Source organism: Hyperoodon ampullatus (assembly GCF_949752795.1).
Source record: "Hyperoodon ampullatus genome assembly, chromosome: 13".
In the NCBI taxonomy this organism is placed as follows: Eukaryota; Metazoa; Chordata; class Mammalia; order Artiodactyla; family Ziphiidae; genus Hyperoodon; species Hyperoodon ampullatus.
Window position 1 is genome coordinate 54695612 of NC_136926.1, and position 72089 is coordinate 54767700.

Sequence of the window (72089 nt, forward strand, 5' to 3'; positions counted from 1 at the left end):
CTCACTCTCTCTAGCTTCTTTGCACAGAGGTCTCCTCCTGTTCACAAATCCATCCCTCCAGTCTGGGAATTCTAGAGCAGATATACTCGAGGCTTGCTAGCCCTTGAAAACCCTACAGAAAACAAAAGATTATTTAGGGTTTTTACTCTAAGAAATGGAGCAGACTTTGCTTACCAGAGGACACTGTAAGGCACATGACAGAATCTGCAGCTGCATCTTCAGCTGCTGGTCACATTGGAGGCGGTGGGACTGTTCCTGTCCTCCAAGCAGTACGACACACAGATGCCATGTAGACATCTTCAAGAATGAGACTTTGGCTTATCAGTCATCTCTGCCACTCTTGAGTCTGCTCTGGGTATTGTGTGAATCAGGTATCTCTCCTATCAATTCGTCTGAGCATTTCTTTTGTTAAGAGCAACTTTCTTTTCTCTGAGCTATTGCTTGCCTAGATTTTCATAATAAACTTGAATCAACATGAACAATTTGCAAAGAATATAGAACAACAATGCATTGTACCTTCTCATCTTCGAGTCACACAAATAATGAAGAGTGAGTGATAACATAGTCTGTGCAGTGCTATGGCACTGCATTGTTACAGAGTAATACAAAGGAGCCCCACAGAACTTGTGAGGCAGGGGGCCAGTGGGAGCTGTGAACACTTCGTGCTGTTTGGTACTATAGCTATTCGGCAAAGTTTAGAGCAGGGTGACCCGAAGTCTATGCCTATAGCACATGCCCACAAATAAACAGAGAAGGTACATAGAAACATCTTCCTCCTTTCACCTTGCCAGCTGATGACAAGGAGCAAATCATCTATCCTCATTACTTCTTGGTATGGACCTTATGGAGTATATTTTTAATTTCTTTCTTTTTTTTTTTTTTTTCTTCGGTATGCGGGCCTCTCACTGCCGTGGCCTCTCCCGTTGCGGAGCGCAGGCTCAGCGGTCATGGCTCACGGGCCCAGCTGCTCCACGGCATATGGGATCCTCCTGGACTGGGGCATGAACCCGCGTACCCTGCACTGGCAGGCAGACCCCCAACCACTGCGCCACCAGGGAAGCCCCTGGAGTATATTTTTAATGACAGTGGAAAAGGCTTTACCTGAGAATAGCAATTTTTATCAAACTAAAACCTCTGCATGAAGTTCTGATCTAGCAGTCAGTAGGCATTGATCATAAAGAACTTGATGAAAGAAAGATGGGTACAATTTTGAAGCTTGGTCAAGAGAGCTATTGTATTGACAAAAATAATGAGAATGGTGCCTGATACTGGGATTGGCACATGGTATGGACACTCAATAAACATTTGTTGAGTGAATGAACCAGAAGGAAAAGAGGAAAGCTCTGATGATTTTGCCAACACCAAGCATACATGAAATCATAAATACTTTCAGCTGAAGATGATGTCTTACAGTATCTATAAGTTCTCCTTTATTGACATCTGTGTTCCCCTATTCCTTTCCAGTGCTCTAAGCTATGCACAACATTTCATTATTTCATATCTGGATGTCTTGATAATTTGCTAGAAATTTCCCCTACTCAGTTTCTTCCTCTTTTCAAACTATCCACTCTGAAGCTGATCTTCACAAAGCCCAACATTTTACTTCTCATACAATTTCCCATAAACATCAATGAATCCTTATTGCCTACAGAATATAGTCCAATCTCTTTAGGATAGTTTATGACTCAAACTATAATATTAACCATACAATTTGTCCACACAATGCCTCTAATGCAATATTACTAGTCTTTTCTTTGTGCTCAAATGTGACCTTTCCCATTCTTGTTTAAAATCCTAAACTTTCTTAAAATTTCATTTTTAACTCATTGCTCTTCTCCATTAGATCTTCCCCACTTCCAATTTCCATCACTTTGTGATCACTTTCCCTTAGAACTCTTTTAGGATTTATATTTATACAGCTGATGTGGCACATTTCACACACTTTATCTTTCACTGCTATGTATCTTTAAAATTCTGAATTATGGTGCCCCAACTAGACTGTAAGCATCTGCCTTGGACACTCTGCTTCACAAATTTTCTTTTTTTAAACTTCAACTCTCAGCAAAATTTTGTTCATTTAACAAGGTCTCAAGAAAATATTTGATTTTCAGTCTCAAAATCCACACTCTTACATCTCATGATTCAGTGAGACATATTCCCAGAACATCATTGCAAATGTGTGGCCCACTGGTGGCAGGGAAATGATTGCATCTTTGGATGTGCTGACAGGTGGTCAGCTCTCAGGACCTGCCACGTCTGTTACCAACTGATAGTCAATAATTTGATTTCTTGTGCCTGCTTGTGCTTTAGGTACATGGAAGAGGTACCAGCTCAGAGATGCCTAAGTCTCCATGTGCCAAATCATATCTTAAGTTTTGCAGTAAGCAACAGGGCTCAGCAGGGGGGTTTTGCTCCCAACGGAAAGCTTGGCAGAAAAGAAATCCATCATGCTTTTGCATGCGATGCAGACCAGTGAAGCGTGAGCTAAGGTATTTATTTTCCCCTGGGAAGCCACTGTGATTAGATTGAATAATGTAGGAGTGTCTTAGTGGTCTCCATACTTATAGGAAAGTATGATGTTGTTTGTATTCTGTAACAGAATATAAGAAAAGAGTGGAGAAAAGATATGGCTAAAAACACAGATTTTTTTTCTTTTGGTTAGTATATTTTTAAACTTTTACATTAATTACCTAATTTTTTAATTATATTGTTGTTATATTCAGTGGACCAACATATGTCATGGATACTATATATGTAGAGTTATATGCTAGACAGTAAGGATGGAGGAAAATTCAGAGGGAAAAAAGTTTCCTATATTAAAAAAAAAACTGTCAATAGAAATACAGAAGTATGAGAAAAATTTTACAGGTAACTGAGTTGGGAACCCACATATCTATGCTCTAGGATCAAGAGTCTAAATCACGTTCTGATTTGAACTTACTGGGAGGCATTGGGAAAACCATTTACCTTCTCTGAGCCTCAGTTTCCTCAGTTTTAAAACAGACATGATATTAGCATTTTTGACAAACACATAGAATTGATATATATTATTTGATAGATGAGTACTTTATGAATTATTAATATAATATGAAAATAAGGTGCCTTATTTGTGGCTATTATAATAAATACTGAGGGCCTAAGCTGAGGATTGCTCAAGGTGAGAGGTGTTAATAATAAAGGATTTTTAGAAACAACATTGTTTAGGAAGAATTACTGAAGATGCAAATGGTTACTGTTGCAATAAAGTGGAGGAAGAAAGATATTTTAAATTGTAATGTATATCACAAAATTGTCTCAAAATGATATATTTAACCAAGATGATGGTGATGAATCTTAAGTATCAGAAAAAGTCACCAAATATCTTTATCTGACTCCATTTAGTGTTATGTGCTAAGATATGCTAATGATGAACTAAGCATCATTTGGCCTCCAGTTTTCAAAGAGAGGGAAATAATTACATTAAATAAGACAGTTGATCTAAGATTGACCAGAAGGGTGAAAACTATAAGACGTGCACATTTTAACTTTTTTTTTTCTGCCTCTAATCAGATATCTCTACTTTTCTTTTAACTTCACTTAGCATTTACTTAAATTCCAACTATATTTTTCTCAGTCTCCTTCCTTCTTTTATTTACCAGGAGTCTTTGCACTGACAATTATCCAGTCAATGTGAATTATTCTAATAATAAATGAACATTATAAGAACCATTCTTTAGAAGCTAAAATCTTAAATATAGTTTTGAGTTTTATAAAATATGCTAACAAATATTACTGTCAGACTTTGGATCATAACATAGAATGAACTCCAGCATTATGGGGTAGACAGGGAAAGATCAAGATCTGAAATAAACGTGCCCCAGAGGTTAAGGAGACTTTGTCAAAATAGGATGTTCTATAGTCAGCATCCGCAAGGTCAGTTAGAGTAGGTGAGCATGTCAAAATAGGTCAGCAGAGCACCATAGTGGAAAATCTGGCAGATTTATCTCAATATTTAGAGTCAAATAGGATAGTAGGCTGGTACAGTTGGTATGGCATGTGTCTATCATTAGGAAGCTCCATAAGGCAAGGCAGAGCCTAAATGCTAGAAGGACCAAGGTGTCAGGCTGTTTTTCTGGACCCATGTCAAGGCACAAGGTGTAGTGAATTACTTGACACTTAGGTTCAAGTCTCATTTTGTGCCTTTTCTGTTGCTATTTTCTCTGTCTACAGCACTGTTACTCACATCCCACTGTTACTCTGCCCAACTCATTTTTCAAGAAGCCTCTCAGAGCATCTGCCAGGCTGATTCAATGCTTCTATTCTGTGACCTCATAGCATCTTTTAAACATACATTTTTTATATTGTCTTTCTTACTAGCCTGTGTCACCCTCCTCATATCTCTGGACTTGGCACAGTGTCCTGCACACAATACTACTCAATGTTTGAAGAATAAGATGCATGTATATATGGATGGAAGGATGAATGCATTGATGGATGGATAGAGACAATTCTAACTTAAGAGAACTGGGAAAAAAGCTGGACATAAAGATGAAATTAGAATTGGAATTAAGGTTAATCCCAGGAATCATCAGGAATGGTGTTATGATGACTTTCAAAATTTTGTAGCAAGTGTCAGTAAATTTGTTGTCCCCAGATCAAGATTGGTTCAAAGTCACAGCTGAGAAGATTAAGTGAGTTTTCAAAGCCCCAGAGCTGGTAGGTGACAGAGAAGAATTGAAATACAAGTCAATCTGACTCTACATATCCATGACTTTTATTTATCATGCCATGTAATTTCCCTAGGAAAGAGGGAGTATAGCACACTCACAATTAAGATCAAAAACCTCAAAGTTTACAAACTTGTAATTGATGATGCCAAGAAATCATAATTTAAAGAAATGCTCCTTTCTGAAAATATTAAACACGGCATAATATTAAAAATAAATTAAACAACCAAAATGTCCTTCAGTAGATGAATGAATGAATAAATGGTAGTACATCTAGACAATGGAATATTGTGGGAATGGAAGTTGGTTTGGTCAAATAAATATAACAGAACTAATGGAAGCCAAGTTTCTTATTGTTGAAGTTATAATTATGGAAATGGAAAAAAAATCCTTGTATGTACTCTAGTTATTAGACTTGGAGGTATCAGTGCAAATTATTGGAGGATGGATAGATAGATGATAGGTAAATAGACAAATAGATAGATAGATAGATAGATAGATAATGTGTGTGTGTGTGTGTGCATGTGTGTGTGTGTGTGTGTGTGTGTGTAAATTCTCTAGCTCTGTCCACTGAAGAGGTCTGGGAAAAGCAATAATGCAGTAACTTTGAGAACACCTAGAGCCGATATCTTGGATTCTAACTACTATTCTCCTACTAGAAGAACCAGGAATGTTTATAGAAATGCCGGATTCTAGGACTGGGGTAAGGGCAGTATAGAAGAAGGCTTCTGTCACAATGCAAAGACATGCTCAAAGTAGGCTGGGAGCAGGTCATAAAGATACGGAAGTCAGTTATACATATACATATGTTCCCATATCTCTTCCCTCTTGCGTCTCTCTCCCTCCCTCCCTCCCACCCACCTTATCCCACCCCTCTAGGTGGTCACAAACCACCGAGCTGATCTCCCTGTGCCATGTGGCTGCTTCCCACTAGCTATCTATTTTACGTTTGATAGTGTATATATGTCCATGCCACTCTCTCACTTTGTCACAGCTTCCCCTTCCCCCTCCCCATATGCTCAAGTCCATTCTCTAGTAGGTCTGTGTATTTATTCCCATATTACCCCTAGGTTCTTCACGACCCTTTTTTTCCCCTTAGATTCCATATATATGTGTTATAAAGCAGAAACAAACAATCATTGTAAAGCAATTATACTCCAATAAAGATGTTAAAAAATAAAATAAAATAAAATAAAAAAGGGGGAAAAAAGATACGGAAGTCAAATCCAGTGAGCCACCTATGGGCAATCTGGGGCAATTTGAGTATCAAAGTAAGTGATAGTAAGAAATTAACTCTTAAAGAGGTAAACATGAGTTTATAGTAATATAAACAAATGAATTAATCAATAGAAAGTTTGCTGTGAGAAAGAATATTAACACCTTTTCAAATAACCTCTCCTCAAAATAATATTATTTACAAAGGAAAAATAATATACTTAGAGAGGAGAAGCTTGGAAGACACTCTAATTAATGGGTCAATATGAATATCATCATTAATGGTGCAAATTGAAATGGTGTGCTATACCTGATATGATGAAGTGAAAGCACAGCATCACTGTGTGATATCCAGTCAATGATGGATAACCTGATCTGATCATGACAAACTTAAGATATACTCTGAAGAATATTCTACAAAATATCTGCCTTGTAGTCTTCAAAGTGTTGAGTTTATGAATGTTAAAGTCAGAGGAAGAAACTATTTTAGATACAAGTAGACTAAGTAGACATTAAAATTAATGCAATGTATGATTCTGAACTGGATATTTTTTGCTATAAAAGATATTATTAATACAACTGATGAAAGTTGAATGAGGTCTGAGTATGAGAAGCATTATACCAATGTTAATTTTCTGATTTTATTATAATTACTGTGTTTGGGTTATATAGGCAAATTTCCTTGTAGGAAATAAATAGTAATATATCCAGGGCCAAAGTAGCATCTGTTTGGAAACTCATTTTGAAACAGTTCAGGAAAAACTTCTCAATACTCCACTTGCAAATATCTGTAAGTTTGAAATTATTATTATTATTATTATTTTGAAAAAAACAAATTTCCTTCAGTCTCCAAACCCAGACACATTTAAAATCTTGACAGGTGTGAGAAGTTTATGATCCATCTAACTGGCTCTGGTCTACATTTGTAAAAGTTTATATTTTGATCTGGAACTTCTCTTTAGTACCTGATATTTTAAGATCTTGGAAGGAATTATATTTTATCATGCATTTTTTACACTCTAATAATGAGTCCAAAATTTAATAAATCCAGACATAAATTAAAATCATTACGCATCTTAAAAGATCTTTTTAGACTCAATCAGTTACTTGCTGGGTTTCTGCCTGGTAACTATGTGTTCAGTTGTGAATTACTGGTACAAAGTAAAGAATACGTACATAGTACTTGGAATATAGCATTGAATGACTAGATCTAACCATCAAAATGATCTCAAAATTTTATGGTAGTTTTCAACTTTCCCTGCAAACAGGGCCCCTTAATTATATAGATTTTTTAAACTTGTAGTTATTCAATTTTTTTCCATACTTTTTCACATAAATATGATAAAAAACTGAAAATTAAACATTATTTCTAGGAAAAACGGAATTCCATTTACATAGAAATATGTGTTTTTCAGTCATTTGAGTAGTAAGACCAAAGAAAAACTGTTCCACTTGCTTTTGGCTATTTTTATGTTACAGAAATTTAAATCTTGTTCATATAAAGAAACCATGTTTAGTACAACATACCTCCTTGATGTTTTTCTCCTAAGGATACATCAATTATTTTATTGAACTAAGAATATAAATGTGATGAAGTTAAAAATAATTTTTCCCACTGACTCTTGCTCTTTAGTGCTAAAAGTTCCAGGTCTGAGTGTAAAATTGTCAGTTCTCTCAATAAATGGTCATAGACTCTGCCTGCACAAAATAGAAAGAAAATAAAGGAATGAAATAGGTAAGCAAATACTAATAATAAGTATTAAGGAATTACATATTCTATAAGATGGTGATAATTTTATAAGTATCACAAATTCATAAATATCAAACAAGCTTGGATAACAGAATCTTAGACATTTCATCAAATTTCCAAAGTCAAAATTAAATTGATTGTCTATTAATAGCCAGAAAAATCTCTATATCCAAATGCAAATTTTCCCCTGAACTTCAGTCCTACATTCCAAGTTAACTGCCACACACTTCTATTCAGATGATGCACAGAAAACTCAAGGTTGTCATAGCTAGGGGAATATAAATTAAAACCACAAAGAGATAACACTACATACCCACCAAATAAAATTAAAACAACATCAAAAACTGACAGAAGGGGCTTCCCTGGTGATGCAGTTGTTGAGAATCTGCCTGCTAATGCAGGGGACACGGGTTCGAGCCCTGGTCTGGAAGGATTCCACATGCTGTGGAGCAACTGGGCCCGTGAGCCACAACTAATGAGCATGCACATCTGGAGCCTGTGCTCTGCAACGGGAAAGGCCATGATACTGAGAGGCCCATGCACTGCAATGAAGAGTGGTCCCTGCTTGCCACAACTAGAGAAAGCCCTCGCACAGAAACAAAGACCCAACACAGCCAAAAATAAATAAATAAACAAAGTGGTCCAGAAACCACTCTTAATTGCACTGGCTAGAAAAGAGATGGAAAATAAAACCAATCAAAAAAAAAAAAAAAAAGACCAATAGAAAAGCCTATATCAGCTATTATCCTATTGACAACTATGTGGAGGTACTGAAACTTTCATACACTGCTGGCAGGAATGCTAAATGGTACAATATTTTTTTCCTAAGAGAAAACAAAGCATAAGTCCACACAAAGATTTCTACATATATGTCCATAGCAGCCATATTTCTTAATAGCCACAACTGGAGATAACTCATTGTCCATCAGCAAGTAAATGGATAGACAATTTATGCCATATTCATGCAATGGAATACTACTCAGCAATGAAAATCAATCAAATATTGATACATATAATCACGTGGTTGAATCTCAAAATAATTATACTGAGTGAAAGAAACTAGATAAATATATATGTATTATATGATTCCATTTATATAAAATTCTAGAAGATGCAAAATATATCAGTGGCTGCCTGTGAAAGGGGGAGCAGGCTGAGAGTGGTATGAGGAAAGGATTGCAAAGAGAGATGATAGATGTGATTATTATCTTGATTGTGATGATAGTTTCATAGATGTATACATACGTCAAAACTCAACAGATTGTGCTTTCTAAATAAGTAAAATTAATTTTGGGTAAATGAAGTAAAATAACTACATAATACTGCAAAAACAGGACGAACAAAGCTAAAACTCAGCTTCACCCCTGCATGTTTCATAAATTGGTATTCATCTCTTGTACTTGTATCTCATTTACTGTTACTATCTGCCAGTCACCTAATGAAGAAGTTGACATCATCTTGGACACACTTTTAGTATAACCCCAATTCAAATGTTCACTAAAACTGCCAAGTGTACCTTCCAAAATCAGTCTAAAATCTCTTATCCTCTTTATCCTTATACATACTAATTTGGTGGAGATCTCCAAGGGGTGAGAAAATATCACTTCCTGGGCCAAATCTGCCTGCCAACCATTCTTGTACAGCCCATGAGCTAAAACTAGTTTTAATATTTTAAATGGTAGAAAAAACCTAAAATGATAATATTTCATGTCACATGAAAATGACATAAAGTTCAAATTTCGGTGTTCATATAGTTTCATTAAAACATAGACATGATGATTCATTACATATTGAATATCACTATTTTTTGTGCTACCCCAAAAGCAGAGTTGAGTAAAGACAGTGAAAAATATTTATTATCTGGTTCTTTACAGAAAAAAGCTTACTGATCCCTGTCTGAGACCATCTTTGCTGTTGGTTACTGTAATGATCTCATGTTAGTTAGCCTTGTATGCAATTTCTTCTCAACTTAATCCTCTCTGTGGTTTCTAGAGGAATATTTTTAAAATACAGACTTGTTAAATATCACTCTCATTCTGTTAAATATTAACATAATAAAGTTTAGTTTTCTCATCATAGTATACAGGACCTTTCACAAACTTTTCCACTTCAAAAGGAACTATCTTGTACCAACACTCTTTGTACTACCTTCATACTAAAATTTTCAGAATTCTCCATACACCCGTTGCTCTAGTATAACTCTTTGCCTTTGTGGGTTCATCACATATGTCATCTGACAAACAGCTATTCATGACTCATACTTAATATCATACATGTGGAGGCTAACATAACATTTAGCCCCATTCTAACTAGTAATATATTTTTCCTCATTTTTGTCTTATACCGTTTTGCACATATTTTAATGTAGAAATTACTGCATTGAATTAAGTATTTATATGCTAGAGTCTTCTTAAAGTAGTAACTATGTTTTAAATAGCTTTCTGTTACCTAAATAATGTCAATATGTGCTTACTAAATTCTCATAGAAATAAAAGAAAGATAAAAAGAAAGATGGTAGAAAAGACATTAATGTGAGAAGGAAGAGAAATAGGATGGCTAACAGGAAAGAAAGTAAAGAAGTTAGGAATGAAAAAAGGAAGAGAACAAAAAGAATGAAGATGTAAAGGAATAAAGAGGAAACAAAAGTACAGAAAGGAGGATGAAAAGAAAGAAGGAAGAGTGGAAAAAGAAATATTAGGAAGGAAGGAACAAAGAAAAAGAAGGAAGAAAGGGAGGGTGAGAGGAACAGAAAAGAAGGAAGAAAGGAAGAAAAAAGTTTTAAAAACAAGAAAGAAAAAAGTCAATAAAAAGAGGAAGAAAATAAACGTGAGAAGAGAAGAGATATAGAAGGGACAAAGGGAGAAAAGAAGAAAATACAAGAGGGATGAAAGAAGGAAGATAAAAGCAAGAAATAATCAAGGGAAATGTAGAAAGACATGACAAGAAAATGATAGGAAGGAAGGAAGGACATGAAGAGAGTTAGGAAAGGAAAAATAATTAGTTCAAATTCAAAACACCAATAATGAAGTTCTACTTAACAGAAGCCATGGGATAGGTTTAATAATATGTATACTTTTACAAATTTAAATGTCCTGAAAGCCTTCTAAGAGGGATGCCCTAGTCTACTTATGGGGTTATATTAGAGAAGACTTCAATATCCTCTTTCACAAATACCTATAGGTGGTAACTGGAAGTGGAATTCTAGGATATAGTAACCTTGGCTTGACTCTTTGTCATGGTCTCCATGCTCCAATGAGGAACTTTATTAGCATATATCATGAAGAACATCATTGATTCTTCCTTAGGGTCTTTAGTTAATATGTCTGACATTAAAGATCACATATAGAAATCTGTCGCTTTTCAAAGTTCTCTACAGACACAGAAGCAGATGTAGGTCTCAGTCACCACAGTACAGAGAGAGGATTAAAAAAAAAAAAGAGAATAGCTTATTAAACTAAACTCAAATAGTAAGGATATACTGTATGGGGAAGACATTTCAGCAAGTTCTCACCATGCCAAGATCTGCTCTCTCCCAGAAGAGAGGGCGTTTCTGATTAGATTAAGTGACGGGTACTTCTGAGAGGGAGTCTTTCTGCCTTAGCAGGTGGAGGCTTAATTCTTTCTCTGCCTATCTTTCTCTCTCTCTCTTCTTTGATATCAAATGGCAAATTGAGCTGCTGGATTTAGAACACTTTTTTTTTCTTTTCCTGATCACAGGGGTTTGGGTCAATTTGTCAATTAGGATCAGGGTCAGTGATTAAAGTGAGTAATAAAGACTCCAAATAAGAGTGAGTTTAAACAAGATATGTTTATTTTTTTCTCTCACATAAAATTTAATGTTTGCAGTTCAAGGAGGGCACAGTACCTCTGTTCCACAACATCCTCAAGGGTCCAAGTTCTTCCAGCTTGCTGTTTAACCTCCCTATCGTGTGGCCTCATGGTTCAAGATGGCAGCTTGATCTCCTAGAATCATCCTCATTTCATTCAGCAGCATGAAGGCAGTAAACACAGAAAGAGAAATAGGCATGCACAACCGTTTCTTCACTTCAGTTCTCAGAAGTTTAACAAGGCAGATATGCTTATAACTCCTTAGTACATGATTATATATAGCTGCAAGGTTGCAAAATATAGTCTTTATTTAAGTGGCCATGACCTGAATACAAAAATAGGGATGGTATAACTATAGAAGAATTGAGGGAAAAAGTTTGGGGAATAATTAACAGTTAGTGGGTATAAACAACAATATTCTTCTTGGCTAGTATTCTCGAGTGTACTGATCTCAAATTAATTTTGCCTCAGTTTTGGGGGGGTGTAAGAAATGTGAGGTGGAAAAGATCCACCTTAGTCCTTAAATCTAAATCTCGAGCTCCAGACCAGCCTTCTTCCATAGAGACCAGTGCTTGGGACAGTATTCTTATTCTCTCTTTCTTCTGAGCCTCGGATATTCAGCTCCTTCCTCAGGAAACCCTACTGGAGGAATGGTGATTGAAAAATCAGGATATAGGCATTTCTGGGCCTCAAGTAATAATATCATCAGAAAAACCATAAAACTTATACTTTAATTCCAAGTATGTGCTACACAGCTGGAGATGTAACTGATCACTAAATCAGAGTTCACTGCTTTGGCTTTCAAGTTTTCATTTAGGATCATAAGTCTTCTATACATTCAACATCAATCAGCTGATAAACTATAAAACGGTTACCTACTTACAACACATATTATTATAGATTTAAACTTTTTCTTTTGGACAAAAGGATGCCTGGTATCATTGAAAAAAATGATGCTCCTTGTGCATGAAAATAATTAAATGTATGGGTTCGAGGAGGTCCTTGCCAAAGGAGGAGACATCTTTAAATCATATAAACACGTCATTATATGTTGAGATGTCTGGAAGGAAAAAAAACTGAGAGTCACTTTGCTCAGAAATTTGGTGTGGAGTTTGAACATGTGGAATTGGCATTGAAGTCTCACACTGCCTTCGTGCTTGAAATGGTTCACGTTCTGATATCTTTCTGGTATAGTCCAGCACAGATGGGGAACAGTGGAAACCCAGAATATCATAACAGATACAACAATGCCAAACTAATATATTGTGATATTGGCAGAAGAGTTTATGAATTATTTTTTTCTTTACTCCCACCTAGTTAAATTTAAGTATACATCACAAATTATACTCCCCTTCTCCCAGTTCTTATCAAGATTGCTTTTTCTGGGAAAACTATCAATATTTTAGACTCATAGTTTACCATCAGATGAAACCTTAGCAGCTATCAAGCCCCAATTATTTTTTTTCTACCTGTTCTTTGCCCTTAATTTTGTAAATTTAATTAACTCGCATGTTTGTCCCCTCCTAATTCCAAGATAACAAGTTTATAAAGGAAGCAGCAAGAACAGAGCTTGAAATTTTGTGGTGCTCCATAAATGTATCCCATAGAAGATTGAAAGAATGACCTAAAAAAGTCTCAGCGATATGTCCAAGAAGGTTGCAGAAAGGGTTCATGGTAAAATTCAGCTTATATTTGGTTTTAACTGCTTTGCTTCCACCTCTCCACATCCTTGGGTTAATGCAGTTCCAAGACCTTTCACAGTCTCTACCATTCAATTTTGAAGGGACTTTAATCCCTGTTTATCTTTCAAAATATTATGTCCAGGACTGAACACAGTATACTGGGCATAGCTGGACCAAAAAGGAAGTGTTTGTCCCTGTGCTTGTCTCCCAAAAGAAAACATAAAGCCACTATTTCATCCCCTGCCTCAGAATCATTATATTGCCTGAGTGATCTTGACTCATCTCGAATGAATAAACAACTCTGCACAAACTCACATCTCCATGAAAAGGACAACTTATGTATGGTGTGATTCCTAAGGTCCGTAGTGATGGTATTTGGAGGATTTAAAAATGAATGTTTAACCTCAAAGAGCTTGGGGAATGCCATAGAGGTTGCATTTTTTCAAGAATGCATGTTTCCTAGCTGATCTGTTTTGCCTGTTCCATGGATTTGTTTCAGCAGTGTAAGAGGGGCTTGTCAACTCTGATAAAAAAAATTAACAATATAAGGCAAAGCATTCCAGAGTCATTCTCATGTTCAATCTAGCCCAGAACTTGTTTATAAATGGATGCAATTGACTTTTGCAACTTTGTCCTCCCAGTTACCAGCATAAACTGATTAAGGCCAAAACCTCTGAAGGAGCATCTTCCATTATCAACGGAGAGTGGCCAACATGACTGAATTTGTGTAAATCTTTCTAGAAACTAAATGTATTTTTCTTTGCTTCCCCATCCCCAGGGTAGGAGTTTAGTGTATGCTGAGTTTTTTTTAACATAGATCTTCCTGTGATTTAACAAAAGAAACCCTACCTCGTTCACATTTCAACAGGTCCCTCTAAGACCCAGTATGAGAGATATTTTGAGCAAGCCTGTGCTTACTCTTCTGGCCCTTTCCAGATATTTTAGATTTTAATTTTAGATTCTATTCCTTTTCCACTTTTGTTTCACACACACACACACACACACACACACACACACACACATATATATATATATATATATATATATATATATATATATATATATGGCACTGCACATAATATTACAGGAGCAAACATACAAGTTTTAAACCAGTGCATACACCGGCCCATTTGCAGATTAAAGAAGTTCCCTGGACCTCAGTGGCATCAAGCTTCGCAGGTTCCCCCAGGATATAAGAAGTGAAACATTTGCTTTATGGCTTCCTGACTCAGGACAATGGAGAGCTCCCAACTGCTCTAAACTTCCTGTCCTGGTTAAATGAAATTGGAGTTGGACTCACTTGAAGACTTGGCAACTTCTTCACTTATGACCAAATGTAATCTGTGATATTAAAAAGCATGCTCTATGGAACCCTGATAATGATAATTTGAAAAATAAAAATCTTTGACAGTTTTCTCCTTTGTCCTTGTGGTTATTTGCAACCTTTAAGACTTGTGAATGGATCAGATGGATCTATTTTCTTATTTTTTCATAAGTGTACTCTGAGTTCTTCCCCTCTCTCATACCTTTTTATCAGACTTTACTCCTCAAGAATGCTTAATTCACTCTCCTACGGAACATTGCTTGTCTTTCTCTATACCATCACACCAGGGTAGAGGGTATATTTCAGAGTTTCAGAGCAGATGCATTTTAAAAGATATTTTTCCCCAACCTCTAACACCAGAGCTTCTGATATTCCCATGAGTACACGCCCATGCTCATCTTGAAACTTCAATGGTCTTAGTTAAGAATTCATGCTACTTAAAAACTACAAAATACTAACATATTAGGGAGTAATAGAGAACCTCTATTTTTTGATTTTTTTTCTTTCTGTACATTGCTGTGATGAAATAAGAAGTGGCTTTAAATTTTGTAGTTTACAAACCCTTAATTATTTTTAAGATCCACTTATGAATTAGAAGCTCTGTTATAAATAGACCCTTTCCATTAGTGTACAAGTTTAGAAGGACTTTCAGGAGGCCAAAAAAGAAAATATCCTCATTTCTATTAAGCAGTGATAAACAAGGACTCAGGATTGATTTGATCATAATTTGGGAGGTGTTTCTGAGGAATGTATTTTTCTGTGTTTATTTGTGTACTTTTGTTCTGGCCTCATCTAAAAGACAAATTTTAAAACTTAATTCCTAGAAGGAAAGGATTGTCACACTAGAAGGCACCTTAGAGTTAATTTCACCAGTGATGAGGCTGAGACCCCAAAGATCTTCCCCAAGTCACATGACATTGTAACCTGGTCTCCTTCCTCCAGACTCCTGGACTTCCATTCTGCACCATCATCTTCCTGCCCTGGAGAAAGTGACCTGTAGAGGAAGAGGAGTGTCACTTTCATTGTGAATTCAGCTAATTCCCTGTTTTTAGGCTACCTTCATTTTGTTAAGAAGGTAGAGCAAGTAAGCAAAGAGTTATCTCAGTATTTCAGAAGCTTATACAAAATTTAGGGTCAAGTATAGTTATAAAAATGGATTAACATTTGAGAGCTTTCTTATGCAAACCTTTCCTGTTTTTGCAGCACTTGCCTGCTGACAGTGGCAGAAAAAATGAGTTTTGCTTTGTGGTGGTGTTGTTCCAGCCTAGCAAAAGGTCTTATGCCTCAAAAGTGCACAAACTAGATCTGTACTTGGCATTTTTCACTGCCAGCAAAACTAGCAAAACAGCAGATCGTGCTTGGGAGATGTCACTTGAAAGAGAAAAGGCACAATGGGTTTCATATTTTTCCATCAATATTTCCATGGAAATAAAAGACGACTTTTCAGAGGCAGAGACTTTTTCTTTGTGTAGCTGTGAGGCTGCTTAGTGTAAAGTCACCAAAGTGTATGGCTTGGTACTTATTGGACATTAGGTCATTTCTCCCTAAGTCCATTTGCTCTATAATCATCTCTCCCCAACCCTAACCTAACCCATTCCACTATGAATAGGTGCACAGCAGATTGAGGGGCTGAAGAAGGAGGACAGGCAAGCAGGATGGAGAATGTGGTTTCAGTGAATGGGGCAGAAAGAAGGAAGAATCTGAGTACTGAAGCAGGGACCAGGAGGTCCCACACACCTCTGGTCAGAGCAGGCAAATAAGGTGTCAGCCAACAGCAGCACCCCAGTACCTTGTTGGAGATGAAGTTGATGGGGGGTTCTACTTATCTGCTTTACACCAGGGAACAGGCAGTGCTGTTTGACTGATGCAGGCAGGGGTGGGCCTGTGTGTGGTACAAAATTAAATGTTGCATAGTTGATTCAAATGTTTACATCCATGTGAGTTTTCACCTAGACTACAAGGTGCTTTCTTCATTAACTTGTTTTTATACATTTAAATGCCATTCAATACATAAGAAAACACCTTTGCTAAAGAAAAAGTTTTAAAGTATTTTCCTTAGTATATTACATGAAGTATGTTGTATTATGCAATGAGATGGACACATGGTTTTAATCTCTATGGAGGCACAATTGGATAGATACAAAAACTTGATTAACAAATACATGTCTAAGCAACTTTTATTTAAAAGAAAAATACCATTTATTTTGGATTATTTCACAATTAAAATATCTGGGTAATTAAAAGGTCTTGTTATAAACTGAGAATAGAATAATAAGGGAGACACAGCCAAGGAAAATTGAAATAAATAGCAGTTTATAGAACTTATGGGCCATGGACCAACAGCACTGACATCATTTGGGAAATTGTTAGAATCTTTGGCCCCACTTCAGACTCACTGAATAGGAATCTGCATTTTAATAAGCTTCCAGATGATCACACACATATTAAAACTTGAAAAGTACTTGTTTAAATGACCAAATGAATCAAAGAAGCACTGAAATGATAAAGTCACCTTATCTTTTTAATAAGATGGTTTTATCATGACTCAGTTTTAACTGGATCATGTTCCTGATGTCAGAGAGCTGTGTACAGCTCTACCTTGGATACCATGTAAAAAACAGGCAATCTCACTGGGAATTGAGGTAGTGATCACTTTGGGGAGGAACTGTTTGAAAGGCTGTCTATAACAGCATGATAAACAATCACAGTATCAAAAAAAGAAAAAAGGATTCTAAACAGGTGACCAGTAGTACTAAGCAAACCACAGGCTCAGATGGAGGGCCCAAAACTGAAGTAAGTGTAATTGTTGAAGAGTTAATTATTCAGGAGCATCATAGAATTGGCATGAAGTCAAGTCTAATTCACTCTCCACAACTTTGAAACCCAGACACATGATGAGATATTCACTGGGAAAGTAGTGGCCCTAGAACAAGACCAAGAAGAACCAAAATCACCAGACAGTTGACTTAGTCTCAACTATGAAAGCTATGCTGTAGTTCATGGGATAATAAGCAATATATGTGATTTGGGTCAACTAATAATATTGTCCAGTTTTGAGAATAAGGTTGACTCTAAAGACTATGCTGCAAATTCTGTGGTAGAAAATTAGTATGGAGATCAAATTGCTTATTCCAGGATGAGAATTTTGAGGTAAAATTCATTACAGTAAAAGTTTACAGAGTAAACCATGGGTAGGTCTCAGAGTCTATACCATACACAACAACAGGAACACAAACAAACAAAGCAGATTGTCAAGGTTGTGGGGAACAGAAGAGTGTAATGGAGTTGAGAGCTCTTCCTGGATGGGGAAGTAGAAGTTGATGAGGCCAACAGTGAGCTGAGAAAGGAAAGTTTACAGGACTATAGGAAGGAAACTGGGCCATTCTTAGGAGAGAAAGAGGGAGAGAGAGAGAGATTGATTATAGGGTTTGGCTCATGTGGTTATGGAGGTCTAGATATTCCACAATCTGCAATCTGGAGTACCAGGAAATCCAATCGTATAATTCAGTCCGAGTCCAAAAGCCCAAGAACCAAGGGCTCCAAGGTCTCAGGGCAGGAAAAATGGACATCCCAGCTCCAGAAAAGGGAGAGAATTGACCCTTCATCTGCCTTTTTGTTCCATTTGGGTTCTCAACAGATTGGGTGATGCACCTCCACATTGATGAAGGCAGATCTCTTTACTCAGTCTACTGAATCAAATGCTAATCTCTTCCTTCACAGACACACCCAGAAGATGTTTTATCAGCTATCTGGGCATCCTTTAGTCCAATCAAGTTGACATATAAAATTAACCATCACCGACCCCTTGAACACAATATACAACTTTGATTTTTCAGACTATATTCACGGACATCTAGAACTCCATGGGATAATCACCATGACCAGAGGGGTAAGCCAAGCAGGTGGGTTTCTCCTTAATCTTCCTTCCTTGTTATCTTACAATAATTCCTGCTCCTAGTGCTAGAAAACCTCTAATCTTCTCTAATTACCACCTGCTTGAAGATAAGGAGACTGTGGCTCATGCCTGACAGCTCCTTAATGTCAGAGGTAAGCCAGATATGTTTCTTCCCTTTATCCAGTGCTCTCTACACTTCACTCTACCGTCTGCTGGAGTTGGCACCTATTGGGAATGCCTAGGACAGCACCACTGATGAAAGTCATTTTCGAGAGTTGTACATCCTCATACAGACAACTACAATGTTACAAACTGACTGTTCCTTATGCTGACCCAGTCCTCTGACCCATACCACCACAACTCTGTGGGCATGGCTGCTGGGTTGGCCTCCTCAGGCCAGGATCTAAAAACCAGTTCTCTCTGGGATATAGGCTGACTTGGAAATTAACTTATTCTGTACTTTTCAGGATCTCTACCCATCAAAAAACACCCAATGACAAGTCAAAATAGAGCCTGATGGCATTGAAGGGAATGTGTCCACAGTATTAAAAATTCTGTCATTGAGGCATCATATTTTGCTTCTTAAGACCTTAGGTCTCCATGGGGTCTTCAAAGACAGTAGCTCTGTATTCCATGGTGACTAGAATGACTTAGAGGCTAAAACACAGTTGTAAAGGAATAGAAGGGGTATGTGCAGGGAATGAGTAAAAGAAAGAGAAAGATGAAATTGAAGTCATGGGAATTAACTTCACAGGAAGGTTGTTATTGCCCCCTTTAGCAGCTAAAATTCACATACAGGCACATCTTAAGTAATGTGTCGAGCTGTCCGAAAGATAATTTGAATCCTGTCAAGGCAAACAAGGATATGCTCACAAATTCAAGAGCAATATATGTGCAATTTGCACGACATCAATTTCTTTGGTTGTTTTTAGATGGAGCCATCACCATCAATTAAGTTAGTGACTCTTTGATTCAAATTACTTTTTGACATGTAGTCAACTAAATGGCTCACACAGCATTATTTTCTGCAGGGTTCCCTAGGCAGCCATATAGTAAATGTAAACAGGTGGGAAGGCAGAACAGCACTGCTGTAGAAGCAGCCTCCTCCCCACTTCAGGAGAGAGAATAACAACGTGAAGAATTATGGAGGCATTATTAGATGGCCCGGTATAAGGTTTCTGAAAAGAGAGATTTGCATATTTATTACAGCTTGCTACTGATTCAATATTTCTCTACTTGAGGCTGTCTCAACCCCACACTGGGCTGTGATAACAGGTGTCAGAGGTGAAGCAAATATAAGGCTGCCTCTCGGGTCATAGAAGGAGGGTATGCCATGGTATGAGCTTGACTTGGTAGGAGAGTTGATGGAGAGGAGTGATATTACTGACAATATCACTGAAAAAATTCTTCAGGGAGTCAACATGTGTTTAGAGTCCTGGAGATTAGAGGAGATTATTTCAGAGGATAAAGATAATGTTCAATAAAGAAATGCACTAAATGAGAGACTGGCCTCTATCATGACTTTCGTTATCAGTATCAACACTGACATCACAATCAAGGCCAATTCCATCCGTATTCAGGATAGGTCTGGCCAAGGACTCCAAAAGACTGAACAAATTCTCAGGTATTCGTAATTACTCGGTCCCATGCTTAGATGTCTCCACATTGAGGCTAAGGGCAGGGACTCCAGGCATTTTGTTCATAGCACATTCCCAGAGCCTGTAACACAACTGACACATGGTAGTTAAAAAAGTGTACAACAAAACAAAACTCTGTTGGATAATGTATGAAAGAATCAAAGAATGAATCAACTTTATATCCGGTGATCAGCACAAAGGAAACCTAAATTTTGGTCATTCCGGTTTTTCATTAACAAGCTGTATGACCTTCAGCATCATTTCATTTCTGTGAGGTTCTCTTGTACCTCTCTATAAAATGGCATTATAACACAAACATTGACCACCTTGGGCGACTGGGAAGATAGCATCACAGAATCCATGTGAAAATAGCTTGAAAATCTGGGAACACTGAACAAAGTAAATTGCTGTTTTAATTTTATCATCACTTTCCACAGACATTTGTTCTTAAATAATAACATTTCTAATGGGAGAAAGCAGCACAAATCCCTTAGCTGCCTACACCACAGTCCAATGTGATATTTCTCATGCAAAAGATAAAATGTTTCATGCTAAGATATACAATTCCAATACCTTTGTGTTTACTGGTTTATAAAACTCAGGAGCATAGAATCCCAAGTTTCCCTGGGTTTTTGCCAAGCACAGACTACAGATGGAAAGCTGAACATTAAGCCTGTTATGCCAAACTTAAATCTGGCCATAAATTGCCAGATAGTTTCAGTTCAAAGAAACACAGCAGTATTATCTTTAAAGCAAATTACAGCTGAAAACCAGAAACCAGGGCAGGAAAAAACTGGCAAGGAGGAAAGTGTTTTCACAGGAAACAAGTACAAGGCAGTGTCCATTTTCAGCTCAATCTGAATGCTCATTTATGTGTTCTCATCTTTCCTCTTATACTAAAATAACTTTTATTCACTCACTTATTAAATAAACATTTACACAATGCCCCATAGGCCCAAGGCCTGTGAAAGTCATAATTAAAAAGGCAGACTTATTGCTCTGTATCAGTTAGAGTTCTTTGGTCGCAAGCAAACAGAGAGAATAAGAAAGAAAGCCGTTCAGCTAACTTACACAGAAAGAGAACTTGCTGCTAGACTATAGGAAAGCTCTGGAATTTTCTAAAAGGCTATGAGGAAGCTCAAGACTTTAGAGAAGATACAGAATGCACTCAGAACAGATGGGATTCTGGAAGCCTGTTAGTAGAAATTCTCTCAATTTGCACCCAAATCCAACTGTTGGATTGAACACATCACAACCATGGCCTCCATTTTTGTGACACGATATTTAAAAGGTAAGCTCATGAGAAAGAGAGACTGACTGAAAGCTTCAATGTCTTCATCCCTTATCTAAAACTGGGCAGTGAGCAGAAGAGTCTGGCGGAAGGGGCCAGTAAGAATCCAGACTTTATAGCAGAAAAGCAGCTATTGGATGGACAGATGTGCTGAGCCCTCATGCAAAAGCAGGAGGGTAATTCCTAAGGAGATGAATGTGCTGTCAGAACCAGGGAGGTGTCCAAGCAATGAACACACTGCTCACTTTCACAGTTCCTGTGCCTAAATCAAACAAACGAGTCTCACCACACAAACAGGGATAGGCATGAGCAAAGCAGTATCAGCAACTTAAAATTTAGAGAGAGAATGGAATGCCAGAGTTCAGAGAGAAGAGCAATTAAGGAAAGCTTTACTGTGAAGGGTGATAGTTAACATCAGAAACACTTAGTCTCAGCATTGAAAATCATCCTTGTTTATTGTTCTCATTTTGCTGGTTTTCTGAGTTGTGACAATCTGTGAATATCATTTTACCACTGTCAGGAGCAACTCATTCCTAACCAGTCAAATAGAAAACAGGACCATGTCCTAGACAGTTCTCCCCTTACTCATTCCCTTTGGTAGAGTCTAACATGCAACCAGGTAGTTTTAGAATGGAGACACATGGGATGATGAGGAACATTCATTTCAGTTTAATTTTGATTTATTTTTCACTAAACTTTATGACGAATGTTACATACTTTCAGAGAATTTTAAAATTCAGAATGTTCATGTTGTACCAATAAAATTTGACATGTGAAGTAGAACTAGACAGGAAATGATGTCCTTTAAAGCCAGTGAAGTCAAATAATGCAGCTAAGGAGTCAAGAAGAGGCCCTAAAAAATATTCTGATACCATCCAAGATAAATCTAAAGTTTCTGAATGTGAAGACCCATTTACTCAACAAATGTGTGGAGACAAGCTGCTAAGTGCAAAGTCCCATGGGATAAAAATGAAGAGAGGTACCATTGATACCATCTAGGGCCTCTCAACCTATGGGTAAAGAATCATGTGCTAAAGGTATTAATGAAAGTAGTAGTGTCTTCTGAAGGTTACTGGCTATCAACACAGACCATTGGGAATGGGAGAAAACCTAAACTAAGTTCTTGAGTTTTGAATTTTTTTTCAGTCTCACTTCAGAGTACATGATAAGCTGACTGAACCATCTCTGTTTGAGGAAATGAGGCAAAGAGCAGTGTCAATTATATAATGGTTCAGAGAAGTGGCATTATCAGGAGTCAGCCAGGTTTCACATGTAGCAAGGAGGTAGAAAGAGAATCTGAATGAAGAAATTGTAAACAAGTGGCTAAGGCACAGGTGTGGGAGATAGAAGAGGTGGGGAGAGGTAGAGAAAACAGTGCACCTGAGAAGAGGCAGCTGGGCGAGGGTGAGTGCTAGATACTGTACATCCATTGTATCACTTAGTTCTCACAACAAGCATATAAGGTAAAACATGTTATTTTTACATTTTACAAATGAGAAAACTGAGACTCATATGTTTATTAATAAGTCCAAGCTCTCAGAGTGAATAAATAGTAGTACTTCCTCATTTGGGGCTACCTGGCATCCTTTATCATTCCACTATCACATTGCATTAAAGTTATTGATTCATTTTTCTCTACTAATACATGTCATCTCCTGGAGAAAACTGTTTATGTTTTACTATTATTCATTTATTTAGAATATAGTATAGCATTTTGTTTTTTCCAAAAACATGTTTTAGTAGTGCTCTAGGAGACCTCTGAGTTTCCTTCCAAAATTGTCCTTATTCTAAAACTTCTGCCTGCAATGTCTGTTTAACCATTTAGAGTTGTCCTTACTCTCCTCAGTCTTACACACCACACCCAATCCATTATGGCCACTGGGACCTTCCAGTGCAAGTTACCACCATCCTTCTTCTGATTACTGGCCAAAGCTTCCAAACTGTTCTCCCTTTTTCTCTGAGTCAAGTCTCAAGTCAACATCAAGAATTATCCAAATGAAATATAGCAGATCATGGCACCCCTCTGCTCAAAACCCTTCAGTGGCTCTTCAAGTCCCTCAAGGTGAAAGTCTGTACAATGGCTTAGAAGGCCTGACACCCTTCCCAGCCTCTCTTTCTACTCTTTCTCTCACTTAGTCCACTCCAGGCACACCAGCACACCTCTGTTGTTAAACACACCAGGCACAGCCCTGCTCCATGGCATTTCACTGCCTCTTCCCTCTGCCTGGACTTCTCATCCCCAGGTATCCATGTATCTAACTCCTTACCTCCTTTGGACTTTGTTCACACCTCACCTTCTCAATGAAGCCTACTCTGAAGACTCTATTTAAAATTACATCACATACCCTAGCCCTCCAAGAATCCTGTATCCTCCTTCCCTGGCTTTAAATCTTTTTTTTTTTTTTTTTTTTTTTTTTTTTTGCACTTGCCACTTTCTCAAATACTACATAATTTATTTATTCAACATGTTTATTGTCATTAGATATTTCCCTTATGCTAAAAGGTGGGTGCCACCTAGGCAGGGATTTTCTTTCTTCTTCTTCTTCTTCTTTTTCTTTCCCCCCGATACAATACAAGTGCTTAGATCATTTCTTGGTGCATATTAGGTGATCATAAATATCAGATGAATGAATGAATAAGCGATTGGGTTCTTCCTTTGAAATAAATCTACAGCCTTGTAGATTCTGAAGAAGACTTCATAGACTCCTCATTCTCTACCTAAGCCCTCTGTCATAACCATTCTTCACATGATGTGGTTTTCAGGGTCTCTTATCTGAAGAGTCACTCTAGATTTCCATAATCTTCTCAGAATGTGGTACTTCAATACTCCATGTGTAACATAACCATTCCAGAACTCATCAGATCTTGGCTGATCTGTCTTAAATCAATCACAGGCTACACTAGGAACACTAAGATTAGAAATTGAAATTGTTAATAAATTTTTGAATCCACTGTGTATTAGTTCCACAAAATTACTACTATGATTTTCAGAAGTAGTTTAATTGCCATTCAGATGCTGACTGGAGCCTATTTGTTATAAATATTTTACCTCCGACTTTATGGGGAGGAAGACCTTGCTATATAAATACCAATTCATGTATGGATACCAGTTCTCTCTGCTCCTCATTGTAATGTGCTATGCTCATGCCTAGCATGCTTCAACAAAGCAGTATCTATATGAGGTAACAGGACAGCCTGGTGGGGTCAGTGTAGATATTTTAAGACTTATGAGGAGGGAAGGCCATTAGGGAAATCCAGCCACTGTCAAAGGAGCCACTCATCATCCAGACCTTTGGAGGTTGATGGCCAGTTTGCTTATGACAAGTGACTGACAGTCTGTGAAACTACAGGAAAGATATAGGCAGTACACATGGACACTGATTGATTAAATCAAATGGATGAGAAAGGGCATGATGTCTGAAAAAGTAAGGGTATGCAGTTCTACCCTCTCCACGAAGATGGCCTAGATTAAAATAAATGATAGATGTGGAAATGATAAGTGATCTCACACTACTGGCATGAGGCTATGTGTCCGAGATGTAGATCAGATGAAAAACTTTTTAATTTTTTCCCCAGCTATGATGAACTAATCAAAGGAGAGACCATTAATTAAAAAAAGAAATGTAAATTGCCTTTATAAGGACAGGGAACCAAATCTGGAGTCACTGAATCACAGTACACATGAGTTGTGAGAGAACAGTTTCCTTTACATCTTGCTCTTAGTAAGCAAGGAAGACAGAAGTTATTCCAGACCTTGTTGAGGATAGAGTTAAATCTTACATATAAGAAAGAAACCAACAAACATCTAGAGTTGACTGATCATAATGTATTCAGATAAGAAATGTCCCTCAGGGTATATGTGGAGAAATAGCATCTCAAGAAGCTAACATCCTTCTTAAAAATCTGTGCAATAAATTGAGGCTCGTAAAATGTTTTCAACAATAGTCATAAAAATCTACTACGATGAAAAAACAGAAAGTATTGTGTTTAATTTGAAGTTGTAAGGAATGATTGCTAACTATAGTAATCCTAATAGAATCCCGTGATTCAAAACCAGACAGCCAAAGACTGGAGGTGATGGAGTGCAAATACTAAGGTGCACTCTCAAGTATTTGAAAAGTTCAAAAGACATGTTAACTGGGTAAGTAGAAATAGAAGAAGGAGAACTAACACTTGCAGAAATAAACTGAATGAAAATGAAATTCCATCAAAAAATTCTTCCATCCATTATGCTTCTTGATGTCTTAAGACAATTGAAAATCATGTGATGATGAAGAAGTTGACAATGAAGAAGATGGTTTCAATGGTAACACAGGTAGATTATGGTTATTAACTAAATATGTTTCCCTTTGATAGAAATTTGGTCACTTCTGGAGGAATCACAGAATGAAAGCATGGAATGACTGAATCTCTGTGGAAAAGAAAGAGAAGGACATGAAAGCTCATGTTTAACTGGGAATCCATTATCTTGCTCTATGTATCTTTTTATACAAATTATAATTCAAGATACACACTCAAGGCCCTACCTCTTCTGAAAAGCCTCTTCAATATTAACTATTATGGTACATGTTCATAAGATAAGCTCACTTACACACATGCACACACACAACACATGCACACATATTAATGAGCATGCATATGCCTACTCTTTATATCTTTTCATCCCCATCATTCTATTTCCATTCATTTTTCATGCCCCATGTTGTGTATTTTTATGAGAGTTTCTGTTAAAGCTATTAAAACATAATTCTTTCTGCAAAAACCCTCCAGTGGTTTCTCATTTCACTCAGAAGAAGGCTCTTCCAGTGACTAATAAGACTCAATTCTATCTCTGCATGTACCACACTGCACACCCCTTATCTTCCTGATCTCTTCCTGTCTCCTACTCTGTCCCTATTTGTATTTCTCAAACACCCCATACATGTCCTTGTCTCAAGGTCTCTGCCTGGAACACTCTTCTCACAGATATTTACAAGTGTTCTTCTCTTCTTTAGGTATTTACTCAAATGTCACCCTCTTGGTGAAAGCATCCCTGACAAAGTAATTTAACATAATCTTAGTCCCAACACTCCAGACCCTTCTTTCTTGCTTCATCTCTCTCTGCAGCACTTACCTAACATTCCATATGTTTTTTATATATAGTCATATTTTATTTTCTGTTTATTCTCTTTGCTTATCTTTTCCTACCTGCTCCCTCTCCTATGTGCTACTAGAATTCAGCTTCATATTGACAGACACTTATCTACTATGTTGACTGCTATATCCCCAATGCCTAGATCAATGAATATTTATTGAGTTGGTTAGGCTCAGCCCCACTCACACACATACACAAACACAGACACTCAACATTATGAGAAGGTGGTATAGCCTGTTTTTTACGGATTAAGGAAGAGGGCCTAGAAGATAAGTAACTGGCCTCAGCTCACAAAGGGAAAATTGAGATTGAATCCAGGGAAGTACAACTTAGAACTTGTACTTATAGGTTTGCCAACATACATGTTCTAGAATGTTCATAGTGACAGTATTTGTAAGAACGCTAAGCTGGTGACTCAAATATCTATCAACAATAGAGTGGAAATATTCACACAATGGAATACTCTACAGTAATGAGCTTATTTTGAGGCAAAGAAGACCGAGACCAAAAGTTCGTATTGTGTGATTCAATTTATCATATATGTACATGTGTAAACTAACAAACAAAGACAAATGTAAAGCTGATTCATTTTGTTAGGGACAGAATGGCACTTACTTTCCCTGGGGATGGTGGTGATGATAGAGAGCAAAAGGAACAGAGATGAGTTTCTGGGGTGCTGTTAATATTCTCTTTTTAGATCTGGGTAGAAGTACATATATATGCTAAGTCTATACAATTTATTAATTTGTGCCCTTATGATATATGAAAAATACCACGTGTGTTTTTGTGACAAAAATAATTCTAAGCTTTCCCCCAAGATTCCAGGCTCCTGTTACACGTGCTGTGTATAATTTTTGCCTATAAATGCAGGTGGGACCTGTGAATAAGATGAGACTCCTGTCAGCCCTCCCAATCATTTGACTAGGTTCAGTTACCTGACAAAGGTGATGGGGCAGTTATGCCTAAGATTATGTTTCTTTTTATAAGACTGTGTTATAGCAGATTTGAGAGAGATTCTCTTGCTGACTTTGAAGAAGTAGCTGCCATACTGTGAGAGAGCCGTATGCCTAGTTTGAGGGTGGTTTCTCGGAGCTGAGAGTGAGCCTTAGCCAAGAGTCAGTGTGAAAACGGAGACCTCAGTCCTACAGCTATTAGTAATTTAATCCTATAACTACCTGAATGAGTGATAATACTAGGAGCTGAAGCCTACAAGCATCAGGTACTAACACTGGGAAAGAAACATCACTGGTCTTGTCTCTCCTGCATTGGAGTTCTTTGCATAATATCTTTGCAATTTGGATAGAATGAGTCACTTGAATATAAGAAGGCAAATGAAGCTGGCTTGGGGGAGAAAAATAGTTTTTTTTTTTAATAAGCAAAATTAGAATTTGATTTTATAATTTAAGACTTACTAAAAAATGTGACTTTCTTTTGTACTCCAAATTACTGAATGTTAACACAGTAGTTATGTATATGTGTGTATATATACATATATATGCGTGTGTGTGTATATATATATATTTGCGGTTTTTTTTCATAAATATAATACCTCCGTGACCCAATAAAATACTTTGGGAATTCTATGTAGTTAATGAGAGTCAGAGTTAAATTTTTTATTAAGAAAGATGTTGTTGTCCATTACAAACTTTATGGACCTAGTGAAAAATAAACTAGACCACTAATGTGAGCAAGCTGGACTTTATCCCTTTGTTCACAATCACAAAAACTTGGACTAGACCTGATAAGAGCCCTGAACAGAGCATGTGTCTGGTTAAAGAGAGAGATGATCCTGTACATTTCTGACCTCTCAAGCTTAAGTTTTGGGTCTTTCTACCGCATGTTGCCCTATATTATTTATCTGCCTATAAATTAACATTGCCAGAAGATTATCTATGCATCTTCCCTTCTCTTCCCTGTCTTTTCTCTTTGCTTCTTTTTCTCTCCCTTGCTCGTTCCTGCTCTCTTTTTCTCTTTCTTGTAATCCCTAGTAGAATGGGGGTGCTTCAGGGGAAGCTTCAAAATGTGGGGTCCTTTTCTGTGTCATCCTCTATGGAAAGAACAGTACTGATAAGACCTGACAAATTACTAGCTGTGAAATGGACAAAGGAAGGGATGAATAAACAAATGAGTGAAAGACCTATATATCCCCTGCTAACAAGACTTGGGCCTATTTTGAGGGGTAGCAGCTCCATCTAATGCTACCAGTATGTTCAGATTCTGGGTAGCTGATGGATCTTCTCTCCTCATTGCTTTACCTCAGCCCCCTGGTGACAGTGATGGAGTTGACAAGATGTCAGCTGACCCTTATTGATTATGCATGATCTCATTAGTAAAATCTTGGCCCAGTGTGACCTAATCCTTGCTGGGAAAGACTGTGATATATGAGGACCAGCACTTTGTCACTTGATTTTAGGCAAATGGGAAGATCGCTTAGTACTTGTGGTGCCCAAACCACACAACCTCTCGTGTTATGGGAAGGCGGCTAGAAGTGCAAAACACACAGAAGCTATGTGGGTCACACAAGTCACTGAGAGCCCATCCTGGCTGCGAAGCTAGTTATTTATTTATGTTTTGTTTGCTAAAAATGCATCTGCTCTGGCAACCCTGGGACACTTGTCCCAGTAAATAACTAAATCAGAAATGGGGCAGAGAGAAGCATGATTGGACGAAAGCTGCTGAGATCCTTGAGGTATGAGACTTTTATTCCCTTCGGTAGAAGGGACATGGTCTAACGTGCCCCCCCCCACCCTGCTCTCTGCCCCTAAGAAAGTCAGCCTTGACACAAGGGCCTGGAGAGATAAAACACTTCACATGTGAGGATATTAAGTCCGAAGGAACAGGAGCAGAATAGAGTTCTGTGACTGACCAGATCAGGGCCACTGCCAGCACCAATGGCACCACTGTGTGAATTACAGAGGGAAAACCCTCTTCCTCCTTGTGGAGGATCTGTCAAATGTACCACCTCTGTGCATTGCATAAACTGTGCAACCTTGTTCCTGAGTTCTGAGCACAGTGTGACTGACCCAGTCTTATCCTGGGGAAGTTGAGTCATGGACAGGCCATACAAATGAACAGCCTGGCTTGCTGAACCACTGGGGACAGTGACTATGGAAGCACAGTATCTTGAAACTGTGGGACATTTCATCTGGAAGCAAACACTTGGTGCCATGCCTGCAGAGTGAGGGACAGAGTCTTAGAGAAAACAAGTGCTATAATCGCCCCATTTAAGTTACTGAAAGAAGAGTAGGGTGACCTGAACAAATTCACCCCCTAAATGTTTGGCTAGACTAAAGAAAAAACATAATTTTTGTCTAGAAATTGGTGGCTCTCCCACTCCAAGCACGATCACTTACCGGTAGTAGCAAAAAACATTCCTCCCTGTTTCAGTTATCCTCTTTATTAGTCCTCTCCCTTGACTGAGCCAGTCAGGAAAGAATCATCAGTAAATATTGATTATTAAATGCTTGGGTCAGGTTATCTGCCGGTCAAGCAGAGGGAGTGGGCGTGCACTGGGGCCACGGCTGCTGAGCGAGTGTTCTTGGCCTCCCTGCACACACCTCAGCAGCACCCAGTCTTTAATAAGCATTGTGTGCACTGCCCTTTTTTTTTTTTTTCGGTACGCAGGCACTGTTGTGGCCTCTCCCATTGCTGAGCACAGGCTCCAGACACACAGGCTCAGCAGCCATGGCTCACGGACCCAGCCGCTCCGCGGCGTGTGGGATCTTCCCAGACCGGGGCACGAACCCGTGTCCCCTGCATCGGCAGGCAGACCCTCAACCACTGCGCCACCAGGGAAGCCCCACTGCCCTTTTTAAAATGATTGAATCATGGCTTTTTATGGCTCTATAAAAGCCTTTATTAATTTTGGGAAGTTGCTGCATCTTCTGATCCTGTCCAGTCTCTGCTGGGAGGTTAAGTTATTCATACAGCTTCCAATTGACTTTGTTGATTGTGTTCTGAAAAGAACAAGAGGTCTCTTTGTTTTCCAAGCAGTCTTTGAAGGGAGGTTGTAGGGGAAGGCAAGAAGGGTATGGGTATCCTGAAGGTCATCACCCTGAGGGCTTCATGGGTAGGCAAGGGAGGATACCTCATGGTGATCAGTGGAATTGTTGGAACAACGTAGCTCAAGGGAGAGGGACAATGGACTTTAAGAGTGTCCTCTGGAGATGTGTCCACATGTGTGTTCATGAACACGTGTGTGTCTTAGTTCTTCCACTGTGGTTTTCTGCTAATGTTTCTGAATATAAGAATAAAATATTGTTTTTATAGAGCTCTTTCTAACTTAGGGTGTGCTTTCAAACATACTATCTCATTTTTATTTTGAGCCCCCTATAATTGTACTGGCTGCTGAAACAGCTATTTTAACATGTTCATTTCATGGTCGTGAGGTTGTGTGTCTGGAGGGCAGTGTTACCAAGTAGTGTGTCTCTCGCACATGGCCTCTTGAAAAGCAAGTGGATCTTTTGGTCCCAAGGCTGTCACTGTTCCCATGATAGGTCTGCTCTCCTATCTGTTGCCATATGAAGAGTTTGTGGAAGGAATGCTTTTCTGAGACCCTTCCCACTGCCATCACTCACAAAATTCTCCCCCATCTTGCACACATGAGCACACACACACACACAGGCACACACAAACTTATAAGTTAATTTATCCACCCTCCTCTCTTACAACTTACCCAAGAATCCCAAACTCCCAAACACTGCCCCTCCCCCACACCTGTTATTCTCAGACCAGGCAGCCTGCTGGTAATTCCCTTTCCTTAGTCTATGCAGTCCTTCACCCAGGCTGATCTACTGATTCCTTCAAGGCCTGGATTGAAAGTCACCTCTTCCAGGCTCCTTCCCTAGACAACCCCACCTCATGCTGCAGCCCTTCCTGAATCAGAAGGACTAGAGTAGAGGAGGATGTGGGTGGCACCCAGGGTCAGAAAACCCACCTGGTAAAGCTGATCAAGTCACTTCCCCACCAGGAAGTTCTAATCCATGAATGGGAACACCAGCCCTGCCCAGCCAGTTTCACAAGGCTGTTATTAGCGACAAATGAGACCATACATCAAGAAAAGACTATACGACCAGCACACCATTATGTACATTTTATACAATTGTGACCCTTGCTGTGAGAAATAGAAAATAAATAACAGAGAGATCAAGAACAGTTGCTTTTTTCAGAGAAGGCTCTAATATCCCTGTTGCCTTTGGACTGGTGAAGGGCTGTGGGAGGGATTCCAGGAAGGAGGAGGCCATGAGTGAGGGACCAAAGACAGAAGGGAGCATGGCTTTTTATCTAAAGACTGGCTGTAACAGGAGGCAGCTGATGAGAGTCAAGGATGTTGGGAAGCTTCAGCTGACACTTAGGAGAAACTTCTGAGGGCAAGATTTGAGTGAAAAACTATGAAACAGGGGACTAGGACCAGGTAGGATAAGCCCAGAGAGCCCTTAGGCTGGGGACTAGGAGATATCTCATTACTAAGACTATCAGCATAGAAAAGGGAAGGTTGACTTGATGCTGAACATTTAGATGCTTTATATTAGAATGTTTAGGGTTCCCTGAATATTGTGCCACCCCAGGAAGTGGCTTGGTTATAGATGGGAGCAAAGCTGTAGAGATGGGGCAAATTTATAGTGCATGGCCTGAAGAGCTGAAGAATGACCATAGGGGCAGAGCCAGGCCCTCCATCACTGCAGTTCTATAATGATCAGGTGAAAGAGAGACACTTTACCTGAGTGTGTTCTCCCTGACCTTCCTGAGACACACCCACAACCCCCCCCCCCCCACACACACACATACTCATCAGGGTCAGCTCCACAGAGTCAAAGAAAACTTGGAGACATGAGGGCTTTGGAGAACAGACTCAGTTTAAAAATACAAGATATTTTCAATGCTCACTAAAGTGATAACTTTCAGCCTTCTTAAATTCCCTTGAAACTGTACATGTTGTCATCTGGCTCTTCTATAGAGCAACCACTCAGAGGGACTAGTTTCTACTAACACTGCCAAGTCTTGTATTTTCTCCATTTTTTTCCATTTGATTCCTCTCTTTCTTCCCCACCTTAGTCCATGGTTATACTTTCTCTGTTATTTCCCCTGTATAACATTTCAATTTGGCAACCTGCTTTTTAACCCCTACCCTTTCAGTGACTTGACTACTGCACTCTGCCACTTGTGTGTGACTTATAACACTTTCCCAATGTCCCACTACATCCTGTGGCACCAACCCAGGTCTCACCTGCAGACATGAAAGGGATGGAACCAACCTCTTCACATTAAAGTATTTGATACAAAGAAGTGCTATTCAGGGATAATTATCATGTTACAAAACTTCATTTTCCCCGCCAATATTTATTGAAGCCTAAATTATGCCAGGTGCCAGAGACATAGAAATGGCACAAAGCTCATATTGTCATGGTGTTTAGATTCTAGTGAGGGAAGACAGACACTAAAATGGCACATCCATCAAATCTGAAGTGATGGTATTTCTGACATCAGGGTGGAAATCAAGCATTTTTACCTTGGATAGAAGTTTTTTTTTTTTTTTTTTTTTTTTTTTTTTTTATTGTTGTTGTTTTTGGGTGATGGAATTCTTCATATTGTCAAAGTTGAGTGAGGAAGTGAAAGGATTATTGATTACTGGGCCAGAAATTTTTCTAAGATTGAGCACTTAAGCTACCCTATCATCTTCCTATTCATCAGACAGTTCTGCTGCTTTCTCATTTGTAAATGTATTTTATGTCAAATTGAACCCTGAGGGGAAGGCAAAAGCTTCAGCTTAAAATGTATATGTAGAACACAGTAATAATGTTTGAAGATAGTGAATTCCAGAATGACTGTACATAGAACAGGTAAATGGTAAAGCTGATCTATCCATGACCACTTAGAAGTTTCTTTTTATGTCCTTCTCATGTTTCTGAAATTTGGAGGATAACAGGATGCTTGGCAAATCAAACATTTTGAGTCTATTTACCAAAATCTTGTTCTAAGTCCTTTTGTGAAGCAGTCATGCAGGGAAACGTGTAGCTATAAAGGTCAGGTTAGGACCTGAGGGACAAGGGGTTCTGGGCTGGCTTTACATGAACACCAAATAGCTACTAAATGAAAGGAAAAATAATCTTTCTAAAATGATTTAAGTCCTTGGGGAAAGTGGGATTCATTTAGGAGTCATTTCATTCAAAAACTCAATTTTAAATTAATAGACACTATGAGATAAGACTCCCCATATAGTTACTCTCTCTGTCCTCCAGAAAGTCTCCCTACAGACACAAAAAAAGCCCATGAGAACTGGTCTGTGAGGGAAGAGTCCAGAGCCAGACAAGGTCTGTTGGTAACACAGTTCAGAGGAGACACCGTAAGGAAAGGCACATTGAGAAAAAGCAAAGGACACAACACCTTCCTCTTTATGCATGGCAAATCAATTCAGTGTCTTTCATTACCACCTGAAAACTGAATGCAAGTGTGAACAATAAACTTTAATCTGGTTGACAACAGTTTTTTAAAAAATGCACTGAAAGCAAGTTTCAGCAGCCTGACACACTTTATGACACTTATTAAAAAGACACACTTGTAAGTCAATTAACCTGGCCATTGGTACCTTTTAACTTGTTTTCTAAGAGGAAAGGCAGCAGTGAAGGGGCAAAGTTTCCATCTAGAATGTTCTAAGTTGATTTCTTTACCCCTAGAATAAAGGCTGCTGATCTGAGTTCCAACTAATATATATAAGCCTGCAGCTCACCTGCTTCCAACACCTGAAAAGTTCAAAGAAAGAGCTTGTGGGTGTCCTTTCTTGGTTTTCACATTTTATTCAAAGAAGAATTGAGGCCATACCCATAAAGAAATCAATGTACAGCAAAATTGGTACAATATGGGAGTTAAAACAGAAGCACAATGCACAATATTTAGTTAGTAAACATTTTGTGAGTTTGTACTAGAAATGTTTGTATCGAGGGAAAAAATCTATGTACTTAAAAAAAATTGTTTCTAAGGACATGATACCCCTATTCCAGCCAGAGAACTCCAAAACACCAATAAATAAGTACATTAGTAATTAAATAAATAAGATTTTTTCTTATTTCTTATATTTTTTGTTTTACTTTTCATTTCCTAAAATTTTGTAATGCATAAAATATTACAAATTTACTACTTAACTTTACCCTCTGAAAATTGGATTATAAGTGTAACTATCTTGGAGATCAATTCATTATCATTATTTAAATTCCATAGATATAGGACAAGAAAAATAGTAGTTGCCCAAAAAGGCTTGCTAAGAATATTTTAGTTGCATACAATTCTTTAACACAAAATCAAGTATATTTTGGCCTTCAGGGAGAACTATATATATTTTTTCTTTTTTTTGTACAAAAATGAGAACAAGTGTTTCAGTACTTTCCTTGCTAGTGAGCTTCCTGTTCTTGACTTTTGATATACTCTTCTCCTTCTAACTAAGCTTTAAGGACTTGGGATTGGAAAGGCTCTGGCAAGGAAGACAGTTTATTCCAAAAGAGACTAAAAACAAGTGGGAGGGAAGGTGCTTCAAGATGGTGGAGGAGTAAGACATGGAGATCACCTTCTTCCCCACAAGTACACAAAAAATACATCTACATGTGGAACACCTCCTGCAGAACACCTACTGAACACTGGCTGAAGACCACAGATTTCCTAAAAGGCAAGAAACTCCCCAAATACCTGGGAGGGAAAAAGAAAAAAGGAAAAACAGAGACAAAAGAGTAGGGATGGAACCTGCACCTTTGTGAGGGAGCTGTGAAGGAGGAAAAGTTCCCACATACTAGGAAACCTCTTAACTGACAGAGACGGGGTATGGGCCAGGGAAAACCTTGGAGCCACTAAGGACAGCTCAGAAACAGGGGTGCAGAGGGCAAAGCAGAGAGATTCCTGCACAGAGGATCGGTGCTGAACATCATTCACCAGCCTGAGAGACTTGTCTTCTCACACGCCAGGGCGGGTGGGGGCTGGAAGCTGAGGCTCAGGCTTCAGAGGTCAGATCCCAGGAAGAGGACTGGGGTTGGCTATGTGAACACAGCCTAAAGGGAGTTAGTTAGTGCACCACAGCTAGCCAGGAGGGAGTCCAGGAAAATGCCTGGACCTGCCTAACAGGCAAGGGTTTCAGGGTGTGTGAGGAGAGAGGATTCAGAGCACTGCCTAAACGAGCTTCAGAGATGGGCGCAAGCCACGGATATCAGAGTAGACACCAGAGACTGGCATGAAATACTAACTCTGCTGCTGCAGCCATCAAGAATCCTGTGTGCAAGCACAGGTCACTATCCACAACTCTTCCACACCAGGAGCCTGTGCAGCCCGCTACTGCCAGGGTCCTGTGATCCAGAGACAACTTCCCAGGGAGAACACTAGGCACACCTCAGACTGTTACAATATCATGCTGGACTCTGCCGCTACAGGCTCACCCCACATTCCATGCCCCTCCCTCCCAGACCATTTACAGGCCACTAATTTAACCCTATCATGTCTGGGCAGGGAATAGACATCCTCAGGTGACCTACATGCAGAGGTGGGGCCAAAACCAAAGCTGAACCACAGGAGTGGGGGTCACAAAGAAGAGAAAGGGAGAATTCTCTGTGCAGCCTCAAGAGAAGTGTATTAAATCCCCACAGTCAGCTTGATGCACCCTGCATCTATGGAATACCTGAATAGAAAACAAATCATCCCAAAATTGGGGCAGTGGACTTTGGGACCAAGTGTAGACTTGGGGTTTGCTGTATGTGACTGTCTTATTTCTGATTTTTATGTTTATATTAGTATAGTTTTTAGCATTTGATATCATTGGTGGATTTGTTTATTGGTTTGGTTGCACTCCTATTTTTTATAACACCTTAATTTTTTTTATTTTAATAATTTAATTTTATTTTATATTTTTATTGATTGATTTATTTAGATTTCTTTATTTTTTGCTTCTTCTTCTAAGCTGTGTGGCTGACAGGGTCTTGGTGCTCCAGCCTGGTGTCAGGCCTGAACTTCTGAGATGGGAGAGCCGAGTTCAGGACACTGGGCCACCAGAGATCTCCCAGCCACACATAATGTCAATTGGTGAGAGTCCTCCCTGAGATCTCCATCTCAATGCTAAGACCCAGATCCGCTAAACGGTCAGCAAGCTCCAGTGTTGGATACCCCATGCCAAACAACTAGCAAGACAGGGACAAAACACCAACCATTAGCAGAGAGACTGCCTAAAATCATACGAAATTCACAAACACCTCAAAACACACCACGGGATGCAGCACTGTCCATCAGAAAGACAAGATCTAGCCCAACACACCAGAACACAGGCACCAGTACCCTCTATCAGGAAACATACACAAGCCCCTGAACCAACCTTCCCCACTGGGGGAGACACCGAAAACAATGGGAACTACGATCCTGTAGCCTGTGAAAAGGAGACCACAAACACAGTAAGTTAAACAAAATGAGAAGACAGAGATATATACCACAGATAAAGGAGCAAGGTAAAAACCCACTAGACCAAAGAAATGAAGAGGAAATAGGGAGTCCATCCTGAAAAATATTTCAGAGTAATGATAGTAAGGATGATCCACAATCTTGGAAACAGACTGGAGAAAATAAAAGAACAGTTTAACAAGGACCTAGAAGAACTAAAGAGCAAACAAAAAATGATGAACAAAACAATAAATGAAATTAAAAATTCTCTAGAAGGAATCAATAGTGGAAAAACAGAAACAGAAGAATGGATAAGTGATATGGAAGATAAAATAGTGGAAATAACTACCACAGAGCAGAATAAAGGAAAAAAGAATGAAAAGAACTGAGGACAGTCTCAGAGAATTCTAGGACAATATTAAATGTATCAACATTTGAATTATAGGGATCCCAGAAGAAGAGAAAAAGAAAGGGACTGAGAAAATATTTGAAGAGTCTATAGTTGATAACTTCCCTAACATGGGGAAGGAAATAGTCAAAAAGGTCCAGAAAATGCAGAGAGTCCCATACAGCATAAATCCAAGGAGAAACATGTCAAGACGCATATCAAACTATCAAAAATTAATTAAATAAATAAAAGCAGCAAGGGAAAAACAACAAATAACATACAAGGGAATCCATATAAGGTTAACAGCCAATCTCTCAGCAGACACTATACAAGCCAGAAGGGAGTGGCAAGACATATTTAAAGTGATGAAAGGAAAAAAACCTACAACCAAGATTACTCTATTCAGCAAGGATCTCATTCAGATTCCACAGAGAAATTAAAAACTTTACAGACCAGTAAAAGCTAAGAGAAATCATCACCACCAAAACAGCTTTAAAACAAATGCTAAAGGAACTTCTCTAGGCAAGAAACACAAGAGAAGGAAAAGACCTACAAAACCAAATGCAAAACAATTAAGAAAATGGTAATAGGAACATACATATCAATATTTACCTAAAATGTAAATGGATTAAATGCTCCAAGCAAAAGACATAGACTAGCTGAATGGATACAGAAATAAGACCCATATATATGCTATCTACAAGAGACCCACTTCAGACTTAAAGACACATACAGACTGAAACTGAGGGGATGAAAAAAGATATTCCATGCCAATGGAAATCAAAAGAAAGCTGGAGTAACAATACTCATATGAGATAAAATAGACTTTAAAATAAAGATTATTATAAGAGACAAAGAAGGACACTACATACTGATCAAGGGATCAACCCAAGAAGAAGACACAACAATTATAAATATTTATGCACACAACATAGGAGTACCTCAATACATAAGGCAAATGCTAACAGTCATAAAATGGGAAATATACAGTAACACAGTAATAGTAGGGGTCCTTAACACCCCACTTTCACTAATGGACAGATCATCCAAAATGAAAATAAATAATGTAAAACAAGCCTTAAATGACACATTGAACATGTTGGACTTAATTGACATTTATATGACATTCCATTCCAAAACAACAGAATACACTTTCTTCTCAAGTGCTCATGGAATATTCTCCAGGAAAAATCATTTCTTGGGTCACAAATCAAGCGTTGTAAACTTAAGAATATTGAAATTGTATCAAGTATCTGTTCTGACCACAATGCTATGAGAAGAGATATGAATTACAGGAAAAAAACTGTAAAAAATGCAAACATATGAAGCCTAAACAATATGCTATTAAATAACCAAGAGATCACTGAAGAAATCAAAGAGGAAATCGAAAAATAGAAACAAATGATGATGAAAACATGACAACTCAATATCTAATGGAAGCAGCAAAAGCAGTTCTAAGGGGGAAGTTTATAGCAATTCAATCTCACATCAAGGAACAAAAAAAAAAATCTCAAATATACAAGCTAAGCTTACATCTAAAGCAATTAGAAAAAGAAGAACAAAATAACCTCAAAGTTAGTGGAAGGAAAGAAATCATAAAAATCAGATCATAAATAAATGAAAAAGAAATGAAGGAAACAATAGCAAATATCAAAAAAACTAAAAACTGGTTCTTTGAGAAGATAAAAAAATTGATAAACCATTAGCCAGACTCATTAAAAAAGAAAGGAAGAAGACTCAAACCAACAGAATTAGAAATAAAAAAGAAGTAACTACTAACACTGAAGAAATAAAAAGAATCAGTAGAGATTACTACAAGCAAATATATGCCAATAACATGGACAACCTGGAAGAAATGGACAAATTCTTAGAAAAGCACAACCTTCTGAGACTGCACCAGGAAGAAATAGAAAATATAAGCAGACCAATCACAATCATTAAAATTGAAACTGTGATTAAAAAACTTACAATAAACAAAAGGTCAGAACCAGATGGCTTCACAAGCAAATTCTATCAAACATTTAGAGATGAGATAACACCTATCCTTCTCAAACATTTTCCAAAATATAGCAAAGGAAGGAACACTTCCAAACTCATTCTATGAGTCCACCATCACCCTGATACCAAATCGAGACAAAGATGTCACAAAAAAAGAAAACTACAGGCCAATATCTCTGACGAACATAGATGCAAATATCCTCAACAAGATACTAGGCAGCAGAATCCAACAGCACATTAAAAGGATGATACAACATGATCAAGTGTGGTTTAACCCAGGAATGCAAGGATTCTTCAATACATGAAAATCAATCAATGTTATACAACATATTAACAAATTGAAGGAGAAAAAACATATGATCATGTCAGTAGATGCAGAAAAATCTTTCAATAAATTTCAACACACATTTATGATAAAAACTCTCCAGAAACTAAGCATAGAGGGAAGTTAACTCAACATAATAAAGGCAATATATGACAAACTGACAGCAAACATCATTCTCAATGGGGAAAAACTGAAACCATTTCCTTTATGATCGGCGAGAATACAAGTTTATGCACTCTCACCACTATAATTCAACATAGTTTTGGAAGTTTTAGCCACAGCCATCAGAGAAGAAAAAGAAATAAAAGGAATGCAAATTGGAAAAGAAGAAGTAAAACTGTCATGGTTTGCAGGTGATATGATACTATACATAGAGAATGCTAAAGATGATACCAGAAAACTACTAGATATAATCAATGAATTTGGTAAAGTAGTAGGATATAAAATTAGTGCACACAAATCTATTGCATTTCTATACACTAATGATGAAAAATCTGAAAGTGATATTAAGGAAACACTTCCATTACCATTGCAACAAAAAGAATAAAATACCTAAGAATAAGCCTACCTAAGGAGACAAAAAAAAAAAAAAAAAAAAAAAAAAAAAACTGTATGCAGAAAACTATAAGACACTGACAAAAGAAACTAAAGATGATACAAACATTTGGAGAGATATACCATGTTATTAGATTGGAAGAATCAACACTATGAAAATGACTATACTACTCAAATCAGTCTACAGATTTAATGCAATCCCCATCAAACTACCAATGGCATTTTCCACAGAATTAGAACAAACAATTTCACAATTTGTATGGAAACACAAAAGACCCCGAACAGCCAAAGCAATGTTGAGAAAGAAAAATGGAGCTGTAGGAATCAGGCTCCCAGACTTCAGACTCTGCTGCATAGCTACAGTAATGAAGACAGTACGGTACTGGCACAAAAACAGAAATATAGATCAATGGAACAGGATGGAAAGCACAGAGATAAACCTATGCACATATGGTCACCTTTTCTTTGCTAAAGGAGGCAAGAATATACAATGGAGAAAAGACAGCCTCTTCAATAAGTGTTGCTGGTAAAACTGCACAGCTACCTGTAAAAGAATGAAATTAGAACCCCTCCTAACACCATACACACACACAAAAACAAACTCAAAATGGATTAACAAACTAAATGTAAGACTGAACACTATAAAACTCTTAGAGGAAAACATAGGGAGAACACTCTATGACATAAATCACAGCAAGATCCTTTTTGACCCACCTCCTTGAGAAATGGAAATGAAAGCAAAAAGAAACTAATGGGACCTAATGAAACTTAAAAGCTTTTGCACAGCAAAGGAAACCATAAACAAGACAAAAAAAACACCCTTCAGAATGAGAGAAAATATTTGCAAATGAAGCAACTGACAAAGGATTAATCTCCAAAATATACAAGCAGCTCATGCAGGTCAATATCAAAAAAACAAACAACCCAATCTAAAAATGGGCAGAAAACCTAAAAATACATTTTTCCAAAGAAGATATACAGATTGCCATCAAACACATGAAAGGATGCTCAACAACACTAAACATTGGATAATGCAAATCAAAACTATCATGAGGTATCACCTCACAACAGTCAGAATGGCCATCATCAAAACTCTACAGACAATAAGCGCTGGAGAGGGTGTGGAGAAAAGGGAACCCTCCTGCACTGTTTGTGGGAATGTAATTTGATATAACCACTATGGAGGACAGTATGAAGGTTCCTTATAATACTGAAAATATAACTACCTTATGACCCAGCAATCCCAATACTGGGCATATTCCCTGAGAAAACCATAACTCAAAAGAGAACTGTACCACAATGTTTATTTCAGCACTTTACAATAGCCAGGACATGGAAGCAATGTAAGTGTACTTCGACAGATGAATGGATAAAGAAGATGTGGTACATATATACAATGGAATATGACTCACCCATAACAAAATTAAGTTTTTTGTAGTGAGGTGGATGGATTTAGAGTCTGTCTACAGAGTGAAATAAGTTAGAAAAGAAATATCATATTGTAACACATATATATGGAATCTAAAAAAAAAGAAATGGTTCCAATGAACATAGGGCAGGACAGGAATAAATACACAGACATAGAGAATGCACTTGAGGACACAGGGAGTGGTAAGTGCAAGATTGGATGAAGTGAGAGAGTTGCATTGACATATATACACTACCAAATGTAAAATAGATAGCTATTGGGAATAAGCCGCATAGTACAGGGAGATCATGTATGTGCTTTGTGACCACCTAGAGGTGTGGGATATGGAGAGTGGGAGGGAGATGCAAGAGGGAGGTTATATGGGGATATATGTATATGTATAGCTGATTTAGTTTGTTATACAGCAGAAACTATCACAACATTGTAAAGCAATTATACTCCAATAAAGATGTTAAGAAAAAATAAATAAAATAAAAAAAGACCGCCCATAGAACCAGGAAAGAAGAAAACAAAAAGAAATAAAACAAGAATGAATATTGACCTACTTACCTAATAATTAAGGACTAAAAATTAATAAGCAGAAGTCTCAACAATTCAGAATTTGAAGAGCAATTTGGTCTCACCTCCTCATGGCCCTGTGACTTTGATATTCACAAATAGATGTCAAAATGCACACTTCTTGGTTGTAAGGTCATTGGGCCCCTTGCTACACTTACATTTATCTGAATTGAGGATATAAAACAATTTAGCTACATTCACATTTTTTTCATATAAACTTTGAAAACTATAATTGAATTCCTACTAATGTAAGATTTTGTGACAATATCAGTTGCCTGCCTGGATGCAGTGTTGTGCACAATTAACCCTGAGTGGAGGACGTCACTATACGCCTTTATCCTGTTGCCTAATATTTATATTCAAGTCAGTCACTAAATGGTATTTCTCTCCCCGTGCCCCACCTCCTCTCAGCAAAATAGAGGACTTGTTGCTGGGTCAAGCAATGTTTCAATTACAAACTATTTTCAATTTTTAGTGAATAGAAATGCGTTCTTATAGACTTCAAGTTATTGTGAAAGAAAAAAAAACAGTTTTCATAATTCTGTATGTTAAAATATATATTTTAATCTATTACTAAGATTACTTCAAAGTTCAAGGACAAATGACATATTTCAAGGAAATTCATACAATAGTTTTAATAGGAAAACAATAAATATCCATAATATGCAAAGAGCTTACACAAATAACTTACAGAGAGAAACTCTCAAGGAATAACAACAAATAATATAAAGTGGGTATTTCAAAGAAAAATAAATACAAATGTGCAGTAAATATATGTCTAAGATACAAAACAAACATCATAACACTTTAAATCTATAGGCTGCCAAAAATTGTAAGAACAACAATATTGAACTTTATCAAATACACATCTTCTACATTATTGGCAGGACAGTAAATTATCAAGTCCTTTTTTGAAAATGATTGGTAGTGTCTATAAAAATCTTAAATTTATAGGTGAAAATTGGTCATATAATGCTACTTTTAGATACCTACCGTATATAAATATCTACACAAAGGGGCAGGAGTGTTCGATTCTGCACTCTATGAAAAAGCACAATTGGAGACAACCTATGTGGCCATCAATATTGGAAAGGAAAGCTGCATTATAGCACATCACCACTGGGGATGGTCTGGAGCCATTTACCAAAAGGAGAGTTCTGTGTGTGGTAGTGAAAGATTTTCATTACATTCTGACAATTCTGAAAATTGAAAAGACACTTTTCTCAACAGCATGAATAATATGAACTATTCATTTCAGAAAAACATAAGTGAATAAACATACCTGAAAAACCATAGAAGGTACTCCTAGTACCTGTCCCATCAAATAAAGTGTCAATGGAGATTTCTGTGTTTCTCTATTCTTTGACTGCTTTATTGAGCCCATCTTGTATTTATAATTAAAAAAAAAAACTACTATTAAAATTTTCTCTTTCCAGGGATGCACAAACTACTGTGAAAAACATCCAAGTAACTAACTCTACTGTTCTTAGATCCAAATGCCTCCTCCTAGAGCTGCTTTTGTAAGTGTAGCAGTCCAAATATCCATCTCATTAAACTCTTCAATTCTCAGATATTATCCAGTCTGCTGTTGGAGGATCTCTCATTATATTTGCATGTGGAAAATATGACACCTGAGGATGAAACGGAAAAAAAACTCATCTAGCTCTTGCAGCATTATAGGTTTGGGAACGTCATTATCAGTAACTGAAATATAAACTAAACAGATGTTTCTACAACTCTGCAAACTTTCTTATCATTTTCCAGCAGGCATTCTGTAGGTCATGCTCTTTTAGATACAAAATATGAATCAATAAAGCAATCTGGGGAAAGAAACTCAGTGAAGTGTTATGCCCTACAGTCTTTAAAGATGGATGGACAAATTTGCAGAAAAAATAAATAAAAACTGGAATAAACACCCCGCAAAATTGTAACAGAAAAATTGGCTCAGGAGAGAATGAACATTCCTTTTTTTTAAAATTAATTTTATTTGAGTATACTTGCTTTACCATGTGTTAGTTTCTGCTGTACAGCAAAATGAATCATTTATACATAATGTTTTAATAAAATTTTATTCAAATATCTGATGTATTTTTGCAAAAATATCTGGTGTTTTATTGACTAGTGATGGTGATAAAGCATTTGTTGTTTTGACTAACTCAATGAAAGAAACATGAGAGAAATCTTCTAGACAGTATTAGATAAATATCTTTGTGCTATTCCAAAAAAAAGTTTACTTATACTTCCTCATGATATGATTAGATGTCTTTTCAAAGAATTGCAGAAAAGTTAAAAAGCAAAATACCCAGACTGAAGCTGCTGCTTTAAAGAAGAAGACAGAAAATAAAAACATAGTACAGGTTGGTGAAGTTGAAACTACAGAAATATTGTATAGGATGGAGTGATGTCTTTTGCACATTTTTTTTTTAATATACAGAATTGATTGTTAACAGATATACAGAATTGATTGTTAACAGAAGTATGAAGAAATGAAAAGTGTCCAGAGTGGTAGATAACATTATACGTACCCTCCAGAAATAAATAATAATAATGAATAATAAATAATAAATAATAAATAAATAATGAATAATTAAAAAGCTGAGTTGTGAATCAGACAACGTATAAAATCTTTTTACCCCCTCAGAATGTTTACTTACAACTACAGAAGAAAATAAATTGGAAGTCTTTACTTTCAAATGGAAATAATTTTGTTGTCAGTCAGTTCATGCTGCTGCACATATCCTGATCAGGAGGCAAAAAATGTCTACGAGCTGGGAACACTATTACAGTATTTGACTAAACTGAAAAATAAAGTGCTCAATTAGAATTTGATGTAAGGACAGATTTCAGAAATGCTTCAGCATACAGACCATTATTAGTACTTGGTCCAGGCTGTCACTATTTTAAGGTTCCCTGTGCAGCTCCAATAAGAATGAATATTTACTGACACACTTTCTGTTTCTTATTACAGAGTTTTGGGTCTTCTAAATTCCATGGCATGTAAAATAAATTTTTGGCTATTTTGAAATATATACAAATCATGCGTACACACACACACATTCTTATAAATAGGAATATATATATATATATATATATATACCCTTTTATTTTTCTTAAATAGGACTTTCTACATCTCCTTGGCAGTATGATATATCAGAAGTCCCTATGATATATCAGAAATCCCTATATTGATGAGTGTTGAATCAGAAGCTCTTTCCTGATTCTGAGGATTTTGTCCCCCCACCATGCCTGGATGCTGTCACTGACCACTCTCTGATGCTGACGGGCCATATCTTCCTGCCAAAGATGCTGAAACAGCATGTTTTGTGAGATCATCTAATGAGCCAGAGCCATCTGTGGGCTCTGAATCACTTTGAAAGGGGAAACGTTAGGGGTGATTCTCTGGGACAGTCTCTCCATGAGTAACCCTGGAAAATGCATAAAGAAATGTATTTGCACACATATTTAAATACTTTTCTGCAATTCTTAATGCTAACAAGTTGCCAGATGCTCAATAAGCCTGCAGTGATCTAAACCTCTGAACTTTTGTTACAGGTAAACTGGGGTCAACTAAATTTATTGCTGGAAAAAATAGGTGATGATGTTATTCAGAACCAAACAGAACCCCTGAAGAAGAATGGGTGGATCAGGCCTGGAGCAGGTGTGAAGAAAAATGACAGGCCTGATTTCTAACTTCTCTTAAGCTTAGAGAGCCTTTCTTCCCTTTGAAAGAAGAAACAGCTCACCAGGTGGATTTGCTAAGCCCTAGTTTAAGAGGGAAATAACCACAAACAAATAACACCAAATATTTCTGACAAATGGATGGCTCCGGCACCTGAGGTGTATAAAAAGGGAAGGGAAGGATAAAAATGGATAGAAAAGTAGAACGGACCCAAAATGAATAATGAAGGATGAAAGCAATCTGAAAAGAACACCTGCTAGACTGACAACAGAAGGAGGACAGGAGAGCAAAGTAAGATAAATGCTCATCTTGGAGATATGCAAGATCGAAGAAAGGGGAGAAAATGCAGGTATGAGCCAGTGATATAAATGAATTACACAGGAGTGGTGTTGTTTCAACACACACTTGAATCAATGCTATGCAAAGATCTATGATAACAGCCACACCGTTTTGTCGATGCTCAAAATAAGCATGAGTAATCAGGAGGAGTGATGGTAAGGCCTAGGAGTTGGGTCCATCTGTCTTTTCCTTTGCCTGCGCTGTGGTTATTATTATTACAGTAAAGTTGTCACTATTCAAAGTCCACAAATGTAAGTCATTCTGTATAGCTGAGTTTCCCAATAAATGAAGGTTTGCCAATCTAAGGACTGAGACTTTATATTAGATCTTTAAACTGAATATTTTAATAGATTGCAAGACTACTTCATTGGTATTTAGGTTAATCACTTTTCTTTGGGCCCTGGCCAAATTAGACCCCAATGGCTAATATATAGTTTTTTTTTAGACATTTACTAAATCACTGCAGGCTTTGTCCCTTTCTATTTTAGCTTTCATTTGAGGCTGACTCAAGACTCATCTGTCCTAATTTTTATTTTTCTCATAACTCCACTTACCTTAGATTTATTTGTAGGTTAATTTATGAGCTGTTATCACCCCTTAATTATATGATATACTGTTATTGTTTGTTTTGCTAAGCCTTACCTCTCTCAGTACATCATTACATATTGGAGGAGAGAGATCATTAATTCATGGGATTTTACAAAATAATAAAGGGAATTCAGCAATCATATAATAGAAACAGAGTGTTTTACAAATGAGGAACACAGGATTACTGAAATGTTTTCTCTGCTGAATGCCACATAGCTAGTTAGGGGCAGATAGAAAACTAATACACAGGCACCCCAAAACCTTCCCTAGTGGGTACTTTCTATTGCAAAATATTTGTTTGTATCCTGAACCTTTTCTGTTTAACTTTAGAAGGTAGGCAGTATGAAGTATAGGGATGATCTTAAGGTATGGAGCTATGTTCAGAGCCTTCATTATCCCTGTCTTTGAGAAGCAGACTATAGTACATGGCTCATAAGATTTGTAATGTATATACCACAAGCTTAGTTTGAGCTAATCTATGTTCATCCTTAGATTTTTCTAGAGGATTAGAGAGGGACATAGCTGCTTAAAGAGGAGTCAGAATTTATTTCCATTTGAGACCTGGTATCATCTTAGTAAGACTCACTTTAAGAAAACAAACATAGGGGCTTCAAGAGAGGTACAAGGATCACCAAGAGGAGAAATGATCTGTAAATTAATTATTTTACATCTGCCACTCTGCTGTTCTCTATTCCAGGTCCCATTGTCATATGTCTGAATTATACAGAGAGAGGCAAACTGGGGGATACAACTTAAAAGTTCTGTTTAACTAAAGTCTTCTGAAGAGGGTCTTGTGTGTACCAGACAACACGAGCAGATTCCCAGCTCAGTGTCCACTGCAATTGTTAGGGGCACCAGCTACTCTGCAGGTGTTTCAAATTCAGCCCTGGGCATCTGTGACCCCAGTGCTGACATCGGTGGCATCATCCTCCTCCAGGGAGCATCATTGCCATTGATAGAGGTATTGGCATCCTGAGCATCAGATGCCATCACTTTCCATGGCTCACTTATTCTTCTGATATCAGCTAAGCATCCTTCTTAGTCCAGGTATTCGAAAGATATTGTTGATAACCCCTGCCTCATTATTTTATGGTATTGGAGTAGTGTAGGCAAGAGCCAAATAAACAGTTGAGAATAGTGCCATGTAGATAATAGTAATGGATGTACAGGGTGCCTTGGGAATATATAGGAAGCACATCTAATGCAGGTTTGGGGGTGAGCAGTGAGGGTGGGACACTTTCTTGAGTAACTTAGTTTAAGGTGAAATCTAAGGATGGTAGGAGACAATCTGCAGGGATGGGTATTCTAGAAGGAGAAAGAAAATATACACTGGTACAAAATGAAGAAAGAACATAGTGTCTGTAGGCAACATAAGAAAGTTTAGTACGGTTAATGAGTGATCTGTGTGATGAGGGCATGATGAGAGACAAGGCTGGCTGGAAGGAAAGAAAGGGGCAAAACATTTGAACTCTATCCTCAGTAAAACAGCACATCACTAAAAGGCTTTAAGAGAAAGCATGGCATAATCACATTTGCATTTTACAAACAATAGCATCAATGCCATGTAATTAAACTAGATTTGAAAACTATCCATTGGGGACTGTTTCAGTCATCAAATTGAGAGATGTCCATTTAGGAGGCTATTGTAGTTGTTGGAAGCAGAATATGGTAACTTATGTTAGAATAGTGGTGAAGATGGTTTGGGGGAATAATTGTGATATGGATGTATTTAAATTCACCATTGGTAAGATTGGCTGATTAGTTAGATGTAGGGTATGAGGGAAAGCTAGGAGTCAAAGAAGAGGCTGAAAATTGGAATCAACCTCTTAGATAAGATATTGAGAAAATAAGAGGTGGGATGATGGAATAACCACATTAGGATGGAAAGTAATGATAAAAGGGAGATTGTAGGCCTGGTGGAAACAAAGGGCTTAAAATAATCAGAAGTCTTGTTGTGAAGAGGTTGTCAGAAGCAGAGGAGGAAACTGAGAAGACAGAAGCTGTGATCCTCTCCAGCAGAGCCTGAGGATGTAAAGTGGGATGATGGGCGAAGGTCAAAATTCTCCTCCAGAAGACAGGGCAGGCCAGCACATGTTGGCCACTCATCAGGAATTCACAAAAAACAACTGGTGTGGATTTAAGGGAGGAGATTTGAAGTTCTTCTAATTGTGCATTGAGGCAGAGCCATAGAAAATTAATTATTGTTATCATGGCCTTATCTTAACCCTCTTCTAGAATGACCCATGGAACACAGTGATCCATAAGTCACTTTTCTGGCACAGATAATCAATAATTGTTAGCTTCTTTCCTCCCACTCTTCACCTCATGAAACAAAGTTCAAGCCTAAGAATCTAATACTCAGTCAATAGAATATTTTGACATATGATTGATCGGTTGATTTAGATACAGAAGTGAATCTGTATTTCTATGGACTCAAAAAATGATAATTTTTTTCAACCTGCTATTTTCATTGGTTATTTAGTATCAAAGCAGTTTGATGATTTCTTTTAGTACTTTTAGTAAACTGCACCTTTGGGATGGGTAAAAAAAATATAGCCTTGGTAAATAAGGAAGACTGAATAGATCTTGATTTTCATTTGGAGATTTCCACATCAAACATGTCTCTGTCTGCAGATTGAATGACAAGGCCACTGAAACAGAAGCCAACTCAGACTTCCTCCCATTACATATTGAGTAGCATAGAATGATTCAGAAACAATTCAAAACAACTGAGACAAAAAGGGAGAAAACACTCTAAGCAATTTTTTAAAGATTTTAGGAAGGAAAAGAATGCTAAATACACATGAATACATACACACATATATACACATACATATCCTTTCTAAAACTCATACAAAAAACTTTAAAATTCACTCCAATCTCAAATGGTCTGGGGAAGTTCAACAAAAGGGAAGATCCATTTTCATCTCCAGTCTTTATGTCAGATTCACTAAGAGTGGGAGCTGACCCCAGGCATACGTTCTGAGGTGTAGTTCAGCACTGTTTTGTAAATGCTGTTTTGTTTTCTGTCTGGCAGTTTCACTCCTGGGTTCTTCATTAAATGCTGCCTTGCCACTTCAGGACATTTCTTTTACATAAAACACTTAGTGAGGAATAGATGATGACTGACTATTAAATCCATCCATTGCAGAAATTACGTGAATGTCTCCAAAGTCCAGGGAATAATGATGATGGTTAATATTTTGATCACTTACTTGTCAGGCACAGTTTTATCTGCCTGACATAGATTTTCTCATTTAATCCTCACAACAATATAAACAACTGGTAAGTATTATTATCCCCTTCATTATACAGATGAAAAGCTAAGACATGGAGCATGTAAATCCCTTTCCCAAAGTCTCATAACAAAGATAGGTTAGAACTTGGGTCAGGACTCAGGTTGTCAGTCTCTAGAGCCAGAAAACTCTAATTCATTCTTCTAAAAGAACATCTTTAATTTGAGAAGCCACTAACCAAACTCAGATATGTTGGAAGTGTGGTTTCTTAAAGTCCCAATTATTTCCAGGTGGACTAATGATAGAGTTACTCAGTATATGACTCAACTGTCAGATTCAAACTCAGTCACTCTGATGTTAACAAGGACACAAGAGGTATTGCCTCTGCCATCATAGAATTCATAATCTAGTTATGGAAATCCAGAGCTTGGTAGTTAAGAGCATAGACTTTGACATAATGCATGCATGCTTTCAGCTCATGGACCTATTACCAGCAAGCTATATTGCCACCATTTCTTTTTGTATTAAGTCAAAATTCCTCTTACTTAAACAGGATTTAGCAATACTAACCACAACTTGTTGATACAAAAATTAAATGAGATGATGTATATAGAATCCTTTTTGCATAACATTTGGTTTTTGAAAACTGTAGCTATTATTATTGGCATTGTTGTATTATCTATACTTCTAAAAATATAAGCAGTAGTATAAGACATTCTATGATAAATTTCAAGCTAGTGGTATGTACAGTACATGTTCCAGTAAGCTGGGCACTAGTCCTCTCTCTTCCACAAAGTTCTCCCTAAGGGAGTATGTGGTACAATTTTAAGAGACACTTGTAAAGGGCGGATGAATTGAACACTCTCCATCGGAAATGATTTTTCCCACCTCTGAACTTGTATGAATTTAATGTCCATAGTGTCTGTGGCCTCTCCCGTTGCGGAGCACAGGCTCCCGATGCGCAGGCTCAGCGGCCATGGCTCACGGACCCAGCCACTCCGCGGCATGTGGGATCCTCCTGGTCCGGGGCACAAACCTGTGTTCCCTGCATCGGCAGGTGGACTCTTAACCACTGAGCCACCAGGGAAGCCCTAGATTTGATTTTATAACAGGTCTTGGGGGATTTTCATCGGCAGGTAATGCCTTCCATTCTTCTGTGAGTAAAATTACACAATTCCATCATATTTTTCCCACTGGAGATTTATAAGGAGTGAATTGTTGTAGAATCAAACTAGTTGGCCTTTAGAAGAGGAATGAACTATTTAATATAGACAACTTATTACTAAAAGAAAAAAAAATACCCTCAGAAAAATCTAACATTTAAGTATCTTTATTTTTTTAATCTAAAATAGTCTAAGATAATGTTAAGAACAGTAATTTTGAAGCCTTTTAGAAACTTATATAAAGTTGTTGGTAGAAATAAGTATCTCGTGCTTTGTCCACAATTTCACTTTTGAAATCAACTATTCTGCAGAAAAAAGCACATCGCTGTGTTCATGTATTGAATGATTAAGTCTTGAAGCTTTGTCTATATAAAGAAGAAAAACAGAGAAAGAAATTATCCAGCAAAATAACAAGGCAGACTGCTTATCTCTATCAGTTAAGCTGAAATAAGCTAGTTTTATTTGATTATTTTTATTACTGGTATTGGTTAGCATTAACAATCATTTCACAAATATTCCCCTTTGTCAATATCTATAATAATCCTATTATAGACAGTGAGGTGAAGCAGGGCAGAGAGTGGAGGTAAGAGGCATGGAACCTGGAGCTGACCTCCAAGTTTACAGTCAAACTGAGGATGGGACTTTGGAGACAGAGCCACGTATGCTCTTGATTGACGAAGAGACAGTGCTGGTGAGGATTACGTGGGAGGAGATTTGTTAGGAATATCTACTTGGAACAGCTAGGGCATGAACTGAGCTTCATTTAAATAATTCATCAATTTGTTTGACTACTTCTCTTACTTGATTTGTCAAAAGAGACTAAAATCAAACATACCAGACCAAAAAGATTGCTCCATCTCCTATATGGTCTATGGACCCAGCTTTTACCATTTCTTTGCCATTAAAACCATCTACAATAAATTGGATAGAAGGGGAATTTTAACTCTTTACCCAATTTATCCAAGCTACATAGACACTAAACTTTTCAGAGTAATAGTTTCTTAGTCTATTTCATTAATGCCAAAGGGTACTGAACTGTTTCAGGATGAACCTGTGGAGAAGTTGTGCTGCTTGTGGGGATTATCTGTTGTTCTTGTAAACAAGGTGCACAAGAAGGGCCAAACCGCACTGGTGATCAGTGATATTACAGATATCCACATGTCCATGCAATCCAAGGTGCTTAGTGGCAAGGGCTCTAGTGTCTTTGTTACATGTAGTCATACTAAGAAGTGTTTAGATATTCCTTTAGTATGGAAAGTTTTCCAAGAATTAGAGTTTTGAAATAAAACAAAGTAATCAGTGTAGAGCACACACACACACATATATATAGAAAAGATAATTTATTTGAAATGACTCTATGTGCTTTTAAAGGAGTTGGCAAAAGAGATCTAAATTTTAATGAGCACATACCCTGTCTTGATCCCAAAATACTAACTTGTTTTAGAGACTGAGTCAGGGAGGGTAGCAACTTGCATGAGGCTCCTTTGCTAGTTAGTATTGGAGCTGACGTTTGGACCTACCTGACCCATACCCTTCCTATGTTTCTCAGATTCCTTACAATTAGCGTAAGGTGGTTAAAAAGCAACCAAAATACAAATAACAGTAGATCATGGAACTGCTTAGAGTTTTTTAAAGAGCAAGAGGAAGATATGTGATTTGATGCTGAAGAGCTTGAGAAAGTGTGAGTTGAAGGCTTAGATTTTGAAACCCAGATCTTATAACAGGTCAGAATGCCAGAAAATATAATTATTTCACTCCTTCTCACTTTTTTGGGGGCACTATTAGCAAATCACTACAAGTGATTTGCCATCAAGTGGTTTACTCATGGAAATGATGAATGTGAATATAAATTAGAATGAGAGAAGTTGATGGGAATTTGGACACTGGACTCAGCATTTTAACCTTTCTCCACTGCAATCACATAAAAATGAGTAAGCACATTCTGCTTTCCCCTTTCTCTGCATCCTGTCTTAGCAACATATATACTAATTGGTTGCTATGGTGATCTCAAGCTTGTAACTAAAACTGAGGTTTCTAGGTAACAGTGTCTGAAGGTGAGAATGATAAATGCTTCAAATCTGGAGTTTTGTAGGGAGATGGTGCTGACGTATAAAACTGGCAAATGTAGCCTCAGCTCCAAAAGATTGGTAAATTTGTTAATTTTACCCTCATCATTTCTGACTACATCAATTCATCTCCCTACAGAGGCTGGATTGCCTTCATATGAGTTGGTCTCTGAAGTTGACGACTTCCATAAACTTGCAGTCAATGAGAAATACCAGTTCTGGGCAGAATTTAGCACTTAATACAATTTTTATTTTATTGCTGAAAAGGGTTCAGTGGCACTAAGATGATTTACGCCATCAATGAGATGCAGTGAAAAGAGCCTAGTCAAATCACAGTCAGGCTGAACCTTCTCTCACAGGTTTATTAAGAAATCTTATTCTTTAGGGCCCAAAGGATGAACAACATCCCTTCAAGTCAAGACCCTTGTGCTTTAATCAGTAGCAGCCACTAATCAGCTGCATAATGTGTCACACAACATTTCCAGGTCTCTGTTTCCTCATTTATGAAGGGGATGATAACTGGGCCTCCCTCCCAGGGCTGTTATGGGAATTAAGGATTGAATTATTCTAAAGTACTTTGCAAATACAAGTGTCATATAAATGTTAAATACTAACCTGTGCTTTTGATTTTCTTCACTCTTCCATTTGAAAAGTATAAGGAGATTTCAACAGTTATAAGGGTTCAAAAGAGAACTCTCCTCTGTAAAAAAAAATGTATATATATATACACATACGTATAGGTATACTTATACATGTCTATTACTATATAGAATGTTATGTCTGCTTGTTTATTTAGTTAGTTATCACCAGCATGTTGAGTGGGACTTTCTTTCATTGTCTTACCATTGGCTAGTGACATTAAAAGTACTGACAGAATTATCATGTAACAATTAGGAAATTGGAAACTTCCCTAGGTCTTATTTAGATATGAAAGCAGGTCATCTAACCCCATCACACTTCCTCCCCTCTCCTTCCTCAAGCCTATGGACATGTGGGTTGTCTACCATGTGAGTAAGGAAGAGAGTACAGTGATCTCTTTCTGCCTCTATTTTAGGTCAAGAGAAAGGGGATGGCATGCATCTACTCCACGGAAGCTAATATGGTGCTCAAAGGGTCAAAGGAAATTGCTTACAACAGCACATAAACAAGCAAAAGAGAGGCATGGACATATATACAGTACCAAACGTAAGGTAGATAGATAGTGGGAAGCAGCCGCATAGCACAGGGAGATCAGCTTGGCGCTTTGTGACCGCCTGGAGGGGTGGGATAGGGAGGGTGGGAGGGAGGGAGACGCAAGAGGGAAGGGATGTGGGAACAGATGTATATGTATGACTGATTCACTTTGTTATAAAGCAGAAACTAATAAAAAAAAAGAAAAGGATACTTTTTTTTTTTTCTTTTTACATTGTTAGACATAAGTGTGAACTGGGTCTTCTTTGACTATTTATACAGGGAAAAATAAAATTGGAGAGGACAGAATGGAGAGAAGGGGCCTCAGTGAACAGCTGCTAGTCTTACTGTTTGGCTTGGCAAAAATGTATGAGTTTCCCTTGGCTAAAGTGGATGTATAAAAGGTAATCATGTTTAAGCCATCTTGCCAGTACATGACCCCAAACAGCAGACCATTGGCCAAGAGGATTCCAACAGCAAAATGCTGTCAGCAGACCCACAGGGCCTGTGGAAAAGGAAGTCTTGGCGGTTACAGCACACTGGTTCATCTGTATCAGGGATCTACACAGTGAGGAGTTCCAGTAGGATACCCCAAAAGTATAAGGAGAAAACTCCAAATAAAAGTTTAGTCCCATTTTTCAAATCAAAACACACATTACAAAACACAAGAAACAAAATGCATATGTACTCTAAAAACTAACTGGGGTATATTAGGCAGTAGGGCTTATTAGATAAAGTAAGAGATGGTCAAAGTGATGTCACTATACAGTTAGAGTGAAATACGAAATGGAAACTTAAAAGACTGACTGAACTGAGTCCAGCAAGAAAACAAATGTTACAAATCAGTACATCAGATATTTAATCTTTTTATTCCTACTACGATGAAATGAGTATTTTGAACATGGTTCTGACCAATTATTTAGACTGACACTCTCACCTCTTAGTATTTAACTAGTTTTATAATCTTCATCATATCACTGATATATAAAATGACCAGTGATCTGTATATAAATATTTTAATGTGACAGATACTGCATAAAGTCCTTGTCATAGATTATATTATCTAATACTCAAAAATTATATGGGATGGGCATTATTATTCCCATATCATAGATGAGGAAACTGAGGTCCTGAAACTTTTAGTGACTCATCAAGATCACAGCCATAGTATGTATCATAGGTTTACTCATTTTGTTGTCTAATTGAATAGACCTTTTTGAATTCCATTGTTTAAGAGCAGATCACTAAGATGGAAATGTTATTTTGCTTTTTCCTAAGGTTACGTCTTTGGACCTTGCTCACGATGGATGCCTCGTTTCTCTTCCTTAATCCTGAGGCAGCTGATGCTGTTGAGTAAAATCATCACACATCAAAGCAGTTTGAGAACACTACAAATGTGTGGTTATAGAACTTCATCTAGGCCCTCAAGGCTGCCAAAAGACTTATTAAGACATTTTAAAATAATTTAAATCCTTTTTAAAGATAACACTTTTTAAAATTGACACATGATTTTTAAAGTTCTTCAAAATGTTTTCCCCCACAACTTGAGAAGCTCCTACCAGTTTTTTCCTGAAGGAGCAATCAGTTTCAAAATGTGCCGGTTTCTCTTTATATTAGTGTTAGGGATTTTGAGCAAGGTTATTCAGGAGGGATAAATGGAAAGAGAAGGAAAAAATATGAAGCACGCTCCTTCTAGGATGAGGTCATTCTGCCCTCTTTGGTCCTGTATACTGTGTGGGTGTGGACAACCCTAAATTTACAGCTTTAATTTATTATATAGATAAAGATATAAAATATTCATTTCTTTTTTAATGATTTAAAACAGTGAATGCTAACTGTGGAGCACAGAGCAAAAACATGTACAAGAAAATAAACTTCCTCCATAAACCGGATGTGCAGAGATAATCCATATTAGGAGCTGTAGGCAGCAAGGATGGATAAGGCGACTACTTTCAGAAAGAGACACCTGGGTCTGATACAAGAGCTACATGAATAAACACCTATGAGTAGAATAGACACTTTGACTTTATGGTTGATACAAGCATTGTGTGTCAAGTGATTGCAAAGAAAGGTAAGTGAGTTTCTTTTTTGTTTTTGTTTGTGTGTGCATCCATGCACGTGTGCACGTGTGCACATGCACACAAAGACAATTTCAAACTTTGAAAACCTGTCCTCCAGGTATACCCTTTTCTAGGAACAATGTTGTACCAAGAACTGTTCTAGTGTCAATAGAGGGAAGAAGTCATATGAGTAGTGAAGGCAACATCTAAAGCACTTGGAAAGGGCCTAATTTTGTAGCATCAGCAACCAGATGACTGGTGATATCCTAAACATACTAGTTTCGACTGTAATTTCTCTTATTGGGGGAAAAATATATATGTATATATTTCCAACTGATTATAACACATTTCTTTAAAATGATAATGTCATACCAAAACTGGAAAAATAGTCTCAAAAGTATTTACCAACATGTTTCCCTGAAGTGCAACCAATAAACAGCAGGAAAAAAATCACTTGGTGATATCAAGTTTAGACAAATTAAGCAGGCTTCTTTACTACAGCCATTCTCAGGATATTTAAAAGGCTAATGTGATTTCATGTTTGTTAGATGGGATATGACTCTTCCCAATGTGCTTCTTGTTCATTTATTATTCATTCAGCAAATATTGTTGTGTGCCTATTACATGTTAGGTGCCACTCCATGCTTTGGAGTACAGCAGGAAACAGGACAGACACACGGCCTCATAAATCCCACTCTGGTGGTAAGAAAGATGCTCAGCCAACAGGGAAGGGAACGGGACAGCTGCTTATCTTTCTGTATTGTTTCAAGCCAAGGAAAATGTTAACTAGAGAAATATTTGCGAGATGAAGAGCAGGATTATCGGCAGGAAGCCAGGCATCTGTCTAACATTCTCTTTTCTGATAATTAACCATCATTTCCGTACTTTCTCATCTTCTTTGTATTGATCTTTCATCGTATAATGACCACAAATAGAAAAAGGAAGGCTTAATAACAAATACTAAAATGAATAAATAATTACAGCCACTAATCTTCCTCAACCAACTGATTATTTGTTCAGTGATACTATTACATTAACGAGGTTTACATAATTTAAAAAGACATTGTCATGCCATTTTTATAGCTCTTTTCTATTTGTCCTTGCTTCTGATACCCTTTAAGAGCAATATAAAGATACGATTATTGCTGCATATGTAGGGACAGAGGCAATGCTTTTATACAGATAGAGGAGTAATTTAAACCCAAAATACACATCAACTTGGAATTTCAGATACTTTTTTACTTTACATTCCAATGTTTTAATCTATTTTATAATGAGTGTGATATTTCCTCCTTAACAAGTCTGATCTTATCACAAAATACCCCATTTATGTCTTCATTTGATGTTATTTTATAATCTATCTTTAGTCACCATATGAATATTTTTGATAGTCATTGCCTATATATAAAATTCATTTTTAGTCCATTTTTTGTATTGTGAGAATATATTTTTTATTATGTTTTTTCAGTATACTTAAAAAAATAATTTCTAATGACTGGCCTTCAAGAATTGTTTGTGTGTTCCCTAAAGTAGAGCCTGGGTGGACAGAAACACAGCCCTTCATCTCTCCCACTCAGCTTGATACTGGCCATCAGGATCAGGAAGAAATCTTGTTAATCCAGAGAACACCTTTAGAAATATTTAGTAAAGCAAAGTAGGAATCACAGTTTTGAAAGAACTGTCTTAGGATCCAGTATACATAAAATACACTGTGAAAAAGGAATAAACAACTGTCATTTACTATTAAAAATCAACATATTTACTGAGTACCTACTATGTGCCAGGCAATTTCTCTATCTCTTATGTTTCTTTCCCTGTGCACTAGCTTTGCCATTTCGCTTTCTTTCTCTTCTGACCAGTCATCATTGATTTTTTGAAGCCTGCAATTTCACATAGCTCTAGTATGAACAGGGACAGTCTATCTTGGATCTCCTAGCCCCAAATTTACATAACATTTCAGCTGCATCTCAGAAATAAGCATGCTGATTTTCCCAATTCTAAATTCCTGTCGGGGCATTTGATTGGAAAAGCGCAATTTTTTTTTTTTTTATTCTGCCCATGGGCCCCAAGTATGGTGATATACATATAAATATAGATATTGACACTGGTATATATATATATATATATATATATATATATATATATATATATATATATATATGAACATATATATCGACCACAGATCATGACGGCAGGAGAACTCTGGACAGGAATTCTCCCTGAAAATAGTGGAAGAATTAACACCAATATATTAAGGTGCTTGGACTGAAAGTTACAGAAAGACTAGTGGCAGATTACCTGTGCCTTCAGGCAAGTAGCAAAATGACTTAATCTATTCCAAGCTTTACATCTAAAACCAACAACCAGAAAGTGAGAGATCATCTCATTTGTGTAACGTTTTTAGGGACAAGGACAGCTTTGCCAAAAACAGCCCACCAGATTTCCTCTCATGTCTCATTGACCAGAGGTGGGTCCGAAGCACATTTTTAACACAACCATGGATATGAAAATGCCAGTTACTATGCCAAATACCATGATTGGCGGACAAGCCAGAATATGTTCCTGGAAGCAGAATGAAGTTTCATTCCCCTTCATCATTTGAGGAAATGGTGGGTAAAAATAGCATTAGAATTCTGTTAGAACAAGCAGCTTAAAATCTAATACTTCTTACCATGATATTCTGCCATTAACTTTTCTCCTGCTTGGAATTAACACCAAGATAATACTTGGTGAATTCCTTAGGTGGACTGAGAGTCATGGAAAGCTAGCCGGATATGTGATCAGCCCAAGATTCATAATGTTATACTGGGTGTCTGCCTTTCATTGTAAATACTTACTGTGAGTGTGTGTGAATTTGCATATGCATAAGTGTATGTGCAAATATAGGGCATTTCCAAGCCCCTTTCTCATGAACACTCTAAAATCCCTCATGCAGCTACAAAATGTCCACAGGAAAAACTATTTTCATATAAATAAATAAAAATATGTAAAATGATGGTTTGAATAAAAGCTCCTCCATGGCTTGAGATTTGGTCTTATTTTGAAATGAGGTCAGCCTGGTTGGGTTTTGAATTTCAATAGAGATATTTTGCATGGGTCTCTGAGTTTCACAAAGATATTGTAAATGTTGGGAAGAATAAGGCTCCTCACAGATGGTTGCAGGAATCACATTGGCAGAGTTGAAGGAAGTCAAGAAACAAATGCAAAATGAGGAGAACAAATACATATTTTCTTTCAGGGTTTTCAGAGAGCAGGAAAATAAAAGAAACACATGGAGATGGTCACAGAAGGCAGCTAACACTGCACCTCCAGAGCCAGCAGAACTCCTGGTGAAACCTGAGAGAAAGGCCCTGTGTATAGGAAGTGTGCTCTGGTGATCATAGGCACAGTGTGGAGCAGTGACAAGGATGCTGTGCTGAGAATTTGATTTCCTGGGGTTTCGTCCTGTCTCTGCTACTATTGAATCTTTTGCATTTGGCCATGTCATGGCCTATCTAGGAGCCAAGTTTTCTCAATTGTGAAATGAGGGCTGGGGGTGAGGATAGGATGCTTCTCAGAACAAGCACAGTTCATGACAGAGATTGGGTCAGGGATCATGTATGCCTCCCTCTCCACACACACCATCGTTACCACATTAAGAGAGGGTCACTGAGGCTGCTGTATGCATATAATGGAGTTATGCATGCCAAGTTGTTTTTTTTTTTTTTTTTTGAACGGGTGCCCACAATATTGTTGGAGACCAAGGTCTTTGATAAATAAATAGAATATCACAAACCTTAACATAAATGTGATGGGTCTTTTATATGTTCAAACTCTAAGGCAGCTGGAGAGAAATATGTCTTTTTATAACTACCCTATTGGAGAGGGGATCTTCAAAAGCCTCCAGAAAGATATTTGAAATTGCTTACACATGACCTTCCTGAAGGTTGTGATTCAGTAAGGTCTAAATTGGAGCCTGAAATCTGTTTATAAAGATCTTCCCATGCAATTCTTTTGAGCTCCCCAGATGAGAATCCAAGACCTAAAGGAAAGATTATTTTTTTAATGAAAAGAATCTGCTGTGGTTTTTTTTTTTTTGTTTTCTGTTTTTTGTTTTACACATATATACACTCTTTTTTTATATATTCTTTTTTCTTGGTTTATCACAAGATATTGAATATAGTTCCCTGTGTTATACATTAGGACCTTGTTGTTTATCCATTCTAAAAGTAGTAGTTTGCATCCACAAACCCCAAACTCCCAGTTCATCCCTTTCCTTCTGCTCATCCCCCTTGGCAACCACAACTCTGTTCTCTATGTCTAGCAGTCTGCTTCTGTTTTGTAGATAGGTTCATTTGGGCCATATTTTAGATTCCATATATAAGTTATTTTATATGGTATTTGTCTTCTCTTTCTGACTTACTTCACTTAGTATGATAATCTCTTGTTGCACCCATGTTGCTGGAAATGACATTATTTCATTCTTTTTTATGGTTGAGTAGTATTCTATTGTATATATGTACCACATCTTCTTTATCCATTCATCTGTCAATGGACATTTAGCTTGTTTCCATGTTTTAGCTATTGTGAACAGTGCTGCTTTGAACATAGGGATGCAAGTATCTTTTTGAATTACAGTTTTGTCCAGATATATGCCCAGGAGTTAGATTGCTGGGTCATATGGTAATTCTATTATTAGTTTTCTGAGGAACCTTCATACTATTTTCCATAGTGGCTGTACCAACTTACATTCCCACCAACAGTGTAGGAGTATTCCCTTTACTACACATCCTCTCCAGCATTTGTTATTTGTAGAATTTTTAACGATGGCCATTCTGACTAGTGTGAGTTGTTACCTCATTGTAGTTAAGATTTGCATTTTGCTAATAATTAGTGATGTTGAGCATCTTTTCATGTGTCTACTGGCCATTCATATGTCTTCTTCGGAGAAATGTCTATTAAGGTCTTCTACCTATTTTTCAATTGGGTTTTTTTGTTGTTGTTGTTGAGTTGTATGAGCTGTGTGCATATTTTGGAGATTAAGCCCTTGTCTGTTGCATCATTTGCAAATATTTTCTCCCATTGCATAGGCTGTCTTTTTGTTTTTGGTTTTGGTTTTGGTTTCCTTTGCTGTGCAAAAGCTTGTAAGTTTGATTAGGTCCCATTTGTTTATTTTTGTTTTTATTTCTATTGCCTTGGGAGACTGACCTAAGAAAATATTTGTACATGTTTTGTCAGAGAATGTTTTGCCTATGATCTCTTCTAGGAGTTTTATGGTGTCATGTCTTATGTTTAAGTCTTTAAGCTATTTTGAATTTACTTTTGTGCATAATGTGATTGTGTGTTCTAACTTCATTGATTTACACACAGCTGTCTAACTTTCCCAACACCACTTGCTGAAGAGACTATCTTTTCCCCATTTTATATTCTTGTCTCCTTTGTCAAAGATTAATTGACTATAGGTGTGTGGGTTTCTTTCTGGGCTCTCTATTCTGTTCCATTGATCTGTATACCTGTTTTTGTACAAATACCACACTGTTTGATTACTATAGCTTTGTAGTATTATCTGAAGTCTGAGGGAGTTATGCCTCCTGTTTTGTTTTGTTCTGTTTTTCCCCTCAGGATTGCTCTAGCAATTCTGGGTCTTTTATTGTTCCATAAAGAAAAGATGATTAACATGACTCAATTCTTCAAAAATTTGTTGCCATTGACATTATCTGTCACTTCACTCCATAAAGCCACAGTGAAAATTCTTTAAAATTCAAGGCTAGGTTACAAAACATTATGTATAGCTTTAGCTATTATACTGTCTACTATACATAGTTAAGTAATATATACTTGAAAAACATATACTGATATATTTAAATGTGTTTCATTGGTGTTAAGATGATGAGCAATTAATATATATATATATATATATATATATATATATACCTTAGTTCTAAGATATCTCAAAGTCAAATTTGACCTTGGTCATGACCATTATATAGATAAGTTTGGTTTCATATCTTGTCTTTTCTCTTTCCTGGAGGCTGATTTTTTTTTATTGGTAATATAGTGTATTACTATTTCAAGTGTACATTTTACTATATATTTCTTTATTGCCTTAGTGGAAAACATAGGAGAGAAAAGGAAAAAAGAGAAAGGTGTAAGGACAATGAATGAAGGGGAGAAAAGATGTATTAAAATGGGGAGAAAGGAAGAGAGAGAAAAGGAAGATAGGAAAGCTAGAAGGCAAGAAGTCAAGAAGAAATAGATAGGCAGACTCATTCGAAGAGGAACTCTTCTGATCCTGGTGCTACAATGCATTTGGAAGCACATCTGTTTGGGAAAGGAAAGGAACAAGTCATTTTTGGCAAAAGTGACGGGAGCTTCATGGATGAGAATCAGAATATGGAGTCAGAGGACTCTTCATGTTCTAAGTTGTGAAGCTGTCAACACAGTTTTTCATAATTTTTATTGAATAGGCATGCTAAGATGTCTCCGTAAGAACCACTCCAATCAAGAAATACAATATCTTCTAATTCTAGACAAGGCAAAGTTTAAGAAACACCAAAGATTTAGTGACTGGAACGATTGTTTCCTAGAAACATCCCTTCCATTTACTGAAATGATTTTGAATTAGGCCTGGTAGCTGCTTATCAACTGAAGTTTAACAGCAATATTGTTTTATTATAAAAATAAATATTGGAGAGAGAAAATTTGAAAATCAGGTTCTCTAATACCATGTAAGTAATGACCCCAAAATGTCTTGATTTGCAAGAGGCCAGACTGTAGAAACTTTTATAACACCTCCCTGTCGTGTAGTTTCCCCAAGTCAGTTTTAAATAAATATAAAAGTGTGCAATCTGCCAGTTAATATTAATGTGCTCTTTTGCAGATGAGTTTGAAATAACATAGCACATCTGGGACTGGACTCATGACCTCTTTGATAGTGGTGATTCATTAAGTGGTCACTCCTTAAGACAGCAATATCTGCTTGAACAGCTATTAACATTTTGAGACCTTACCTAGGTGTTTATTGCTTTTGAGTAGAAATCTTCATCATGGTCAGGTAAAGGCAGGTTGTTCCTGTGTGTCTGTCTGTGTCTGTGTCTGAGTGTAGAGAGTAGACATGGGGTGACTTGAGCTAAATTAAATAAATCTGGAATAATCCATCTGATGTAATAATGTAGGAGAGTTTGAATTGAGAGTAAGATAGGTTTTCAAATGAATCGTTAATAGGGCTCTTGTGCAGAACTTGAAGTCCACTCCGTATTCATCCATTCAACACATTTTGGGGGACACACAGAACATTCTGGTTATTATTTTAGGCATTGACACAATCATGTAGAGGACAAAAGAGAAAAAAAATCCCTGATGTCTTAGAAGCAGAAAATAAACAGTTGAGCAAATAAATGCAGAAAGTGCCTGGTGGTTAGAACGTGTTGGGACAAGGGAGAGAGGGTGAGACAAAGGTGACTCAGGTACATTAGACAGGGTTGTCAGGATAACCATCTCAGATAAAGGAAAATTTGACCAGAGACCTAAGAAAGTGAGGGAATATGTGATACATATATTGGGGGGAAAATATCCAGGAGGGAAAGCAGTAAATGAGAAGGACCCAAGGGAAGAGTGGGTTAGGCTCTTCAAGGAAGAGCAAAAAGGCCCAGCCTGTGGTAAAGAAAGATGGGGGGCTGAAAGGCTGTGGGAGGGATCACCCAGGTCCTTCTAGGCTTCTGGAAGGACCTTGGTATTGTCCTTATAGACAGTTTTAAGAGGAGAATGGACACGGTTCTGAGTTTTATTTTTGAAGGGTCACTCTGCCTAATGTGTAAAGATTGGACTGTAGGAGCAAAAAGAAAACATGCAGAAAGCAATTACAGAAAGGATTAAAATAAAATATTGGTATTGGGGAAGGGCGGAGGTAGGGAGAATGGTTGAATCCTCTATATATTTTAAAGGTAATGTCAAAGGATTTTCTGATAGATTGGATGTGGGATGTGAGATAAAGAATGAAGACAAGCGTAATTGGATAACTCCAACATTTTGCCTTTTTTTTTTTTGATGATCCAATTGCTAAATAATAAAGAATTTTCACCAAAGCTTTGTCCTTTTAGGCAGTTGTATTAGAACTGACATGCAGATAACTGTTAATGTTCCATGCGAGCATTAGTTTTCTTGTGAAATATTTTGATAATCTTTTGTATATATTTCTACCCAGCACAGGAATTCTCACTCACACACTCTTGATAGATGTTCATCCAAGCAAGTGCTTGAATGAATTAACCAGATTTTAAAATTGAATGGAAAAAAACTAGGTCTTATCTACCTTTTATCATGTAACCTAACTCACTTCTTCTCCCCTTTGATTTTCACAAATATGAAGAATTCTTCACTTTTATGAAGACCTACTTTTATAAGCATTTGAGTGTTTGGTCTGTGTCAGGTAGTTATCTCATTTACATGTCCTAGAAGCCTTTAATGTTAGACCTTATTATCACCCTATTATATAGGAAGAATCCAAGGCTTATAGAGTCATCCACCATATAGAGCTTTTTGAAAAATATTTGCTTTAAATGTTGTGTGTGTATGTGTGAATTATAATGCATACAAAAAGTCATTACAAAACATGGATAATTTTATCACAACTTGATACATGTATCACAGTGTAAACACCTATGTAACCACTACAAAGATCAAGTCAAGAAATAGAACAGTACTCATACCCTAAAAGCCCTCATATCCCTTTCAATTACTGCACTTTACCTCTTCCAAGGTTGTCATTAGACAAATGTTACAAAGTTACTTTATTTTTCTTTATCATTTTATCATGTAAGCATAGATCAGTAAACACTACAGTTAAGAGCTATATGCTTTGACATTTACATGGATCATATCTTACAACATGAACTATTTTGTGTCTGGCGTCTTTCCCTTAACATTATGTTTGTGAGGTTCATCCATGTTCTTAGACATAATTGTAGTTAATTTATTTTCTGTGCTTCCTGTTACTCCACTGTGTGACTTTATCACAAGGTATTATTCCATTCTACCATTAAAGGATGTTTGGATTTTTTTACTGTTTTCAACTACAGTGAAAATGCTGCTCCAAACATTTTTGGTACATGTGTTTTGATGCAAATATGCAGTGATTTCTGCTGGGTGTATGCTTAGCAGTTGAGCTGGCAAGATAAAGGGAATATGTATTTCCAACTTTACTAGATGACGCCAAACAGTTTGACAAAAGTTTTGCACTAATTTACACTCCCGCTAGCACTGTAGGAGAGATCCTAATGCAACATACCCTTGCTAATATTTTATTGTTATTATTTTCAATTTTAGGTATTACATAAGAGCATAGCAATATCTCATTTTGATTTTAACTTTCAACCTTCCCTGACAGTAGTGACGTTGAACACTATTTTTTCCTACCTTCTACATTATCATTTCTGAAATACCAATTTAAATCCTTAGCTAACCTTTTTTTTTTTTTTTGATGGTTAATATTGTTCTTATTGATTTGTAGAATATATTCTGGATTTTTAAATATATTCTAAAATCAAGATATTCTTCAACTGTCATCTTCCGTGCAGTGGCTTGTTTTTATAAATCTTCTAATAACATTATTTGATCAAATTTATCATTTTTTTTCCTCTAGGGTAGTGTTTTTTGACTCCCATTAAGAATTCAGACATTATTTCTTCATTAAGTGTTTGGTAGAATTAAGTCATGAAACCATCTGGGTTTTGAGGTTTCTTAAAATACTTCTTGTGTCCACTTGGATGAGTTGTGTTTTTCAATGATTTTTTCCATTTTATCTAAATTTAAAAATGTATTGGCATAAATGTACTTGGAATATTTTCATATGATTATTTTAATGTTTCTGGAATCTGTATTGATGTTCTCTTATTCCTGATATTGATTATTGGTGTCTTCTCTCTTTTTGTTTTGATCAGATTCTCAAGGTATTTATTTATTGCTCTGTTAGTTTTGTCTCTAACACACACACACACACACACACACACATGCGTGCACACTGTTTTTTGCTGTCCTGAGGGGCTGTCAAAAGTTTAGCTCCACCTCCAAACATTTTAGTCATTCCTTCGGGACCTGATAGATGCCTTTAATGGAAGAGGGACTCTAAACGCCAGATTCAGCCCTCACCTAGATTCTGACTGTTAATTCTGCAATTTCTTATTAGCACCCCTGTAATTTTGAGTGCACTAAAAAAATGTTGTTAAGGCAATCTAGTGTTCTCAATGGAAGAATGGTTTTTAAGAACTAATATTTAATTCTAAGTCAGTTCATTCCAAAACTTGTTCACTTTCTACCCTATAACAACATCAAGATAAAATCAATACCAAAATCAAATGCCTATCATATTCTGGTTCATATTTTTTCTCATTATTTTATATCTATTTATCTTATCTCCCAATATATTATTTGAGCTTCTATGGGTTATGTAAGCCTTATTCTCTTGGACGACACCCAAACTCCTCCCAACAGTCCCAAAGACACAAACAGAGCACCAAGCTGTGCATAGACTATCAATAATCCTTATTGAATAAAAATGGGTCAAACTTAATAAAGACGGGAATATTTTTTAAGGTTATTTCTGATTATTCAAGCCAAGCAACTGCTTCACAACCTAATTCTCCAATAGTCAACTGATTTTTATATTGTGTGAACACTGCTTGAAAATCCAGAGTCTGAGGAAACCGTCCAACTGGTGATTTGAAAATTTCTTCCAACCTAAATCATAGGCATCCTTCAAAACCATCAGTCTGAACAACCCCAAATGAATGGAGAACGTGGGTTGGGCCAGGGAGTGCTATTCTTCTCTGTGATGTTCTTTGCAGAACTTGTGTGAATATTATCAGTAAAGAACAGTCCTAAATGTCCTCCTTTTAATAGTCAGCTCCTTCTTTTTTTTCCGTATTACATCCTTTCTGACTGGGTTGCTAAGCTGCAGCCTTGGATTCTGATGATTATTCATATCATCATTATTCCAGACTAAAAGCCTTTAAGTAAATAACCAAGACTTGAAACATGGTGGAGGATAATTCTTACATAACATAAACTTCATTATATGAATCTGTCATCCTCCCCTCCCTTCTCCAATCCCTTTCACTCTATTTTTTTGTCTACTTAGTAACGTTATTTCTTGTGTACTTTTACACCATGGAAAATGGTGTAAATTAGCAGTAAAAATGGTATAATTAGCAGTGGAAAATATTTTTTTGTCTTCCTGCAATTATTTATGTTCAAAGGATCATGTAAAGTTCTGCTACATTAAAATTTAATTCGAAAGAAAACGAGTTTTGTTCATTTCTCAATGTAATGCCCATTTCTGTTCAGCTTGTATGAATGATAAAATATTATCAGCCCATGTTTTTTCTGTTTGGTTTCTAAGCATTTGTGTAAACTAGTTAGGAAAAGCAAGTGTTGCTTTGTTAGGCATGTGTTCAAAGAAGAATTGTAGAAACACATTTTATTCTGGGCACCCTATCAGGTGTCAACAAGGCCCAATCCATTATTTAGCAGTTAATTTGTTAATCAATTGACCAATTGGTTCAGGGATTTTTTTTTTTTTTACTCTTAGATTACCAAAAAGAAAAAAAAGGAAAGAGAGAAAACAACGACATAAAAAAAAAAATTGCCTCCTCAGTAGGGTAAATTTAAGGAAAGTGCATCAGAATGGAAAATGTACTGGTGTTTACAGACCTAGATTAAATCTGACATAGATTGGCAAACAATGAAAAAGGTTATCTCGCTTGGAGCATAAACATTTTGAACCTCACCAGGCGTTGTTAAATCTCAGAAAGTAAGAAAACTGAATTGCCCTTCTGGGGTGGATGCGGGGGCAAAATGAGGGAGGGGGGAGTAACCCTAAATTTGCTATAAGTCCAGATTTTCTCTCCAAGGTCAGGGAAAGGGCAGGATAATTTCTATTCTTCCAGGCCCTCTTACAGATCCCACTTTCCCCTTCTTTCTTTCAATCTTTAGGTGGAAGTGGATAAGAGTGGAGAAATGCACTGTGAGTACATACACACTGATACCATGGGTGCCCACAGTATCTTAAAAAAGGGAGGACTGTGAAATTCACAATTAAAATTAATGTATATGGGTGATCAGATGATTGTGTATGCAAAGCAATAAATCAATTGATTGAAATTGCTATTAATGTATATTTTAATAGAGAAACACAAGTTGAGTAAATTACTTTTATGTAGCAAGTTCATTTTTCTCTCTAGGTTAACTTGCATGTATTTATTTATTTTTAAAATTTTATTTATTTATTTATTTATTTTTGGCTGCATTGGGTCTTCATTGCTATGTGTGGGCTTTCTCTAGTTGCAGGGAGTGGGGGCTTCTCTTGTTGAAGAGCACGAGATCTAGGTGCATGGGCTTCAGTAGTTGTGGCACATGGGCTAAGTAGTTGAGGATTGTGGGCTCTAGAGCGCAGGCTCAGAAGTTGTGGTGCATGGGCTTAGTTGCTCCGTAGCATGTGGGATCTTCCCGGACTAGGGCTCTAATCAGTATCCCCTGCACTGACAGGCGGATTCTTAACCACTGTGCCACCAGGGAAGTCCTGCCTTTATTTTTAACTATATACTTTCAAGTATGTATGAGGTGTGTGTGTGCGTGTGTGTGTGTGTGTGTGTGTGAGAGAGAGAGAGAGAGAGAGAGAGAGGAAGAGAACAATGTTTTCTCTTTTCTCCATTCATTTTTTCCCATCAATTCTTACTGATACTATGTATCATTTTCATGTCATTTCTTCTTTGTCTGCTTTGGTAGTTTGAGGGAATCTAATTTGTGAAATATTCTGTTGCTTTCCCTCAAGGTTGTGATTTGGTATTATGCCAAAGGTAAAATTGGAAAGCTAGCTACCTGAAGTAAAACACACACACACACACACACACACACACACATTCTATTAGCCCATGGTGACGGTTCAGATTTTTATCCCTATGTCTATCTGTTCCTCACTCCTCTCTCTCTATAAAGACAAGGTTAAGGTTGCCTTGAGTTTACCTCCACTTTCAGACTCCATCCACAATACTGCCTGTAGGGGACCCCTATAGAAAGAGTTTCCAGAAATATGGAAAGTAGAGTTAAGCCCTTGCTTATTGTCTCTTAAATCAAGATTAATCCAAGGGAACAGACGGTACTGAGCTGATGCTAAGTAGAAGCACCCATTCACTCTTCAGGTTCATTCAGTTATAAAGACCCTAAGCACCCGCAGGGCCGAGACCAGCCCTTACACCTACAGCTGCACAACTAATCTCTGATAAGGGTAGTTTTGAGTGTTAAGAAGTATAACCAGGATAAGAGTGTGGACATCAGGGCATCCTGTTGAAAAGTAAAAAGTGTGTTTAGCAGAATCTTCTAAGAAAGATGGGCAAGGCCTTTGTAATTTGAGCCCATGAATGTTAGCAACTTCCTCTCTAGAAACATTACCCTAGCTCTCAAATGCCATTTAAAAATTGTATTCTGCTACTCACCCTGTTCCTGCTTCCTGAAATGAAGCCCTCCCCCTGAAACAGTTTGACCTCTACTCACTGTTCTCTGCTGCACAAATGCCAACATGTCTGGGAAGCCTCTTTGAACTGTTCCCCGCAATCTTATATACACATTTCTATTATTGATGGCATTATACTGTAATTTAATCATTATTCTATATGTTTGTTACCTCCTTTCTCCAGTATTCTGTCTCACAACACCAAGCTAAAAGTTATTTGAGGCTAGGGCTCAACAGTTCATCTATGTAGCTTCAACCACTCTGAGCTCCTGGTGTGCACTAGAGGCAAATTTTTCAGAAATAAATGATGAAATTCAGTATTATTTGAAAAATTTTCTTACATCAGTAAAGAGTAATACATTTGCAAATGTACTGTGACAAAAGTTACCCTCTTTCAACAAGTTCAAGACGTCCACTTAATCCTGTTATTTTCTTGATAATATTAAAATTTCTTTAGTTGACTTGCATTTCAACACCAAACAGCATTCTAGACTCTAGAGTCTAGAAGACTGGTGAACAAAGTTTGGCCTACATTAGAATCTCCTGAGGTCTTATTAAAGCACAGGTTGCTGGGCCAAGACCCAGAAGTTCTCATTCAGTTACTTGAGGTTAGGATCTGAGAACTTACATTGTAGATGTTGCAAGATGCTGCTGCCTGTCCTGGGACTCAAGTTCAGAATCACTGTTCTAGAATGCAGTTAGCTGCAGTTTCTAGTTATAGGTAGGTGTAAGAGTTAGCCTCATTCCTAGGCAGAGTCTGGAGGTTTTAATTCACTCCTCACACTCTGTCTTCATGACGTTCCCAATTATTGTCTTATTTTGCTAGAACACAGGAGGGGTTAAGTAGGTAAACAGCTAATGCAGTAGGGAAGGGTCTGTATTTTGTTAACCTTGTGTAAGTTAAGTTCACAAGAGAATATTTGTTTTCACAGGCTTTCTTTTCTTTGGACCTCATTTATCAACCCCAATCCATGTAGTTATGGCAGAAGGACTCTTTGTGGCTCTCTTTATAACATATGACATGATTCCCATGGATATGATTGATTGGCTCAGGAATGAATATCTGTCTACAGCTAATGTAATCACTCTCTTCTAAGAGAATTTGAAATTGGCCTGTGAGACTCATCTTCATGTGACTCTATTTTAAACAGAGAAGATAAAACTGTAGAGCTTTTACCAGCCTTTTTCTATTTGGTGAACTGAGATACAATCCAGACCTAATAGAGGGAGAAAGGTGAGGAAGACTAATTAGAGCAGAGTGGATATGAGAGAGAGCCAGAGGGTCATGATGAAATCTCAGAACCAAATCTATGTCTGTTCTTGTGTGCCGTGGCACATTCTGTTCAACTATAGTGAACTCTGCTTTTTGCTTAATCGACCTTAATTTAGTTTTCAACAAACAAACTAAATAATATACCATACCAGGATGTCCTTAACACATAAACCAGAATATACAAGAAAAGCTTTTGTTAATTTTCATATTTAGTAAGATATGGACAAAGTATTCATTGATTTCATTTTTTTTTTTTTGTATTCGGTTCTTTTGTGACAGGACAGCTCTGTGATATTTGTGAACTTTCTTCAGAATTCCTTAGGTCATTCTCATGATTGTATTCTGTTAGAAATGTTACTGCATAACAAGAGATGACATGGATATGTCCAACTAAACAAATAATGTCTTATTCTTTACCTTTTACTCTAAGAAGTATTTTGACATAAAATATAGATTTAACTACAGGAACAAAGAAAAATGAATGGATCAGACACAATGTAGTTCAGTTAGAGTAAGAAGGAGAAAGAGCATAAAAGGTTGAGGAGACTGAAGAAGTTATCTGATGGCATTGCAAACTTCACATATATCCCTGAAATAGAGGTATAAATACTTGAATTATGGAAGAACAAAAATGATGGAATCTTAGAATTTAGTGTTGAAAGTTAGAGGTTATCTACTATAACATTTCATCTCCAAATTCTTTATTGAATATTTATGCAGTCTTTATTATATCCAGTTTGGCTGAATTGATTAAGGGACTTAGTTCCAAAATGGGTCAGGATACTTTTACTGTTGAAAATATGCTAACATTCTTAAAATACCCAGACTAGTAACCAGTAGGTCTCTTGAGCATTCTGAATTTAACTCATGTTGAGTGTGTGTGTATATATATACTTATTTTATATATATATATATA